The following is a 71431-nucleotide window of genomic DNA, read 5'->3' on the forward strand; positions in this document are numbered from 1 at the left end:
TTGTTTTAGTTGTGTATTAGAAGCTACAATTAAAAAATCGACATATCACATACTTTTATTATTTCTCGACTAATTTATAATAAAATACTTATCAATCAATAATCTATAATTATATATAACTGTAGATCACCATGCATTGCACGGGAGCTAACCTAGTTTTGTCATAAATTCCCAACTTAATTCCATTTTAGGAAGTATATTTAATGCTTATACATAACCCATATATCATTACAGCAACCCAAAACCCGGTACGAGTAAAATAAATTTCTCAACCCAAAGACCGGACTGATTAGTTTGGTCCGGTCCGGTCCGAACCAAATTTTGAACACCCCTAGTTGGCTGTGCAATTGATGCAAAAAGTTGCAGTATTGCGAAGCTGCCACAGAGGCTGAGGGACTCTAGACCGCACGCCTGCTCCTCCGCGCAATCGGCTTGCCGTCTTGTCTTCTTCGTCAGTAAGTCGACGTTTTTCTCTCTCCTACTTTGTTTAATCATCAAGTTTTAATTTCTCTTTGATTAATTTATACCAATTTTATCTCTGATCATCACATATTTAAATTCAATCATCTTCATAAAATTTCATTTCAATTCAATTCATTTGTCGATTTCTCCCTATCTTCATAATTATAGGGTTTTGCAATTTTGTAATTTCTGTTGAATTATCCTGTTGTAGTGTGTAATTTTAAAACTTGTTGGTTATATAATCAAAGGATTTGAATTTATGATGTTGTTATTCTGTTGAAATTGAAATCAGGTGACTGTTAACTGCAATTGGTTGTAGCAATGTCAGTGCCTAATGAAGATAGTTCATCTTCATCAAATTCTCAGGTACTTAGCCGATTTCTGTCTTATGCCGAGTTCGTTACAATTTTCTTGTGGTTTTTGGCTTTTAATTTGATTTTAGTTATAAGTTCCAATTGTGATCTGATCACCAACAAAATAGACAAATCAGTCACTTGTTTTCGAGGCTAAAACGAATTGTTGGTGGATCGGTAAATTATTGGTAATAGCCTTTGGATGGAAAGGGGAATACAAATTGATATAAAGTAAAATTGGCATGGTTTTTAATGGTTTAGGGATTACTAGAGGACTAGAATGCTGTTAATGAAAAGGAAGAGGGAGGTGTTATCGATGGATTGTAACTTTGTAAGTAAATCCGTTATTGGTTCCCAATCTATTCTCACTATTGCTCAAACACAGAAACGGGAGTTGTCTAATGTCCAACGTTGGGCCGACACTTTGCAGTTCTAAAGAGTTTATCTGATGTATCTCAACTCTGCATTTCCCTTTATTTTTACAAAGCTCAAACAAAGCACATTACTTCATATTTTGGAACTGAACCTTTTCTTAACTTTTACTACTCCGTAATAACTTAACCACTTAGATAGGTGTAATAGACTAACCTTGGGAGGGGAGGGACACTATTTGCATCGTAGTGTATTTCAGTTACGAGGCAGCTTGGGGAATAAGTTGAGGAGTTTAGACAAAGAGGGAGGAAATTAAGTAAAAACATATTTATATAGGGTAGAGATCAGTGTGAAAAATAAGCAGAATATTTTGAGTGGTTGCTTAGAATTGGGAGTGTCCAGCTGCTTGAAAAATTGGGATTGTAAACCCCGTTTGATGATTTATTTTCTATGAATTTCAGTTACTACTTCTATCAACTTTCCCTCTATTTTTCCATTCTACTATAGATTGAACAACCCCCCCCCCCCCCCCTCTCTCTCTCTCTCTCTCTCTCTCTCTTCCACCCCCCTGTCCCGTTTGTATAGATAATATTTATCCCCCTGAGCTTGATTGCTACCAGAATTCTAATCAGCCTCAAATTCCTACTTTTTAATGGATACTACTGTAAGGGAAAGCAACCTTATTCTTGATCATTGGTAAAGGTAGAGGGATAAAAAGAATAGATGTAGGTTGCTCACCTCAAATGTGTTAACAGTCTTTTTCTCTGCTAGCTTTTATTGAGATGCTGCTATCTTCTATAACATACCTTCAAGTGATATCTCACTGCACCCAAGGTAGACAATGTGTTTTGAGTGGAAGTTTCATGTCCAGCTGTAAGTAGCAAACTATTGATGAAACATCTCTGAATTCCATTCTTGTGCCAAGGGGCTAGGCCCTTGCTAGGTCTCATCCTATGCCTTATTTATTTTTCCAGGAACATTGGACAAACCACTATTTGGATTTATTATAATTCTCTAAGCTTGCTTGAGGATCAAAGCTTGATCGAAGACTCCTATCCGTTTATAACGAGTCTCTGACACAAACATTAGGGAATATTATTGCAGAAATAGGCTGATAACAATGCTATTTATGTTCACTAAGTTTCATCAGCTATCCCTGTTCCACCAACAATGCAATAAAAAATCGGTAGAACTTAGACAGAACATCGGTGAAAAACTGAAAACAGACAAAAGAACCAGAGAGATTATCTATACTTTTATAGCTGGTGAAAGGTAAGAGCACTGCAAATCTGCAATACTCTAATTTTTTTTGACCTTTTCTGCCAAATCAATGTGATTGAACCTCTTTGTTCTGTTTCCTAACGTCAAATAATGGGGCAGAGACCAAAATTCTTTGAAAGCCTCATCAACTCGTCCTAAACATAGAACTTAAAATGTTATATTTTGGGCTTACTACTTTACTAGGATCAAAGATATCCTCATATTGATCAACCCTCACAAAGCTTCACTATATGTATTGATTATATACAAAGTGACCCTTGGGCTGTTGTAGGAAATAAATTACATGAATAGTTTATCCATAAATGACTCAAGTTCTTGCACCTATCAAACATATAGTTTTTTTTTTTTGAAACATTTAGTTTATGAAGGAGGAAATATTTCTGTAGAAGCTGCACAGGTTTTATGCTGAATTCAACCTTGATGGTTAATTGCTGTTGTGTTGTTGTGAAAGAGGCACTTGATTGAGGTTAAAGGTCTTTGAATTAAAGTACTTGGATGGTATTTCCTTGCTTAAAATTGATGAGCCCATGAATTATGGACTTTGCTTTGAAATATGGATAGTGCTGAATGGTGGATTGGTGGATGATATCTGATCATCTCCATAATCAAAGTGGCGCTTATTGTATCAGGGATGATGTTGATTGATGAGAGCATATCTATCATGTTATATATATCTGTAGGTTTGTAGGAACCTGGCTAATCAAGCAAGAGATAGTGGTCTGGTTCAAGATGAAAAGTTGTTGCTGCAATTTATAGGAAAGATTGATGAGTGAATAAGATGGGGCAACAGAAAGACTTCTGCTGCTGATACTGTAAAAAAATTACTACCAAGATAATTGAGTGTTCGCTTCCTTGTTTTGGGTTGAGGGGTAGGGGTGGGGAGGGGGTTTGAGGTTTTACTGTAGCAACATTAGCAAAATGTGTTTTGACAGCTTTGGGTAGCATTGCATTTTGGGTTGATTTACATCAATTTATGAAATCAGACCCAGGAAGTGTCTAAATCTATCTAGCATTGTATTTTGAGTCGATTTGCAGCCTTCTGTGACATACCTGTCAAGGTTTTTATGTATCTGATTCTATGATCTGCGCACAGATCTGTTACACACTGCTTTTGGGTTGTTATTTTCTCTTCCAAAATTTAGTTAAAATGCAGAGGGTGTTTCTTTATACTATACACAATAAATTTTAATTTTTATTTTAATTGATGTTTGATAATATCTGACGCAAGCTAACAAACAAAGAAAGTATTCATTCACTGATGCTTCAGTGATCTAGGAATCTAGGATCTTTATTTACTTGTTCAAGGTTTCAGTGATGTCTAGAGGTCGACTTTGGAGCCAGATTTAACATGTATTGAATATGAACATACGACATTGTCTCTGCAGTGGATCAAAGATTTTGAATACGAGATGTATTTGAATATTAACTTTTTTTTAAGTTGACCAGACTCATATGCTGACCATTCATGATAGCTGAACCTGTGTTATTTATGTAAATCTTGTTTGTTACATGCATACCGTGTTTTAATTGCTGAATGTATGAGGTTTGTGCTTGCAGATTCCATCACAATTATTTGGTGACCTCTTGGATTCGATCATTGTTGATGTTGCATCAGAGTGTCACCGAATTGCAAGGCTTGGACTTGATCGGAATTTAGAAGAAGAGGAAGAAGAATTGAAGTTGTCAGTACAAGCCAGGGCAAAGGTTGCTGATTCAAGTAATAGTGGTGAAGTAAATGGAAAGCACGTAGTGGACATATTTGGACAAACTCACCCAACTGTGGCAAACGACGTATTTGATTGCATGAACTGTGGGAGATCTGTTACGGCTGGAAGATTTGCACCCCATTTGGAGAAATGCATGGGAAAGGTAATTTGAAACTATAATATATTTTGTAATTCTTAGTAAAGATGTGGAAATTTATATTGTAAGAAACAGTTTTGCTCTTCAACAATTTGTTTTCTTTTAGCTGATCATTTGTCTGAATCTATTAAACCTATCTTTGTTAATACATACAGGGTAGAAAGGCCCGTCTTAAAGTTACCAGAAGTAGTACTGCGGCACAGAATCGATACTCTCGAAGCAGCCCAGTTCCCGTGTATTCCCCTTATTCAAATTCCCCAGCCACAAATCGGTTATCAAATGGATCGCCTGGTGGTGCAGGTGACGAATTCCTCAACGGCACAGCTGAAGATCCTTGAGAACTGAATTAAAAAAACAAAATTGATGTGGCAGACCAAGACTATATATGCAAGGCTAGTATAACTACGTTGGCTGCCATAGACTGCAGCTCAGGGTATGTAGTTTACATGCAAGTAGTCGCAGGTATATTTTTTCTGTCCTGCTGCTCGAATTCTAGTACTGATGTAAATGCATGACAGCATGAGTAAACTGGACCAACTCCTTAGTTGGATGTAAGATGAACAGCTGCAGATATAACTATATAAGTTTCTTTCACATCAATGGGGTGTTATGCCATTGGACGAAATTGAGATACAAATAGGTCATATGGATTGTGTTTGGTTCGAGCTAGATTCGATTGAAAAATCGTGTAGTTTAGGTCATTTTAATCTGGATCACATAAGGTCAATGGTTTTCAATGACATAACTTCCTCATCTTATTACAGGTTATCTTCTCCTTATAATTAGTTGAAGCTTATTATTATTTTTTGATTCGTATGTTAAGGTCATTTAATTTATATGATGTTTGTTGTTGAAAATCTACTTGAAATTGCTGAAATATTGTCTTTTTTTTTGGAAAATTAACAATTTACATGCTAATCTGCCAAGGAAGTGAGTCATACTCACAAGCCGATTTAGCTAGACAATCTTGAACAACATCTGAAATTTCCAAGTTTAGTATGAATTAGTGCATCAATTTAATTTAATTCTTAGTGTATGATATTGTAGAAATCCATTTCATGAATTACAATGTGGTTTATGTATCTTATTGGCAAATATTATTAATCAATGGTTTATATGTAGACAATGCTTGCTAGAATAATCACTAATTTGGCAAGTTATAGAGATTAATTAGATAATATGCTTAGTTAACACTGATAATTGAGTTTGTTACGTTGGGAACTTGCTTACTAGTAGTATGATCTGTGCAAGTATAAATAACATTGCATACATGCAGAACTCATATACTTCAATTTTTTCCATTGAATTGCAAAAGAATTCATAAATTTTATATTTGATCTTCATTTCACAATTAAGGCAATATCTTGTTACATTAACTGCCATGAATTTAACTCAAACTTACGGGCATCAAGGCCGCTTTCTTCGACTGCTAACATTCTTGAGACTACTGATAACATGGTAAATTAAGGGCCTGTTCTCTTACGTTGAAATTCAATTCAATTCAGTTCAGCTGAGTTGAGTTCATTTCAGCTCAATTCAGTTCAGTTCAGTTCAGTTCAGTTCAGCTCCTAATTTCCTTCTCTTATAAAATATTCATTTCAGTTCAGTTTAGTTCAGTTCAGTTCAGCTGAGTTCAGTTCGGTTCAGTTCAGCTGAGTTCAGTTCAGTTCAGTTCAGTTCAGCTGAGTTCTGTCAATGAGAACATGCCCTAAGTTCTTTTAATCTTTTTTTTCTTTTTGAGAAAATATGGTAAAATAAGTTTAATGCAATGGCTTGATCCTAATATTGCTTTCACTCATATAACTCATAAATAACTAATTAAATACTCTAGGATCTTTCTTCAAAAAAAAAAAAAAAAAAAAAGCTCTATGATCATTTATTTATCTACTGCTTTTGGATTATCAATATTAATAATATACAATATTAATAAATAACTCTGTATATAGAATTGTTGTGCAGTTTATATATTTTCTAGTTAAACAATTCGGATGTTACGAAATATAAATTAAAATTGGTTTATTGAAAATTTATTAGTTCAGTTTGTAGAGGCATAATCCTTATTGGACTTATATTTATTCAGCTTAAGTTAAATTTTTTTATTTGATATAATACAGGTCATAAATTCATCATAATCATTTTATTTGACATAGTATTAGGAAAATAATGAACCATGAACCATTTTTCAAGTATACGAGATAACGAGAGGTCATAAATTCATAAGTATACATATATCTTGGGTTAGAAATATGAATAAATTATTGAGGCAAAAGACATAGCTTTTAATTTTATTTATTTATTTATTTATATATTTTTTAATGTAGCCTTTCTTGCACCACAGAGTCTTATATGTGGCTGGCCACACGGTGTGGCCAGCCACTATAGGGGGTTACTTCACTAGTGAAATGGGGGTTACTTGGTCAGTGTTAAAGGGGTTACATTATCATTATTATAGAGTTACTCGGGCAGTGTTATAGGGTTACTCGGTCAGTGTTACAGGGGTTACTTAATCAATGTTATAGGGGTTACTTTAAATGGCCACACGCTGTGGCCAGCAGCACACAAGACGTGCTGTTCTTGCACTCCCTTATCAACGGACCTAAGTTTATGACTTTATATTGAGGAAAAAATATGGCTCTTTTCTAGGAAAAAGTAATAATATAGCTTAATTATTGTTATTAAGTTGATGAAATAGAGGTTAAAAAAAAATAGAGGTTAAATTAATTTTATTTGACATACTACGTATATATCTTGACATCTTGTATTAGATACATGAATTGTACAAATTGAAGTACGTTATATGCAGTGAATTGTATTTTTTTTTATAATAAAGTTACAATAAGTTTTTATTATATCTTTCGATGAATAAATGTTTAAATCTAGTTGGCTTATAAGGGGGTGTCACACTATCTAGTAGCATTGAAATTTAATTAGTTCATCGATACTTAATTCATGTTCGTGCATAATCTAGGCACCTTGCATCCTTGCCGGTAGTCTATGGAAAATTAGAAGGCGCGAACAAGATCGTCGAGCACATGAGAAATAATGTTATAGGCATTTCTGTAGCAATTTTTATTGTTGTAATAATAGTAATAGCTTATATTTTCTGTTATTATTATTTAGCTCGACGTTATGTCCAGCGTAAATTACCTGGAAAAATATATAGAAGATTTTCATTAGACATATACTTTGTAGATAGGCAAACAGAATTTATTAACGAAGATTGTGCCATATGTATTTATCCATTTGAAGACGGAGAATTGCTTCGGATTCTTCCAACGTGCAGGCACAACTTCCACTGCCATTGCATCAACGTATGGTTTTCGAAACGTGACTGTCGATGCCCAAATTGTAAATATGATTATTCTGAGGGAAATTATTGTACATTATAGTATATTAGATTTTTTTCTTTTTGGATTATAATTCCTGTTGTACGAGTACTAGTTAAATTGTAATACATCAAGTTTGTTTGATTACATTATTGCGTCAAATATATATAATCTTATGAAAGACAGTAATTTTTTGTAAGTGATTGGGCTTTTTCATATAGTCCCCTTCAAATTTAGTGGTGGCATGTAATGTGATCATGAAAATTAATACTCGGTAGCTAAATGAGGTTGACATTGGGGAAAGTCATGCCTTGACATTTGTTTTCGAACTCTTGATTTTTCTTGATGATTCTACAACATATATAGGTACTTTTTTTTCACGAGGTAAACGAAATATATAGGTAATTTTTTTTCACGGGTAAAGGGTAAAATAAATGGGACTATATGAGGTTAATATTGGGGAAAAGGGTAAAATAAAGAAAGTCATGCCTTGACATTTCGTTTACCCCGGTAAAAATCAAGAAGCATATAGGTATACGAAATGAGGTTTCAAAAAAAAAAAAAAAGGTATACGAAATGAAATGAAAAAGGGAAAGAAAGAGAAAGGAATTAAAAGAAAAAAAAAACCCTTACATGTTAATTTAGAAAAACATAGGAAAACAAGCCCCTAGTCCCACCATCACGCCACCACACAACCTCCTATTTCCTTCACTTTTCACCTTCTCCGGCCACCACTCACCACCCCACCCCCACCACTTATCGCCCCTCGCCGAGTCACCGCACCTCCCTCACCCCTCCTCGCCACTCCCCTCCCTCCAAAAAACATCCCCCCACTCCCGGAAAAACCTAGAAGTAAATAACCCTTGGCTAGGGTTTTGAGGGGGGGTGGAGGGGCGTCCGACGATTTTATTTTGGGAGGGGGAGGGGTTTATTATTTCTAGCTTAGGGTCTTGCGGGGGATTTTTTGTGTGTGTGTGTGTGGGGGGGGGGGGTTATTTTATTATGAGGCCAGGATGGCCCATTTTATCTCGTTGATAAACATAATTCGTTTATCAAATGACAAAAATGTAAATAAATCAATAATTTTGCCTAGTCATCATGACATATTTGTAGGGTTGTCAATGGGGCGGGGCGGATGTTGGCCTTGCCATCCCTATCCCCACCTAATATTTTCATCCCCATCCCCATCCCCGCCCCATCGGGTACAACTCCAAAACCATCCCCACCCCACCCCCACACTTGGATATCCATCCCCACCTAATCCCCAATAAAGACCCGCCTAATCCCCACCCAAGATCCACCTAATCTCCGTATCTCAAATATACAATCCTACATAATTAATACGAATTATAAAATAAAACATTCTACACACATTTTTATGTTATAATATAAGTGTCGTACAAAGTATTATAATTAATATTATTGTATTTCACGTAATTATTTTATAAATAGTATTAAAGTACGTAATTTTGCTTTAAAAGATATATAGATGTGGGTATGAGGTGGGGATGGGGCGGGTACGAAGTGGGGCGGGTGGGGCGGGGTGGATACAACATAAAATCCACCCCGCCCCATCACCCGTGGCGGGTATGGTTTTTATCCCCATCTCCGCCCCACCACCCGCCTAACCGAGACCCATCCCCGCCCCACTGAGGCGGGGATGGGGCGCGTCTCCTACTTGACCCGCCCCACTAACATCCCTACATATTTGTAAATAAATCAACTATTGTGGATCCATTTTCTAGTCATCATCACATATTTATAAATAAAACCAACTATTGTGGGTCCAAAAAGTTTGTTGTTAATTTGTTTACAATTTTATCATTAAGAGATAAACTTGTATTTTCTTATTATTTTCAAGATATAAAACTAGAGAACAATAAATTATAAATTTCAAATTAAATCATTTCCTAACCGTAACATTTTGGTTTATTGTCCAGGTCCAAAATTCTTTTCAAATTAAACACCGGCCAGTAGAATTAGGAAAATTGATATGAAATTTCTTGAAAAGTTGAAGAAAAATTTATTAATGTTTATCAATAGAAGTAGTAGCACACGTTCATCATATTATATTGGAGTAGTACCACCATAGAACATTAGGCGTCCATATTTATTAGACCATCCATAATCAGTGACTTTATAATGCGGATCATCATAATACGTCTCAGTTTCTACAGGGTTATTATCTTCCTTTAAATTTTCATCCAACACTGTAATTTCAGTCACAATAGCAACATATAATAGAGTTGAGACACCTATGTAACCAGTTCCCATAGGCGGTAAAGGTTGATCGACAGGGCCATATGCTTCGCCACCAAATGAAACAAAAGTCGCTGAATTTGCCAATCCATTGAATATCTTTCCCGGCCAAAACCCTTGTATGGTGTTTTTAGACCCTACTACTAGCCACCAATTTCCATCTTTCAGATCCTATGTAATTACACATTAAACATATATACCAGCAATCACATAACTAATTTAACACAAAAAAGAATGGGGGAGCATTTATAAATCAACAACTATGAAGAAAAAAAATATATACTAAATTCTTAATACATATAACTAAAAAATTAAACTTTAGTATTTACCTTAAATATTTTGACGTCCATACCATATATTGTTCTTCCAAGTATTGACATTGGTTCAAGCACGTCGTCAACAAGTGATTCTTTATTAACATTAACAAATCCAGAACATAACATATTGAAACAATGAGATGAACCAGCCTATAAAAGTAATAATAAAATAATTAAATTATACTTCGAAATGGTATATTGGGTACAAATGTAATTTATTCAATCGTCAATGACACTTGAAGAAATTTTTTACATGCATGTTACTGAGGCATACATACTAGACACTAGCTTAATTAGTGTAAAACATGTTGCTCCATACTCCTTATTTAAGTTTATAATAAGGTTCTCTTATTGTGTACTTAATAAAAACGAACCAATCTTGAATTTTAAATTTCAACCAAAAGCTTTTGTCTTCGTTCTAACATGGTATTATGAGTGAAAATTCCAAGAAGGTTGCCGTTTTAAATCTCATCAACCTTGTTTTGAAGGGGAATATTAATTAGGAAATTTTGATTTTTACCACCTTCAAATAACGACTTTATTGAATTTATCACCTCCCAAAAAAAATATTTACTTTACCACCTCATAAAAAAATAAAACATCAGTTTTACCACCAATCACCTGCAACTAACGGATTCCGTCCATAACTCCGTTAGTGGGGCCTACCTTGCACACGCGTCGCCATATTATTGGGTAAGTTTTTAAAAAAACAAAAAAAATCAATCGGTGGTTGTTGCCACAGTCGGGACCCCCCACCGCCGGACCGGCTACGACCAGCCCCACCACCTAATTGTTAAGACCAGCCCCCACCACCTAACCGCTACCAGCCACCGTCGGGACCCACAGCCACCGCACCGATTTCGACCCCCTTTCCACCAATTTCCGACCTCAAAACCCTGGCCACCACCTAACAGCTACGACCAACCCCAACACCTAACCGCTACCACCACATCACACCGCACACCACAGCCGCACCGATTTCGACCCCCTTTCCAGCAATTTCCGACCTCAAAACCCTAGCCACCACCTAACAGCTATGACCAACCCCACCACCATCCAAACCCAGACCAGAAACCACCGCCACCCAAACGCGAAACCACCGCGACTCGAAACCACCACCACCCAGATGCAAAACCATCGCAATCCACCCCAGCCAACCTAACCCCAAAACCAACCTAACCCCAGACAAGAAATCACGTCACCCACATGCGAAACCACCGCGACCCGAAACCACCACCACCCAGACGCGAAACCCACTCGAAATTCCGACCAACCGAGGTAGTTGCTTTCGTTGTTGGTTGGTTGACATGGAAGATCGGTGAAGATAAAGAAGAACCGTAAAAAATGTGGGCCCTTCTAACGGATTCATGGACGGAATCCGTTAGTTGGTGGTAAAATCGAATTTTTGGAAATTTTGGTGGTGGTAAAGTAAATCTTTTTTTTTTTTTTGAGGTGGTAAATTCAATTAAGTGGTTATTTGAAGGTAGTAAAAGTCAAAATTTCTTATTAATTATTAAGTATTGTGTATGAGGATTTTAGTTTTCTACCATTAGTATATACTACGTATATTTTTTCACTGGAGTTGGCCTTTTAACAATAAGTAATATATTAAGTACAAATTATAAGTGGTTTCAAAAAAAAAAAAAAAAAAAAAAAAAAAAAAAAGTACAAATTATAAGTAATATTAATTAAGATAGAAAAAAACAGCTATTGTTACTTACATTGAAATACTGGAAAAATCGGGTACGATTGTCCTTGTTTACGAGTGGATTAATCTATATTCATATGGAATTAAGTATTATCAAGCTGAAGGTAACAAATTTAACACAATTATTTAGCAAACTAAAAAAAACTTGGTACAAGATAAAATACAAGTACAAAGGAATTAGCTAGCGAACTAGCGTAGTGAACAAATTTTAATTCTTTCTTTTCGCATCTAATTTTTGTTTTGCCTTATCCTCAAATCATGATTACCTACTTAATATCAATATTTGTAATTCTATTTTCGTGTAAATTAATATCATTATATGTATCAAAACCTTGTAGGGTTGGTTGGGCCGAAATAATATAAATATACTTTATGTTGTAAAATAGTGTTTGTTCATTATCATTTGCCATTTGGTACTTCATTCGATGATTAATTATAATATAGTTTTATGATATTCTACATTCTGTCGATATTCTCTCCCTTTCCTCTATTCGTTCATCCCCTCTCTGTACTTTTATAATACTTTACAAATTATATCAGGTATTTACTTACAAATTTTTAAAATTAAACCTTAAACCTTAGCTTCATTATATTAATTCAAACTTCATAAATTTTTAAATAAGACCTTCTTACCACCATAATACGACTGTTGCTAGGTGGGTTGGACCAAGTGGAGAGAGAAAATGGGATCGCTTGACATGCTTGCGGTGACTCACAAAAGTAGTAGATTTTATGATGATATATATAAGAGTTGTTGTAAGGTTTTGATGATTGTGAACAAATGATGATTATCTAACTAATTATATGTGTATTGAAATGTGCATGAACAAGTCATGAAGCATTAAGATGATTGAGTACAGGTTAGATCATTATAGAAGATGGTTCTCTACATACAATGTATGGATCGTGCTTGAGTTCCTCAGGGGAACAAAAAGAGAAGAAGTCTAAACGTACAAACGTATTGTTAGACTTTACATGCAGTTCTTAAGAAGAATGAGAAGATGTTCTTTGCAAGGAATAAGCAGCAATTCCTGAGGGGGAACAAGAAAAGAGAAGTTCCTTGACAGGAACAGAAGCATCGGAAGAAACATGAAGACAGAAAAATAGGAGTATATTTTTCTAGGAATCATGTAAGTATGTTGGACAAGATAAATTGTTTGGAACATGCCTATGGAACTAAATTGGAACTTTAATCTCGAAGGAACTGACACTCTGGAAGGAACTGGGTGTTGCTGACCAACCAGTTCCTCACGGGTTAGTCTAAAATTCGTGTATAGGAGAAACACGAGTTTGCACAGCTCTAAAAGTCAGTTTTCAACGTTAATAGTCATTGCATTATCTTTGCCTACTCTTTAGGTAGTTAGTTTTGACTAAGTATTATTTATTTTAAATAGATTTTATTTTATAAAAGATAAGTTTTTAAAATAAAATCTGATTTCCTTGTTAGTCAAAAATATATTTTATTCTCCTTATCTTCTCCTATATTTTAGGGATTTACTATAGGTTGCTTCCTATCTAATCTCTAATTGGTTTAATATTTCAAATTAAATGGGTTAGTTGTTTTAGGATAAAATAGTTTTTTATAAATTTTTAATGAATAAAATCCGAATCAGTTTTTAATTGATAAAAAACTGATTCGGTTAGGATTTAAGTGTTTTATATTTTCTATTTTTATTTATTAAGTTTTTGGAAAAATAAAAATTACTTTTCACGTTTAATTTGAAACAGCTTTTTACTGGAGAAAAATAAGGAGATCATGGAGAACATGCTTTTAACTCCAATCCATGTCTTCCATTACTTCTTATGTTCATGGAGTTAATGGAGATAATGCCTAGAATTTAGGAAGCACTACTATTATGGTTGAAGATCATGGGGTGAATGGGTTTGTCTTTGAAGCACTATAAAAAGAGAAGTTTTCATTCATTCCAAACGGTCTGACTTCGGTGAGTCATTCCAAAATAACGTATGTCTCAAGTGGAAGAGCAGCAGAAAAGAATTATATTTTCTCTCCACGTTTTTGAGTCAGTTCCTCCAGGTTCCAAGTTCCTTACACATCTCAAAGTGTCCAACATATTAGTTTTATACGTTATATCTTTTATATGTATTTGAGAGTTGTTTAAGGGTTTGAGTGAACTCTTGTAATGGGGAATTTATAAGGGTTGAGTGAACTCTTGTATTGGGGTGAGAACTTGAGTGAGTTCGTTGTATGTAGAGAAAGCTTTGAGTGAAGCTTGAGAGAAAGAGAAAGAGTAAGGCTTTGAGTGAAGTCTTGAGTGAGAAGAGAGGTCTTTGAGGGAAGATTTCGAGCAGCAACTATTAGAGGGAATAGTTGTTAGGGATATGAGTTCGTTGAGGAACTCGGTAGAGGCTCTAGTTCCTCATAGGTTGTAACAGAGTCGTTGGCCTATTTTAGTGGAATGTTTTGAGTCAAAATCCCTTGGGGTCGAGGTTTTTCACTTCCTATTTGGCCTAGGAAGTTTTCCTCGTAAAATCTCTCTTGCACTATTTCTCTATTGCGTTAAGTTTCTTTTAATTCCGCAAAAAGTGACTAGCAAGCTCCATACTACAATTCACCCCCCCTCTTGTAGTATTTCATCTAAATAACAAGAGTATAAGATGATATGCTAATGTTTCTCATTCAATTCAGTAACAGAATAATTTTGTTGCTTTTCTATCACTTAATACTGTTGTGATTAGAGCTGTTAATTCGGGTATTCAAGTCGGGTTTGGGTCGGGTCAAATTAGGTCTCGGGTTAAATTAGGATCAGGTTATGTCGAGTCAATCTAGCTTCAGATCAGGTTCAGGTTCAGGTCGAGTCAGTTTCAGTTCAAGTTATAAAGGCTCGTTCACCTTTTCGGATATAGGTCGAGTTCAATTCGAGTTAAAATCAGATTGGGTCCAATTTCAAGTTCGGGTTGTGTTGAGTCGGATTTGGACGGGATAACAAGATGGTATATTCGGGTTCGGGTTAGTGTTGAATCGGGTTCTAGTTCAAGTTCAATTCTAATAAATATCGATGTGGCCAAGTTGAACTATATAATTACGCCTTCCATAATTTGATCAAGCATCATCAAGATTTTATTAAACCTATATACGAGTAATAGAGAACAAAAGTTATATAAGCTGAAAAAAAGATTTTATTAAATCGGATTGAAAGTTTACAGAATTATACCAGTATATAAATTGAATAAAAGGTATATAAAATTTAATTAAACCTCCCATGACTCTGGTTCATGTTTTAATTGAGTCGGGTACTAGTTCAGGTTCGGGTTGGATTAAATCGGTTGACGGTTACTATCAGGTCGGGGCAGGTTCGGGTTTAAGTCATAAAGTATTGGATCAAATGGGTTTTCGGTTAAGATCAGGTTAGGTTCAACTCAGGTTACAAGTCACTAGTTTCACCCCATTATTCGAGTACAGGCTGGGTTAAGATCGTTGTCCGTTAAGGTCGGGTTCTCGGGTCGGGTAAGTTTTTGACAACAATAGCTATAATCCACACTTTTTGAGGAAATTTTGAGGTTTCGGGGCCTGGAGGCAAAAAGTGTTGAAACCCTAGGGGATTAATCTCGGGGTCATATATTGTCGTTTGAAACCACATAATATGATCATTATATGTTGTCATAAACGTCCATGGCATACTTGAGTTTACGAAATCAGTGCAAGTTGTGAACGGGTAAAATGACCGATTAAGGGCATATTGGATGGTTCCATTGACCCAATTGGACACCAAGAGGGTATTAGGAAGCATGGTAAACATCTCGCCAATTTTTATTTCCGGGTGAAAAAAGGTCAAAAATTACAAAATTGAAGGCTACAATCCAAGCTTTTTGAGGAAAATTTAGGGTTTTGGGCCCTGTAGGGGAAAGCTTTGAGACCCTAAGGGATACATCTCGGGGTCATATAATGTCGTTTGAAACCATATATGATCATTATATGCTATCATTAACGTACGTGGTAGCTAGGCTTGAATTTACAAAACCACTACAAGTTGTGAACGGGTAAAATGACCATTTCAGGACATATTGGATGGTTCCACCGACCCAATTGGACTCCCGGAGGATATTACGGACCATGGTAAACATCTCGGGAATTTTTATTTCCGGGCGAAAAAGTTCAAAAAATTACAAAATCGAAGGCTATAATCAACGCCTTTTGAGGAAATTTTGAGGTTTTGGGGCCGGTGGCGAAAAGTGTTGAGTCCCTAAGGGATATATCTCGGTGTCATATAATGTCGTTTGAAACCATATATGATCATTATATGTTGACATAAACGTCTGAGGTAGGTTTGAGTTTACGAAATCACTACAAGTTGTGAACGGGGGTAAAATGACCATTGTCCGGGTACAGGTTGGGTTCAGATTATTGCCGATTCGGTCGAGTTCTCGGGTCGGGTCAGTTTTTGACAGCTTTAGTTGTGATGTGCCAGTAAACCATGTTTTTCGACGCGATTTATTTTATCATGCTATTTGTTATTAGCTAAACAAATACAATAAAAGTTAGTGAAATAATAAGTGATGGCTTCAAATTTCAATTGATTTATGGAGAAAATTATAATTTCATAAAATTATATTTATTTAAAGGAAAATTTGACAAAAACCACCTTTTAAAACACCTTTTTTTTTGTGAAAAACCACATTTATAATTTTTTTATGGTAAGAACACACCTAAAACCACATTTTTTTTGCGAAATAACACCTTAGGCCAGTTTCAAGGTATTGACCCTGTTTTTCTGGGGTTGACCCTCACGTGAGGTCATATGCTCAACCTCTCCCTTTCTGCATGTTTTCCCCTTTTCCTCCAATAATTATTTTCTCTCTCCTCATAACCACCAAAATCGTAGCTACCTAGCTAACCCCAAGAAGTGTCTTAAAACCACCAAATAGTGTAATTGTGTACTTTTAATTTCTTTCAACAATTTTCATGGAAATCACTCTCCCTAAATATAGTTCTCGTTTGACTTTTTACGATCTTCCAGTCGTTTAAAACGTGTGTATCTCTATTTTCATACGCGTAAAAATCATAAAAACTTGATATTATATACGATGTAATGAATCCAATAAGATTCCACGTGAACATATAATCTCTAATGAATTAACAAGAGTTAATTGTCAAAGTTTTTGAAGTTTCATGACTTACCATCCATCCAGCTATGGCATCATTTCCATTCATAAGTGTCACTCCACCCAAAGTATATTGAGAATCAGTAACTTTAGGGTCATGATAACTGAATGTACCTTTCGCTCCATGATAAATCTTTGTACTTGGATTAGGAGATGTTAAAAAAAAAAGATGTATCAAGCTTGCATTCATTAAGGTCGGGAAATTATTTACACACTTGAGTTCATGATGCACCTAATTAACTCGAGGTTAATTTTTGCTTTTCATTCGATGACTAAATAAACAATAATCATCATATCCGATTAAGAAAAAGTAATATCGTACACCGAGATGTATATACACAACAATATTAATCTTTCTTAAAGCCGACATTCCGTTTGCAAAATTTAAAACTAGATTAAAAACACTTACATGATGATTTTCATCACTGTTGCTTTTGGTTCTTGAAGTATAATCTTCTGTAAACTGTTTACTCTTTTGATAGGAACTGTTCCGATTGGGCAACCTTTACCTCTTGACTTCATATTGGTGAGTATCACTCTTTCTTGGGGAATTGTTGATGACACTACTTCAAAGGCGAAACTAGATGGTTTCATCTAAATTAATGTAAACATAAATAAGACAAATGTAAGGAAATAGTACTTCGATATTTTTATTGACAACATGAATGTATTCACTTGAACCTCGGGATGGAACGTGTGGTTTGCCAATAGTGGATGATCGAAAGCAGGTTGTTTATAAAAGTCTACACAGTCATATATGTCTCCATACTCATTCTGCAAATCAAATCAAAATATTTAGTTTGTTACCTTTAACTTGAAAATTGTATATTCTTATTGCCCAAAATAATAAAATCAAATAAAGTATATTATAAAGGAAAAATAGCCCAAAATAATCCGAACATTACTCCGTCAAAAATCTCAACTTTGATTATTTCTTAATAATCCCAATTTTATACCCCATTATTTTAAAATGGTCCTTAGTGACTTGAAATCGGCTAAACATATAAATTAAAATTTGTGACTTGGGATTATTTGCTCACGTGTCACCATGTGATTGATCAAAATTAAAAAAAAAAATAAAAACAATAATTGAGAAAAAAAAAACCGCTACGACCCCCCGGCAGCTTTCAACCACCCTCCCCCCTAGCCCAGCGATCTCCACCAGCTAAGCTTTACCTCGCCGGCGCCAGCGACCCTTAACCAGCCCGGCGAACCAACCTGCCCAGTAACGACTAACCCCCAACATCGGCTAGCTCGTCTAACCCACTAGCCCCATGACTCACCTATATTTCCTTCCTTACCCACGATATGTGGCCGGATTCGATGAAGGGAAGGGAAGGGGCGGTCGGATATCAAGGAGGGAAAGGGAAGGGGTGCGTGGCCAAAATAGGGAAAAGGAAGGGATGCATGGGGTGGCTAGAACTAGGGAGGGTGGGCGTGGCAGGGGTTGCTGCTTGCCAGGCTAGGTTTAGGGTTTTTTTTTTTTTTAGGAAAGGTTTAGGTTTTTTTTAAAAAAAAATTAATAATGGTTTTTTTTTTAGAAAAAAAATTATTTAGTAAACCAATCATACACTGACATGTGTCTGGTAACTTATACTTACCAGTTGGATGACGATGACTGGTTGAGACCATTCAAAATGATCGGGACATAGTTGAGATTATTTTGGGCGATATGAGCAATATTCCTATTATAAAATAAGATTGTTTAAGAATTATATTTTATTTTATATGACTTTTCTAATAAAAAATATTATATACTTTGAAGTGTTTCTCGTATTACCTCTCTTTTTGTACGATTTTAAAACTTTATTTTTTGTTATTTCGGAAAGATAATGGTTTAAACATGCATGTAATCATAATTTTAAAAGCTTATAAATAAATTTTGGTCATTTTCTCACAAAATTATACAAATCAATAAATTTTTAAAAGCAAAAATATTACTTTCATTCGGATCTGTGTTCATTAAACGAATCTGGATTTGATCCAGATCCTACCTTTTACCAACCTGTTTGCAGTAGTGAAAACTTCAAAGATATTTGTTGAGAAAATCACCAAATAATAAATTTATGCAAGAACCAATGGTTAAGCTGATTTGTAATGAATACGGAGTATAAATTATTTTGAAAATTACCAACCTGATCGAGAAGATTTTAATACTCCCCAATACATTCTACGGAGTACAAATATAAATAGGAAAATGATATACATAGCCCTTAGGGCTACATATAAGCATTAAATTTACACTTGAAAATTGTAAAAAGTTAAGAAATCATAAAAATATAAACACAAATTATAATCAAACTTACCTTTTTTTTTTTTGAAAGGGAAATAAATATATAAATAACTTACCTTAAACGTTATAACACTTGTTTTCTGGAGGAGTTTAAATTGTTTTTCATAATCAAGCACCTTTCTAGACACACTATGACCGTTTGCTCCATAATTTAGTAGAAGTAACATCAAAGCTACCAAGTATGCTAGACATTTTACAACCATTGCTCTGCAAATTAAGTTTTCATAAAATTAATTAATCAATAAACTATAAAACCATTTAAAATTAAAGTAAAATTATTATTACTAATACAAACCTTATAATTTTCCTTTGACCAAATGCCGTTCTTAATGGTATGACATCATCATGCCCTGTCTGTCATAAAATATATACTCATAAGAAAAAATTAATTATGGAAAAGTATTTAATTTTTGTCACTTAACATTAAATACAGAAGATGTTCTATCCAAAAAAATCCTTAAAGATATGGAAAACATTTAATATTACATATACAGTATTAACTACAATTGAATGCTTATAAGAAAATTCAATTATAGGAGTATAATAAGTTATTAAATGTTTATAATAGGAATTAAATGTTTATAATAGGAAACATTGATTATTATCACTATTAAATGTTTATGAAAAACATCAATAGTTACACACTATTAAATTTTTATAAGAAAAATTAATAACTAAACACTAGCAAGGCCCTGTTCATTTCACTATCCAAAAGTAATATTTAGTAAAAATAATTTCAGTTTAATAAAAATAAGTTCAGTTCAGTAAAATTAATTTCAGTTTAGTAAAAATAAATTCATTCAATAAAAATAAATTCAGTTCTAGCAAAAATAAGGTAAAGTGAACGGGGCCTAAGTGTTTAAAAGAAAATTCAATAATCCTATAATAAAAACTATTATCCCCTCTCTTTTACTGCTTGACTTGGGCTTCTTGAGAGTAGGGAGGAAGCAAGAGTAAGGAAATCTCGAGAAAATGTCAAATGACAAAATTGTAAATAAATCAATAATTTTTTATTAAAAATGGACCCATAATAGTTAATTGATTTACAAATATGTCATGATAATTAGAAAATGGATCCTACAATAATTGATTTATTTAAAAATATGTCATGATAAGTGGGCAAATTTGTTGATTTTCTTACAACTTTGCCATTTGATAAACGAATTTTGGTTATCAAGGACATAAACTAGGGCTTCCTCTGAAATCTCTACCCTCGAAGTTGTCCCTAAATTAGAGGTGATCAATGGGCAGGCCGGGCCGGGCCAAATCAAAAAAATGCCCACTTCTCGGGTCGGGCCAAGCTTCGGGTCGAAATTTTTGTGCCCAAACCCGCCCAAAATAGTCGGGTCGTGCGGGCTTTAGGGCCAATTTCGGGCCGGGCCTAAAAATCAACTAAATATGCGTAAAAGTGTATTCCCAAACTCGCCCAAAAAAAATTCGGGTCGGAAAATTCTGCCCAAAATTGGGCCGGGCTAACCTTGATCACCTCTACCCTAAATTAATGGTGATTGATTCCACAATTCTATGATTATAAAATAGAGTATAATCCTTATTCCTAGACCTAGTACTACTTGATAAATATAACTTTAATATAATTTTATCAAATTCCGTTAGTAATATATTAAGGATAACATTCTTAGGGTCTGTTCTCATTGACTGAACTCAGCTGAACTGAACTGAACAGAAATGAAATGAATATTTTATAAGAGAAGGAAATTTGGAGCTGAACTGAATTGAACTGAACTGAACTGAACTGAACTGAATTTCAACGTATGAGAACAGTCCCTTAATGTTGTGTTAAATAGGGTCTTTCTCAAAAAAAAAATAAAAAATAAAAAATAAAAAAAAATGAAAAACTTCTACCCCTCGGTTGACCTCCCCTGACCCAGTCCCCCGACCAAAATCTATGTGATTATTTTTCACCTGTTCAAAAATGATTGTCAGAACTCAGAAGTATTTGAGTCCAAAGTCCAATTTCCTTGATACTTCCCCAAATAGTTAACACCCAACTACCCACAATCAATGCCTAGCCCACCCATTTATCTACCTCGAGCCTCTTGTAGATAATGTACAAGCTTTTTAGGAAAACCGTATAATTGGAAAGAAACTAAGAGAAACTAATGTCAACTAAATCAATTTCTTGGTTTTTTTTACACGATAAGATATGGAAAGTATTCCTCCTATCACAGGAGGGGTGAGTGAGGATCGAACCCAGGCCAATCCTAAGGCCTCCACTCCATGATCCTCATGGTCAATTTCTTGATGGGTGTATGTAAGATGACTAAACGAGACTACATAGTTAATCTACAACAATTTCTATGTAAATATGCTTAGATTGTACTGAATGAAACATTGAGTTAATGTTTTAAGTTCAACCAAACCTTTTTTTTTTTTTTTATAATATTATTATATTGCTCCCTTTATTTTTTAATAATGTCGACAAATGTTATCATGCAATATGTTGAAGGATTAGATACAAGTAAATTATCATAATATTACTCCGTAATATTTTGTAATATATTTTAATAGACTATTATAGATATACAGTAATAGTGAAAATTGTGTATTATTAAACGTGTTCAATTCGGTGAAAGTATTACATTTAATAAAACAGAGAAAATATAGCTTTCTTTTTGGTACGGAAATACCATACTGAAAGGGTATACCCTTTTCCATCCATATAAAATTACACAAGAATATTTGTAATACACATTGAGCTTACAAACAAAATTACACAAGAAAATTTAATTTCTCTGGCCTGGAGAAGCTAAATGAGGTTATTCCACCCTAAGAAGCCACACTTTTTTCAGCCTCTCATTCCGGGTTTCCTTTCTAATTTTGTAAGTCCGCCTTAAACTATACTCCGTGCTAATCTAAATTTCACTATCAACGTGACAATTATTTCTCATGTGTTTACGAGTTTTGTTGTTCTTTATCAAAAAGACAGAATATACATACGTGATATGCTAATACTTTGCTAAGTAGTATTTTTATTTTACCTTTGCATGCAGTCGATACCGAAGTCATTTTACAAATATATTGGTTTAGGAGCAGAAATTGGAGAGAAAATGGCCTTATTAAGAGACAAAAGTAAGAAAATTTGGGATGTTAAAATTGAGCTAATTAATAATAAGGTGCAATTCAAAGATGGATGGGAGAACTTTTGCAATGACCATGATTTGCAAATTGGTGATTTTTTGGTTTTTATGCATCAAGGTTACTGGGTTTTCGACGTTTTCGTCTTTGATTCTACTGCTTGTGAGCGTGAATTTGCAACAACTGATGATGAATCTTATCAATTTAACTATGTAATAGTGCAAGCTTTAAGCTCTTGTGGTGCGAGAAACATTTCTGGTGACACTCTTAATGAAGCCAAAGGTATATGTTTATGTACTTCCTCTATTATAAAAGTTCTTGGGTGTTCGGGTTTTATTGTGAAATAAATCACGGACAAAACTGGAAGAACTTTTAGAAACGAATTAATGAGTTTATATAAAAGATAATACAAAGTACAAGTAATTTATTTATTTATTTGGTTATATGTTAAGTTAAAATTATTAGCAATGTCTATGCAGATGTGCACGAAGGGTTATCAAGGGAGGAGAATAAGGACGTTTTAGAGCAAAGTTATATGGGATCTAGACCAAGTACTTTTGTTCTACAGAATTGCAGCTACGAGTCAGTTGCACTAGTAAGAAGTCTAATAACGATTAACGAATTATTACTTCATACTCCTTACTCTCTCCGTTCGTTAAAGATTATTCGATTTAATTTTAGGGTCATTTTTAAAATCTTATCTCATTTTTATTTTATCTGACATAAATGATTCTAAGTTATGTTACACTATCATCGCGACAAATATTTCATATAGGAATAAATAATTTATGATGATTCTAGGGTAGCTATAGTCATCCTCAAACGACTACCATTATACTACGAGTAATTCTTTATCGGCTAATTTGATTCATTTTTTAATGTCAAAATTATTTATATATCATCTATCTAATTTTTAAAATACATTTACGAAGTATTAATTTTGAAATAATTTTTTAATTATTTTTATAATTTTTCTTAGGGCCTGTACACTTCATTTTAATTTCTTTTCAGTTCCGTTCAGCTCCAATCAGTTTAGTTCCGTTCAACTCCTAATTTTCTTCTCTCATAAAATATTCAATTCAGCTCTATTCAATTCATTTTAATTCAAGTCGGTTCAATTTAGTTCAGCTCAGTTCAGTTCAGTAAATGTAAACTATATATAAAAATATAAAAAATAAATTTCAAAAATAAAAAAATTATTTATAATCAATTTGACATAAAAAATTTAATTTAAAATCAGCCAATAAAAAATTAGTATAATAGTAGTAGTTTTTAAAGATGACTGCCGTAGAATTTTTAAATAATTTCTATCTTTTTTTTTTTTCTTAGCAAAAGAAATAATGATGCTAAGACTTTCTGTACTGTGTAACATTTATTTTCCTTTGCATGCAGTCAATCCCGAAGCCAATAAATCTTGGTGTTGGATCAGAAATTGGAGAGGATAAGATGATCTTATTAAGAGATAAGAGCAAGAAAATTTGGGATGTGAATATCGAGTTAAGTAAAAATAAGGTTCAATTCAAAGATGGTTGGGAGAAATTTTGCAAAGACCATGATTTGCAAATTGGTGATTTCTTGGAGTTAAAATATCAAGGTTACTTGGTTTTCGACGTTTCTATTATTGTTGATCCTACTGCTCGTAAGCACGAATTTTCAACGCTTTTAACTTTTTTTGTTAGATAGTCACTATTTAAATAGAAAGAACTTTTAGAAACAAAAGGAGCATATAGCCATATAGTATGTTACGGAGTAAATATTTTGGTTATAGGTCGATTTTATTAGCAATTTGTATGCAGATGTCGATGAAGGGTTATCAAATAGAACGGAGAACAAGAAGGTTCAAGAGCAGAAAGGGAATCCTTATTGTACTTTTGTTTTGATGAATCATAGCTACAAGTCAGCTCAGCTGGTAAGTGCATGTACTTGGCCAACTTTAATTTGGTTGTATGTATATTGTATAAACACGTACGTACGTGACATGTTATTGTGTTAGGTTACCTTAGACAGGTAGTAATAACATACTTCCCCCACTCGAAGTTCTCATGTATAGTTCGGATCCAACTATACCTGAGTGACACTCTTTAGACAGAGGATGTATATTAAAGGCGAAAATTTTCTTGTATGAGTTAGTACTATTTATGAGGTACTTCATACATTTTGTGTTACCTATTATGATTTTGGTGTGATTGTGCAGTTCATTCCATTGGATTTTGCAAGAAAAAATGGGCTAGACAAGAGGCAATACGTGGGGATAATAGATGAAAAAGGACGTAAATGGGTGCTGCCTTTCGAATATAGCAAGGGAAAATATGCTTATATTGGAAAATTGCGAGGTTTATATATAGCCAATGACTTCAAAATTGGAGATTTTGTCATTCTTGAACTCATTCAATCCGGGAAAGAACCTTTCATTAAATTCCATAATCTTCTAAAGTCGTAATTAATTAAACTTTAATTTTTACCTCGTGTACATTATGTAATGTCAAATAGAGCAATTCTTATGAGGTCGATCACTTTTGTACTGGATTCTTAAATCTACCGCACGCGTTTGGTTCTTTTAGATCACTTGAGTTATCTACTTCTGATTTAGGTTAGATTTTGAATTAGGTAATAAAGTATGAGTCAGTTACTCAGTTTTGTCAAATCTAATTGCACGCACGTCATTTCATGAGGTATTAGATTACACGTATAATGTTTAATAAATGTATTATTCAATCAATCACTCTAAAATCTAATAAATCAAGCTCTTACATGAAATTCCAAAACATCAAACACAACACTCTCCTTTAAAAAAAACAACATGAACAAAACCACCCTAATTTGGCTTAAACTAATGCAGGGTAAGGCAGAGTAGCAATGTGGTTATGAGCAACAGTTCCTATCCAAAGTTTACCATTAACCTCTCTAACTTCACTCACTAATTGCATCACAACACCTTGTTTATCTTCCAACACTTCAATGATCTTCCCATCCTCATTGAAGAGCGAAATCACCGTGTACATCTTCATCCCCATTAGCCTAGCCAGGATCTTCAAGGGTAGTGGCAGCCGAAAATACATTCGCCTTAGCCACGGGTTGTTGATCAATACCTCTTGTGGTGCTGTCCTACAACAATCTATTGCTACCCAAAATTCGCCTTTTTCGTTTAGTCTTACATTGTCTGGAAATCCTGGCAAGTTTGCTACCACCTCTACTTGTCCTGTTTTTGAACCTTCAAGCCACAACTTCATAAGCCTGCGTTACATGTAACAAGTTTTTTAGCATCACCCGTCGAAAATATTGTACTAAAATACTAATCAATCATCATATGAGTTAGGATCTCAAAAATCATCTAGGCCATGTTTAGGAAAATGAGTTCAAATACAGTATAATTAAAGTGGCTGGTCCTTATTTTTGTGACGGACCAAATAGAAACATGGTTTATTATTTAGAGACTGGCGAAGTATTTCTATTACTAGTAGTAAACAAAAAAACATGTTATTAGAGTGATAGGAGAATGATTATTACCTGCAATTCGTTGTCTCAGTGAAGAGGAGAAAAGTTTGATCTTTTGATAATTGAACTCCATTAGGAAAAGCCAAGCCATCCAATACAACATGTGTTTCTTTGGTAGATGGATCATATCTTAGAAGCCTACCTGTGGCTTCTCCCTCCAATAATATCAAGAAGTGGTGCCTATAACAACCCAAAATCGTGTAAGTTATTTTGAAACAGGGAAAGTAACTTAAAATAGGTGACAGATCTTGTAATATAGATTACGAGTTACAACACATAAAAGTAGTGATAAATACATCTCCGATACATATCTAAGTGATTTTCGGCGTATTTAGGTACATTTGAATCATCGATACAAAGGAAAAAAAATGTACTTACACTCTATTGTATCTCTTGCTAGTATCAGTGAAGAAAATGGAGCCATTTTTGTGAATATCAAGATCATTTGCAAAAAGTATGGGATCTCCATCAACATGGGTTGCCAAAGGAGTAGCAAGACCACCTTCAGGCCCAACAACAAGAAGCCCATAATATGCATCAGCAATGTACAAATTTCCTGTTTCTTGATCGAACCTAAGGCCCAATGGGCGCCCACATAATTGCTCGAACTTCCATTGCTTTGCTGTTGTTGAGTCAACTCCTTTCCCACATAATTTCATTGACCTTTCAAAATTCAATAACAAAATTTAAGTAATTTCAACCATTACATTAAATGAAGTGATTTAAAATCTTTGACATTAGTTATAGTAGCATAATGTAGACCAAATAAAAGACACGCTTTTATAATTAAAGTCGTTTTCTCTCAAGACTGAGATCTAACTTATTGTAAATCGATAGTGGTTAAACCATTTCATAGTAGAAAACTAACCAGGTTGATGTCACGGTAGCAAATGTTTCCCAACCAATTTTCTCACCCATCCATCTTACAACTCGACCATCGGCCAATCCAGTATATGGGCCTTGGCCCAATGTATCAAACTCCAATGATTCTGGGCCAAAAACTTGATCAACAAACTCCAATTTACCATGTTGGCCCAATCGACTTTGGTTGTCCCTAGGCCAATTTTTCATTACTTCATTGTAAGGTGCAATTTGATTCTTAATAGGCTTGAACTCATACCCTCCCAAAGGACCCAATTCAAATGGATCCATTATAATAAACCCTAATACAACAACTAGCACAAGAAGATAAGGGTGTTGCAACAAAGCCTCATCTTTAATTGCATTTTTCTTCTCCATTTTTGTTAATCTTGACAATTATTTTGGCTTCTAGAAGAAAAATGAAGGATGAAAGAGATAGATGTTATGCAAAAAAGAAGGTGAAAAGTTCAAGCTCCTTTTGGTGGGATTTAGAAGAAGAGCATGTATTACTTGTGATAAAGTTATATAGTTGGTTTTGGTTGAGGGTAAGTTTGTTCTTTTGATCTGTTGGCCAATGACATTTGTACTGTTTATAGAAACTACATATGAAATGAAAAAGACAATATCAAAAGTTATGAAAATTGTGTGATATAACCCATGAATGATAGTTTACTTGACAAATATAAGAGCTTGTTTTAGTACCACTTATTAAAACATACATGAAAATAGAAAAAATAAAACCAAAGTTTTGTCATGAATTCAAGTCCCACTTGTATGATTGTTTGATAGACTCATATAGAAGTTTGTTTGGGCTCTTTTCCATGCTAAAAGTACATAATGCATGATAATACAATATATATATACAGTATATGAATATATCTTTCTAGCTATTTATGTTTATCTACTTTAAAAAGAAATTTGTTTTGGCTCTTCTAGATAGTAATAAGTGCATCTTATTTACTAAAAACATAAAGAAAGATGTGAAAGATTACCTCAAAACTAATTTTGAAATGTCAAGTCACCCTTTGTATGATGTCCAATTTTATTGGCAATTTATTGTGTTCATCTATTGCCGATTTATATTTAATTTGCATCCATGTACTCCTATTAATATATGTCACAAGCTTGCTGGAAATGGAATCTCGTTAAATATCATAGAAGTAATATTTCGACAATATTTATTTAATTTTATGGGAGATCTTTTTAGATACGTATGTTTTGGATTTTAGTTTCCAAATATATAATGGAGTTTTCTTTTTGGTAATGAGATATTGTTTTATTACAACACTGCATTAGTTACTCCATAGTCCATACAAACAATGCAATATTCCAAACATCATGACAAATAAAAAGAATAAAAGGGTGTATTAGGCTACTAGCTACAACTCTACAAGGATCGCATTAGCACGATGCAATATGAATTTAAGATTTTAAGGCGGTTAGGGATGGGGAAGGGAGGGAGGTCAGGGTGGCATTGGCGCCGAGGGAGGGAGGGAGGGAGGTCTGGGTGCGCCAGCGCCAGGGGAAGGGGTCTAGGTGCGCCGGTGTAACCACATAACCATTATAGCATAGCACATAGTGACATAACCATTATAGCATAGCATGCATTAAAAATGCATTGTTCGTATATACTAGTAATCTAGTATAAGATAAATTTAAAAAGGGCTATACATTTGACTCAAAGAAACTGCTTCCATAACTTATGCATGACCATGCTTCATCAAACCACCATTTCCCATGTAATCAGACCATTCGATATTGTTAATTTTTCTCAACTTTGTATTCATTGGTGTTAGCATATGGTTGATGTTATCTATCTTCGACAGCGAATACAGTGGGGTTAGGGCGTCGTCACTATGTTCCAACCTCTACCATCAATGAACCATCAACACAATGAGCCCTATGGTTGCTGGGTAAAAGTTTGGATCCACCATAGTCAATGGAACATACTACCTCCGTTAAGTTTTATTTGCAACTTTTACTATATTTGGATGCTTAGTTTTATTTGCAACTTTCCCAAATTTTTCCTTTTTTAGTAAGTTTTTTTGCTAAAAATGTCAATATTGCCCTTATTTTAAAAATTAAACATTCACTTAAATGAATAATTACATTACACTAACAACTTAATTTGGATCTAAAATTTCCCAACTTGGCTCTTTCTCTCTCCTCTCAATCACAGCCTCCATTGATTTCGACTCCGGCAAGCAATAGCAGCAACGTCGCCGTGGCTATGGTGGTTTTGCGGCAAGAAGGAAAGCAACACACATGTTGTTTTCGTGGATTAGATGATTTTCGTGGGTTTGTGGGTATTCAGGGTTTAAGGGTTTAAGTGGATTTTTGGCTGTTTTCAGTGATTTTTGGTGGGTTTGTGCCTTTGTGGATGGTTTCGATGATTTTCATTGGGTTTCTGGGTGATTTAAGTGATTTTCGTGGGTCTTGTGGGTGGTTTCAGTGAATTTCGTGGGCTTTGTGGGTGGTATCGATGGTGTCGGTGTTGGTGGGTGGTCTAGATTTAGGTGGTGTAAGGGGTTTAAGTGGGGGTTTCGCTAGTGTCGATCGGTGGTCTAGGCCAGGTTTAGGGTGTTTCGGCGATGTCGGTGGTTGTGGTGGTCCGGGTTTGGGAATTTTGGCAATGTCGGTGGTTGTGGTGGTTTGGGTTTGGAAGTTTCGTGGTGTCGGTAGTCTGGGTTTTGGGGGGTGTCGATGGTGCCGGTGGTGGTGGCTAGTTTGGTTTAGGTGGTGGTTGGTCTGGTTTAGGTGCTTTCGGTGGTGGTGGCCTGGTCACCTGTGAGTGGCTTGGGTAGTTTACTAATCATGTTTAATTTATCTCTCTCCTCTTTAATCACAAACCCTTTCATTTCATAATCACCATTATGAAATTTTGACTTGGGATCCGTGTTGCACCTCAAAGTTGCAAATAAAACTTAACGGAGGTAGTACAAAATTTTATGCATGTCCCATCGACTATGGTGGATCCAAACTTTTACCCAGCAACCATGGGGCCCATTGTGTTGATGGTTCATTGATGCTGGAGGTTGGAACGTAGTGACGACGCTCTTGCACCACCGTATTCGCCGTCGAATATAGATAACATCAACATGCTAACACCAATGAAGACAAAGTTGAGGAAATCAATAATAACAATTGGCCAAATTATATGGAAAATTGTGGTTTAGGTGAAACACAATCATGCAAAAGATATAGTAACAGTTTGTTTACGTAAAATGAATAGTCCTTTAAAGTTAATTAAAGCTTATGCATTGCACTTTTTAATGCATACTATATTTTAAGACATAGGTGGTCAATCTTATATCTACAACTAAGTGCATTAAATTTTGTATAATTTTAAAACTACATTAGATAAAAGGCCCCTTGTGGAATGTTCATTGAGTCAAAAGTGATGTAAAAGAGAATATCCACCAATGTTAAATCTAGTCTCATTCACAATGATCAAGGTTTTCCCAATTAGAAGAGTATTAATTATCCGATTTGTATTCTATTTTCTAGTTAGTTTTGATTTCTATGGTAATGTCGGATGACTTTTATAAATTAATTAATTTTAATTTATAAAAAAAAAAAAAAAAAAAAAAAAAAAAAAAAAAACTTGTTTGCAAGAAAAATGGAAACATAAAATTTTTATGGTTTAAGGCCTCTGAGTCAATATTTTAGCTATTTTAAGAATTAAGATATAGTTGGTGGGTATACAGCTTTATTAAATTAGTCATTTCAATAAAAGATATGAGTATAAATTATTGAGTATATTACTTTAATTAGCAGGTACATTATTACGTATTACATTTGTTGATTCCCAATTACCAAGTAACCAACCCTCAGTGTAAAAATCATAAAAACTTGATATTAATAAAATATACAATTTGAGAAATCCCACAAGATCTCATTCGACTATATTATCAATATATTTAAATGAGAAATTATGGATAAGGTTATTAAAAGTTGACCCAAAAATTAGCTATGGGTTAAAAAAACAGGGACAAAGGGGGTAATTAATACGATAATACCAACTGGTACATTGAAAACAACTTACTCAAAAAAGAATGAAATTGATGAGAGACTAGCAGGGAGACAACAAAATTGAGGATTTTTATCCTAATTTTAACTCCATTGTGACGTCATTTATGCCAAATTCCAATCTTTTTGTGAGCATGTTATTTTCAATTCAACCAATGATACAAGTTATTCTCAATAAATTATAATACAAATAAAAGTGCCCATGTGATTGTAAACATAAATTGAAGAATCAAGTGTTCGTAGATAAGGGTATATAGGGTATATATTTGTGGTGTAAACAAAAATACCCTATATATCCTTATCTTTAGCACTTGATTCTTAAGTTTTAGTTCACAATTACATGAGCAATTTGTGCAGGCTCTCATAAATGGTGCAATATTAAAAGAACATATGAAGTAAGAAAGAAGGTCATCAATGAATTACCTCTAAATATTTATAAGTTTTTAACAAACTTGTTGATATTGTTATTACTCCGTAATGCACAATTCTAGTAAGACATCCCTAAATAATTAAAAAAAAAAAAAATCACATTGATTTTTTCATGACATCTTAAAACTTGCAATCTTAAAAGTAAGTAACCCTAAGTGCAATTTTTTTAAAAAAAAATATATAGATCTATCATTGTAATAAAAATTTATTTCATTACCTCAGTGACATCTATCTTTTCCCAATGAAGAAGAAGCAACACCATCCATCACACTGCAATCTTTGATGGATAATCCTTCCAATTTTTATTTGCATCCGTCTAGTTTAATTGTTAAAAATAAAAATATGAATTAGAAAGCTACAAATAAATAGATGCTTAAATAGATCAATATACGATAATTTGATAATTAAACCAATCATCTATATAAATCGATAAGTTTATCATAGCATCAAACATTTATGTATAAATGATTATTGTGTATAACAAAATACAAACCGAAACATTGAAAGGTATATATAAGAATGCATACCTGATTAAAAATTGTATTTGTTCAGCAAAAAAATAAAGGGCATCTACTTCGCCAAAAGAAAGTTTTGTCGAAAGATTTCCATTAGAGTGATCCATTGTAATTTATTTAATATTTTAAAAAAGATAAGTCTTTGAAGGTATTAAAGTAAGGAGGAAGAAGAAAATGTTATGAAAAGGAGGAGGAAAGAAGAAGATGATTTGTTTTGATGCAATAGTATGGAAATTAGAAGAACTATTTATAAAGAATAACAAGATTAGGGTTTACATTTTGACAACCTAAGGTGGCTCTAGAAAGTTCTAATGGATAGGATTAGATCATCTATGTGTAAAATGAAAAAGGACAGTCCATGTCATTCTTACAGAAGAAAATTCATTTACTAATTATTAAAAATAATATCCACTCCTTCTATATTTAGTTGATTCTTTTGGATAACAAAAATAAATGTGTTTCCATTGGATAAGATATGAAATTAAACCCATAAGGTAAAAATTGATACACTAGGATGTACCAAATCTTTGAATAATGGCAATAATAATAATGCAATCAACATAGAATAATAAACATAAGTTTTATAAAATTCTTTTGATTTCTTAAAATAAAAAAAATAAAAATAAAAAATTAAAAATAAAAAAGCATTTTGATTTATCGATTTACGTATATGTATTTAAAGTTTTTGTAGAAATTTTAAGTGTATGCGATCCAGTATAATAATTCAATGTTACATAAATAATATAAACCATTACTTTTATCAAAATAATTTATACATAAATACATCGTACGTAGTCCTAGTTCATAAGTCATAACCCTACTCGATACTAGTCATACATTTACCTTTTCTAGTCACTTGAAGATACATGTCTTTAAACTATGTTCCAATATTTTCGCTGAACTGATGAAACTATTTTTGCTGAACTGAAATTAATTTTACTGAACTGAAATTAATATGAAATTATTTTTACTGAAGTGAAATTATTTTTACTGTGTATTTTTTTTGGGTGAAGTGAACAGAGATCAATGGCCTATTCACATTTGATGAACTGAACTGATCGAACTGATTGGAGCTGAACTGAACTGAACTGATTGGAGCTAAACTGAACTGAATTGAACTAAGCTGAATTGAATATTTTATGAGAGAAGGAAATTAGGAGCTGAACTGAACTGATTGGAGCTGAACTGAACTGAACTGATTGGAGCTGAACTGAATTGAACTGAACTGATTGGAGCTGAACTGAACTGAAATTAAGTAAATGTGAACAGGCCCAAAATGCAACGTAAAATTAGAGCTATTAATTTCTGACACGACACGACAAGACAACACGACTGAAACCAACACGACCGAAACCAACACGAAGTTACTGAGATAAAACACGAAGTCGACACGACATGAAATCAACCGGACACGATCCGTTTAGTTAAAGTGGTCAAATTATGCATTTATCTTACATTTTACATAGTTTTTGATAGATTTTATGAACAACACGAATTGACATGAGACTAAACACGAACATAACACGAACACGAATGCGACTTTTTGCCGGCTCATCTAAATTTGAACCGGGTCGGGCCAACGGGCCTGCGGCGGTGCACCCATCTTTGTCCCCACTTTTCTTTTCGCTAAAATCTCAGGACTCAGCAATCTGTGGGTCCCAATTACAAATTTTGCTGCTCCCAAATTAATTTTCTCTTATTAATTTCTTCAAAGATCAAATCTTTTTTATTATTTCATCCTCCATTAAAAAACGGTAAAAACCCCATTCTTTTCTTTTTCCACTAACATCTGTTTTATTTTTATTTTTTGAATTAAAGGTAAAGAAGGAGTCGGATCAATTAAGCTTTGAGGTCAGATTTTCATTCTTTATGATTGTAATTAAATTAAATTTCATATTTTTATGGTCACTTTTTTGTGTAAGAATTCTCTATTATATGATTGCTTTGTAATCTGGGTGTTGTATTTTTTTTATTTTTATTTTTTGTAATTATTCATATTATGTGGTAATTGCATCCTTAATTTGTATATGAACTAATTTTGTGTCAAATATATCTCAATTTTGACTGTGAAAAGATTGCTTTAATTTGGGTTAATTTGTTATTCTCATTAGAATGAATGATTGACTTAATTTTGAGCTCCCCTCCTTAAAACAAATAAAATAAACCTATAAAATGAAAAAGATTGTTACAATTGAGAAAGTGAGACTAACTACCCAAATTTATAGTCTAGTTTATGATGACCAGGAAAAGAAGACATGGTATTTAACTATTTAATTATTGGAAGTGTAAATGGAATAGGTGATGCTATAACTTAGTTGAAGAGTTGCTAATGTGTGAGTCATGATTTTCTTTCACGCCAATGCGAAAGAGATTAATACAGGCATTATATTGCAATTCGAATGAGACTACATGATGATATTAAGAATTCGGTTGATACCATGAGCTGAGTGACTAAAATGCAAAGATGAGGTTATATATGTGTGATCCAATTGATACTCTATTGGATAAAAGAGATGAAGATGGAGTAGAGACTGAAGAGTTATGAGAAAATGTTTGTTTGAATATTATAGTGGGGAATGAAGATAATTGAACTTTTACTAGAGTCGATATATATGAATATTTTCTCATGTCTGTGAATATGACAAAGGATATTGTGATGATTATCTATGGTTTTTTATCAATATCTTGCAAAATTGTCCATTTTGGGTTAGATTTTAATCATTGACACGAGTGAGATTCTTGCTCCGTATAACCCTCATCCTTCCCTATTTCAACCCACCTTAATAGATACTCCGTATCCAGATAATGGTTTAATATCTTTATAGGTTTATGAATTACGAGTCAAAGACATTAACTGATGTACATTAATGGTTATCTTCCACCCGTATCTAACTCTATGCTTCCCGCATCTAGCAGTGTTTGAGGTCAGTTCATTAAAAGAGACGGCTATATAACCATAATGGCCGCCCTCCTTAAAACAAATAAAATAAACTTATAAAAAGAAAAGGATTGTTACGATTGAGGAAATGAGTCTATATATACCCAAATTGTTAGTCTAGTTTATGATGACCAGGAGAAGAATACATGTTATTTATTGGAAGTGTGAATGAAATAGATGATGCTATGAGTTTCTTTCATGCCAATTTTAAAGAGATTGATATAGGAATAAATTGCAATTCGAATGAAACTACATGATGTTATTTTTTATAAGAATTTGTAGTTTCGGTTGATACCATGAGCTAAGTGACTGTTATTTATGTGTGATTAGATTGATACTTTATTGGATAAAGGAGGAGTTGGGAGAAGAGATGAAGGTGGAGTAGAAACTGGAAGAGTTATGAGAAAATGTTTACTTAAATAGTTTAAAGTATAGGGTGAAAGAAGGGATTTGAACTTTTAAGTGAGACATATGAATAGTTTCTTATGTATGTGAGTACTACCAAGGATGTTTTGATGATTGCATATAATTATTGATTAATATCTTGCTAGATTGTCCATTTCGGAAAGATTTTAATCATTGACACGGGTGAGATTCTTGCTCCGTATAACCTTCATCCTTCCCTATTTCGACCCACCTTAATAGATACTGCGTATCCAGATAAGGGTTTAATATCTTTATAGGTCTATGAGTTAAGAGTCAAAGACATTAACTGATGTGATCTCGGTAGATAATGGTTTTCTTCCTCCCGTATCTAAGATCTATGCTTCCCGCGTCTAGCAGTGTTTGAGGTCAGCTCATTAAATGAGACGGCTATATAACCACAATAGCCCCCCCCCCCAAAAAAAGCTCACTCCCTTCCCTCCCTCCTAAAGGGGAGTTTGGGCTTGGGATGATGGGATCATATGAAAAGTTGCTTCTTATTTTACCATCTTTGATATGCCACGACCCTCAAGATCAAATTTTTCTACAAGATATGTTCCAGCTGACTATAGATCGTGCTTTTTGCTCACTTTCTGAATTTGGTTGTGTTCAAATTTATTTTTTATTGATCATAAACAAAAGGCCAACCCCACTTATGGGATTAAAGCTTTGATTGATTGATTGAGAATTTGAGATTAGAAACAAAAGGGACGAACTCTAGTATGAAACCATCATTCAATTAGGACAAATCCCTCCTCTCTGATTTTCAGAGCTAGGTTACTTACCAATCCCCTCCTCCCTCCTAAAGGGGAGGTTGGACTTGGGATAATGGGATATAGAAATTAAGTTGCTTGTGCAGTGATATTTTACCATCTCTAAGATGTGGCAGCCCTTTATTTTTCTACAAGAGATGTTCTTGCTGGCTTTAGATTATTCATTTTGTTCGCGTTCTGATTTTGCTTATGTTCATATATATTTCTATGTCAATCAGAGACAAAAGTGACAAATTGTTTTGTTTTTATTTATTTTATGTAACTTTGTTTGCACTAAGAAGGAAGAAAGAAAGTCTTGAAACATTGAATGAAACTAATATCTTACTGTCTATGTATTCTCTTTACCAACACAATCTTTGTTACAGATTCTGTGGCAATTTCTAAGCATGATCATAATGATGAACCTTAATGGATAAGAAGGATACAATCAGAAGGTGTTGTTCTTTGCTCGAACCTGACAACTGTCCCAATGGTTGGGCTTCACCTTCCGGTGACATATTTAAGGTTAGGGGTCCAGAATATTACAACTCAAGTGAAAGTTCCCGTTGGGGAATACCTTTTGAAGCCTTTGGGCTTTGATTGGATTAAGAGTTCTTCAAAGATTTCTGAAGTCTTAAAAGATCCAAATAACCGCATCAGAAAAGTACTTGACAATGAATTTCCTGAGGGAAATCGACCTTTTGTTTGGGCTTTTAATCTTCAACTCCCAAGTAAAGAGAACTACAGTGCTATTGCATATTTTGTGGCTACTGAACCATGGTAGAAGGTTGTCTGATAGATCAATTCATTGAGGGGGGTGACGGACTTTGAAATTCGAGGCTTAAATTGATTGCAAATATTGTGAAAGGGCCTTGGCTTGCTAGAACAGCAGTTGGAGGACAGGCCATTTGCGTAATTAGACGAGCCCTTTCCTGCAAGTATTGTGTAGGAGAGAACTTCTTAGAAGTGGACATTAATGTTGGCTCTTCTGTAGTTGCTAATGCTATCGTTCATCTAGCCTTTGGTTATATAACATGAGTAACAGTTGATTTAGCATTTCTTATTGAGAGCCAAACTGATACAGAGCTTCCTGGAAGAATCCTAGAGCTTCCTGCGCAGTCATTTGAAGCATCATCTGTTGCGATCCCTATTACTTTATCCACACCACCTGGTATAAGTTTCTGGAAGTCGCTTGGACAAGGCTTCACCAATTCTTCATCCAGGTGCTAGTAAAGCTGGTGCAGTTGCTGACACTTCACAAGTGAATGAAACTTCATCTTGCTGATAATGTTGAAAAAAAAAAATATGTAAATACATCCTTTGCTTAGAGAATTAAGTGACTTAATAATGTGAATGCATTTTATATATTTGAATTATTTTTTTTTTTTTTTTTCGGGTAGGTGTGTGTGTGTGTGTGGTGGTGGTGGTGGTGGAGGGGCGGATTAATCTTATAAACACAGTGGTTTCTAGGGCCTAGTTGCTAAAGCTTAGTATATAGTTATTTTGTAACTCTTTATATGACTTGAGTGCATTTAACATCTTTATCCCTATACTTAGGATCAACACAGTATATTTGATGATGATGAGTTGATGACCAACTCTCCTCTTTCACAGTTTATTGTTGTTTACTGCTTATATTTGAGTTCTTAAATCTTATTGTAATGACTTTAGTCTTCCAAACCAGTTCTTAAATCTTGATTTGTACTATTTGTGCCTGTATTTGAATTCAAATTTGTTATCATGCAACCAACCTTGTCTATGGTTGTATTCTTGTATATCTTTGTGAAGAAAGAGGCAAAACATGAAACTTTGGAACTATTCAAGTTGCATACTGATGTTCTGATGTTTAAGATTGATGCAGGTCACCTAGGTTAGATTGTTGAATTTTTTTTTTTTATTTATTTTTATAAAGTTTTGCTCAATCGAATGGGTCAATGCGATTAATGAATTGGCTCGTGTTGTTGTCATTCTATCTTTGAAATGAACTCAAATTTTACACTGCACAACATAATCCACTAATTCAAATTTCAAATACATGCTTCCTCCACCAGTGTTCCAAAGATTATTTATGTGTTTTGAGGGTGTTACAACAACGGATGTATGTAATGGAACGATTTGGGAACTCACCCTCTAAGGCCCCGTTATCTTCACCCTATTTTTGCTGAACTGAAATTATTTTTACTGAAACAAAATTATATTTGTTGAACTTAAATTATTTTTACTGAACTTAAATTATTTTTACTGAGCTGAAATTATTTTTACTGATTTTCTATTATGATTCTTCTTTAAGAAAACTAAATTTTACTGAACTGAACTTATTTTTACTGAATTGAAATTAAAACTGAACTTATTTTTACTGAACTGAAATTATTTCAACTTAATATTATTTTTTAAGGTGAAGAGAACAGGGCTTAACACAAAATAAAATAAATAGCAAAATACAATAATAAAAGAGACAAAGTTTATGAGGATATCCTCCCCTCAAACAAAAATATTTTTTTTATTAAGTTCCTACAAAATAAGACATTAACCCTCTTGATAATTTTCTGCCTCAATAAACCATCACTAATCCATCATAATTTTCTATTAAGTCTAAACCCTCTTATACAGGCTAACCTAGAATCCCACATCAATTAGGATATTTTACTTGCTCCCCAAGCCTAAATAATCCTAGACTGATTTTATTCCTAAATAGGCTAACCTTTCTAGGTGGCCTGCATCTTTGTGCAGTATGTACCCTGTAGCATGGGCTATCGTAGAGGGAGAAAATATCTTAAGCTAGGAGTGGTTCTTTAAGCATGCCTAGATTTAGATGAAGGGGAAAGAGTTGCAATCAATTCTGATCAGCACCACCAAGTATGTGAAATATTTTATGTTTTAATAATTTTCTTACTTGTGTATGGTCTTGCTTTGCTTTTGGTTCAATGACTTCAATTTGATTGTTTTAAGCAATATTGAATGTTGTGTCAACTGTTTTGCCAAAAGCTAAACATAGGCACTGTGCCTAGGGCTGTTCATTGGTCTAAGACTGGACCGGACTAGACCAAAACTTTTAATTTTAAGAACTGAAGACCGAACCGATTAAGCTAGGTTCAAACCAAAAAAATTGGTCCAAAACTCGAACTGGACCGCTTTGGACCGATTTTAGAATTTTATTTAACATATGCTTAATTTTAATAATATTATGGAAAACTCGAAAAAAGTATAGGATCGGAAAAACTCTACTTTAGCATCATTTTAAATATGTTGAGTACAAAAAAGCTCATACAATTAAAGTTTTCAAAGGTTATTAAGAATATTATTAACCATCATCTAAGAATTTATGCATAAGTTTAAGGAAAAAACCGGTCCGGTCCAAGATTTTTTTTATGGGGTTTTGAACCGGACTGGACCGAAGACGGGAAAATAAAGTTTTAGACCCAAAGACCGGACCGGTTAATTCGGTGTAGTCCGAGGTCGATTCGACTCATTTTTTGGGTTTGGATCGATTTTTGAACACCCGTAACTGTGCCATACTAGCATAAGACCTATAGAGGAAAATTGCAAGAGTTAAGTGACATAAACTTGATGCGTGAGGCATTCAAGCTGTACAATCCAACCTTCAATTCTTCTGCAGACATCAATCAAAATGGATGCTATCAATAGTAATATAGCTGAAACCTTTAATGGTTATGTAATTCAAGCAAGAACCAAATAAATTTTGTACATGCTTGAGGAGTTCAGATCTAGTCTGATCAAAGGCTGGTGCAGAATTGGCAGAAAATGACTAAGTGTACATCTGCTCTTTTCCCAAGAATACAGTGCAGTCCAAGTTGAATAAGGAGAAAGATAAGTGAAGTCTTCCTTTCTATAGGGAATTTATTCAATGTGGCTTATAACCTTGATCAGCTAGTTGTTGATTTGAAGCAAGAAGTTGTACCTGCAGGAAAAAAATATAAAATATTTATCTTCAAAATCTCATAGATTATTATCTTTTACTCTACGACACTCTATATAAAGAGGGTCGTATCTAGGTTTAATTAGGCTCAGATGGAACAAGTCACAAAGACCCCATCTCCTCCCTACTACCAAACATTGTAGGTACATAGTATGGAATAAGCCGACAAGGCCCCGTACTATAAACAAATATCAAACCCTAGCCCTTTTGGAGAGAGGAATCAAGAGATCTACGAGAGTTTTTACCCACAAATTATCAATGAAATAATTGTTCCCATATATTTTTCTATCCTCTTTAATTATATATTGCAGGTTGAATTTTTATGGTTAACAAATTGGCACGCTCGGTGGGACAATTTTCGCTCTTCATCTCCGCTCTCTAAGTTTCAAAATATGTGGATCTAATGGGGGCATGCCAAATTTGCTTTCAAATTCTACAAGAAAGTTTCGAGACCAAGTTGCATCCGATGTCAAATCTCCACAATAGGTCTCGAGGGGGCATTTGTTGACACCAAAATTTTGTTAATTATTGGGTGTCAGATATATGTAAATAAGGAGATAATATAAAAAAAATAAGATATTTATCTTCAGAATTTCATAGATTATTATCTTTTACTCTACGACACTCTATATAAAGAGGGTCGTATCTAGGGTTTAATTAGGCTCAGATGAAACAAGTCACAAAGACCCCATCTCCTCCCTACTACCAAACATTGTAGGTACATAGTATGGAATAAGCCGACAAGGCCCCGTACTATAAACAAATATCAAACCCTAGCCCTTTTGGAGAGAGGAATCAAGAGATCTACGAGAGTTTTTACCCACAAATTATCAATGAAATAATTGTTCCCGTATATTATTCTATCCTCTTTAATTATATATTGCAGGTTGAATTTTTATGGTTAACAATGTCCAATTACTGTTTGCTTTTTGCTTTTACTATTTGGTGAGGAAATTACACATGTACCCCTCAACTAGTACATGAAATGACGCATATACCCGGGCCCTCCGCTGCTACTTGAAAAGACAATGAAACCTTTATCTGGGGAATTGACTGGGTATCCCTCTTATTTTATCTAATTTATATTTTATTTTCTAGCTAGTTTTAATTTCTATGGTAGATGTAGGGTGGCTTTTATTAATGAATTAATTTTAATAAAAAAAAAAGGTTTGTTTGAAAGAAAAAAGGAAAGGTATAATTTTTATGGTTCAAGGCTTCCGAGTCAATATTTTAGCTATTTTCATAATTAAAATTAAAATATAGTTGTCTAGGTAAATAGTTTTATTAAATTAGTCATTTTAATAAAATATATAAAGAATACAGTACCTTAGGAAAATTTGACAAAAATAATCTTTTACAAGCATCATTTTACGAAAATAAAATCTTTTAAAAGCTTTTTGGCAAAGAAAAAAACCTGATATTTAGCATGGCAAAAGAAAACTCGATTCTATATATGTTGCACAAGGCTTAAACAAGTACGATTAAATGATACTTAATTAAGGTTATACTATGTTTCTTGGTAATAACATAATAGTTACCTTAATGGCTTAATGACGTCCTTTCCCCCGAAGAAGAAGCAACATCATCCATGACACTGCATGCGAACTTTGATGGAAAATCCTTCTACTTTTAATTTGCATCGATCTGTCTAGTTTAATTTTGAAAAATGAATGTATGAATTAGCAAGCTACAAATAAACAGATGCTTTAATAGATCAATAACGATTGCAAATTTGCAATGTCAATAAAAAAAAATACTCTCTATGATTAATTAATGATAGAATAAATAAGGTTTTTTTTCCCTTTTTTCGTATATAGTAGAGATAGTCAAGATCTTATGGTTGTTATGACCGTTAAGTAGGTTAGTGTTGTTGCTCCGTACTAATTGTAACCTTGAATTACAAAGCAAAAAATATATATGTAAAATTTTTTTATTAACTTTTTACATGATTAATTTTACTTAATATTAATTCCTCTAGTTTGTTTTTTTTACTGCAATACAACGTTATAGTAGCCAAATACCATTATAGCATAGCATACATATAAAAAATGCATTGTTTGTATAAGATAAATTTAAAAAGGGCTATACATTTGACTCAAAAAAACTGCTTCCATAACTTATCCGTAACCATGCTTCATCAAACCACCATTTCCCATGTAATCAGACCATTCGATATTGTTAATTTTTCTCAACTTTGTCTTCATTGGTGTTAGCATGGTAGATGTTAACTATCTTTGGCAGCGAATACGGTGGTGTTAGAGCGTCGTAACTACGCTCCAATCTCTACCATCAATGAACCATCAACGTGAGCCCCAATGGTTGCAGAGTAAAAGTTTGGATCCACCATATTTATTCGATGGGATAAGCATAAAATTTTATACGTTAACTAGTGTAACAAGTCTTTGTTAAACATATTATGTATATCCTATCAAACATGGACCCAAAATTTTATGCATATCCTATCGAACATGGATCCAAAAATTTACCCTGAAGCCATAGGGCCCATTGTGTTGATGGTTCATTGATGCTGAAGGTTATTGAAACATAGATACGAAGCTCTTGCACCACCATATTCGCTCCCGCAAATAGATAACATCAACATGCTAACAACAATGAAAACAAAGTTGAGGAAATCAACAATAACAAGTGGCCAAGTTATATGCGAAACTGTGGCTTAGCTGAAACACGATCATGCAAAAGATATGGTAACAGTTTGTTTACGTAAAGTGAATAGTCCTTTAAATTTAAACTTATGCATTGCACTTCTTAATGCAAATATACTATTTTAATTTAAGACATATGTCAATCCTATATCTACAATCAAGTGCATTAAACTTTTGTACAATCTTAAAACTACATTAGATCGAAAGGCCCCTCGATTGTGGAATGTTCATTGTATCAAAAAGGATGCAAACGAGAGTATTAACCAATGTCAAATCTCATCCAACATGATCAAGGTTTTTCCCAATAAGAAGAGTATGTATTATTCAATTTATATTCTATTTTTTATTAGTTAGTTTTGATTTCTATGGTAAATGGATGACTTTTGTTAATTAATTAATTAATTTTATTTTTAAAAAACTTGTTTGCAAGAAAAGAGGAAACAGGTTCAAGGCCTCCCAAGTCAATATTTTAGCTAGTTTAAGAATTAAGATATAATTGTTTTTTTTTTTTTTTTTTTTTTTGACGGGAAGATATAATTGTTGGGTATATAGTTTTACTAAATTAGTCATTTCAATAAAAGATACGAGTATAAATTATTGAGTATAGTACTTTATTAAGCAAGTATATTATTACATTTGTTGATTCCAAATTACCAAGTAACCAAATAATACGGTACCAACTGATAAATTGAATATAACTTGCTCAAAAAAGAATGAAATTGACATAATAAAGTGTGATGAGAGACTAGCAGGGAGACTAACAAAATTGAGGATTTTTATCCTAATTTTAACTCCATTGCGACGTCATTTATGCTGAATTCCAATCTTTTAGTGAGCATGTTAATTCAATTTAACCAATGATACAAGTTATTGTCAATAAATTATAATACAAATAGTATTGCCCATGTGATTATAAACATAAATTGAAGAATCAAGTGTTCGAAGATAAGAGTATATATATAAGGTATATATATGTTGGTAAACAGAAATACCCTATATATTCTTATCTTTTTGCACTTGATTCTTTATTTTATGTTCACAATTACATGGGCAATTTGTGCTCAACTTTTATAAATGGTGCAATATTAAAAGAATAGAAAAAGTAAGAAAAAATGTCATCAATGAATTAACTTTGAATATTTATAAGTTTTTAACAAACTTGTTGATATTGTTATTAATGCACAATTCTAGTAAGGCATCACTAAATAATTATAAAAAAAAAAATAGATCACATTGATTTTTTCATGACATCTTACAACTTGCAATCTTAAAACTAAGTAACCTTAAGTACAATTTTTTTTAAAAATATATAGATCTGTATCAAACAATAGATATATATTAAAAATGTTGCACAAGGCTTAAACAAGTCACAATTAAACGATAATTAATTGAGGATGTATTATGTTTCATTGTAATAAAATTATATTTCATTACCTTAGTGACATCTTTTCCCAATGAAGAAGAAGCAGCACCATTCATCACACTGTGATCTTTGATGGATAATCCTTCCATTTTAATTTGCATCTGTCTAGTTTAATTGTGAAAAATGAAAGTATGAATTAGAAAGCTACAAATAAAATAGATACTTAAATAGATCAATAACGATTGCAATGTCATCAAAAATACTTTCTATGATCTCCGAATTTAATCATTAATGTTAATAATATCCTTGGTTAATTAATGATAGAAAAAATAAGGTTTTTTTTTTAAAAAAAAATCGTATATAGTAGAGATAGTCAGGATTTTACGGTTGTTATGACCGTTAAGTAGGTAATGTTGTTGCTCCATACTAATTGTAACCTTGGTTTACAAGAAAGAAATATTTTTTTTTTTTATCAATATCAGTATACCCTAAAATTTTTTGGCATTTACTCATTTCATGAGCACATTCTAGATTAACCTTGTAAAACTAAATAAATTAGAAAATCAGATGTAGAAAAATGGAATAATTGATTCATTATACTAAAGACTAATCGAAAGTTACATAATTAATTTAACTTGAGGAGGGAAAAAGAATAATATAGAAGAAAAATAATACGAACATATACACAAAGTACAAGAGTAATTTGATTTTTAAATCAAACATTTATATAAATCCATCGATAAGTTTATCGCATCAAACATTTATGTATAAATTATAATTGTACATAACAAAATACAAACTAAAACATTGAAAGGTATATATAAGAATGCATACCTGATTAAAAAAAGTATTTATCCAGCGAGAAAATTAAGGGCTTCTAATTCGCCAAAATAAAGTTTTATCCAAGGATTTCCATAGAGTGATTTATTATAAAAAGATAATATTTTATTTTTTTAAAAAAAGGTAAATCCTTTTTTTTTTTTTTTTGTAGGGAAAAGAAAAAGGTAAATCTTTGAAGGTATTAAAGTTAGGAGGAAGAAGAAAAGTGAGGAGTAGAGAAGAAGATGATTTGTTTTGATGCAATAGTATGGCAATTAGAAGGACTATTTATAATGAATAACTAAAATTAGGGTTTACTTATTGACAACCTAAGGTGGCTTAGTGAGTTCTAATGGATAGGATTAGACCATCTATGTGTAAAATGAAAAATGACATTCCACGTCCACCTTACATAGTTTTATTAAGCAAAAGAAAACTCTATAAGAAAATTTATTTATTAATTATTAAAAATAATATTCCTTCCTTCTATATTTGGTTGATTTTTTGGGATAAGAAAAATAAATGTGTTCCCACTAGATAAGATATGAAATCAAATCCATAAGGTAAAAAATGATACACTAGGATGTACCAAATCTTTAAATAACGACAATAATAATAATGCAATCAACATAGAATAATAAACATATACTCCCTTTGTTTTATAAAATTTTATTGATTTCTTCCAAAAACAAAAATATTTTGGTTTATTGATTTACGTAAATACTTTTTTTTTTAGAAATTTTAAATGTATGCGTTTCAGTATGATACTTCAATGTTACATAAATAATTTAAATCGTTAGTTTAATGCATAATTTAAACATAAATACATCAGACGTAGTTCATAAGTCATAACCTTACTCGATAACAGTCATACATTTACCTTTTCTGATCATTTGAGGATACATGTCTTTAAACTATGTTTCAATAAGTTCCTGATCACTTCACCTTATTTTTACTGAATTGAAATTATTTTTTCTGAACTGAAATTAATTTTACTGGACTAAAATTATTTTTGCTAAACTGAAATTATTTTTATTGATTTTCTGCTATATTTTCTTCTAAAAGGTACTGATTTTTTATGAACTGAAATTATCTATTAACTATTACTAAAACAGAGAATGATGACTTCACTACTGGCCACATGTCGCTTTCTTTAAAAAAAAAATTCCCGCCTAAATGCAATGATGATGTCATTTTTTTTTTGTAGAGCAATGATATTTAACATTTTGAAATTTAAATGTTAGAAAATTCTACATTACAAATTAAATAAAACCCATCAATTTATGCATCTAAAAAAAAAAAAACTATCAAGTTATTGTAGGAAATTGAAACAATTTTAAGGCCCCGTTCTTTAGAGCTGCTTTGCTCTGCTGAAATCTGCTCTGCTCTGCCCTGCTTAAAATTAATACTTAATATTGAATTATTATAATAATAATGTATATTTAATAATAATAATAATAAATAATTAATACTTAATGATAATAATAATTAATATTTAATAATAATAATAAATAAATAATATTTAATAATAATAATTAATATTTAATAATGATAATAATATATAATTAATATTTAATAATAATAATATATAATTAATATTTAATGATAATAATATATAATTAATATTTAATAATAATAATATATAATTAATATTTAATAATAATAATAATTAATATTTAATAATAATAATAATTAATATTTAATAATAATAATAATTAATATTTAATAATAATAATATTAATAATAATATAATTAATATTTAATAATATTAATATTATTAATAATAATTAATATTTTATAATAAAATTTAATGATTATAATAGTAGTAGTAGTAGTAGTAGTAGTAGTAGTAGTAGTAGTAGTAGTGGAGTAGTAGTAGTAGTAATAATAATAATAATAATAATAATAATAATATTTAATAACAATAATAAATCATTACTATTATTATTATAGTATTAGGGCCTGTTCATATTTACCGAACTGAGCTGAACTGAACTGAACTGAACTGATTGGAGCTGAACTGAACTGAACTGAACTGATTGGAACTGAACTGAACTGAACTGAACTGAATTAAGCTGAAATTAATATTTTATGTGAGAGGGAAATCAAGAGCTGAACTGAACTGAACTGAACTGACCTGATTGGAACTGAACTGAACTGAACTGAACTGATTGGAGCTGAGCTGAACTGAACTGAACTGAAATTAAGTAAATATGAACAGGCCCTTAGTAGTAGCAGCAGCAGCAGTAGTAGTAGTAGTAATAGTAATAATAATAATAATAATAATAGTAATAATAATAATAGTAATAATAATAATATTAGTAATAATAATAATAATAATAATAATAATAATTATAATAATAATAATGAAATCTGATCTGCTCTGCTTTGCTGAATTCTGCTCTGCTCTGCCCAGAAGCTCAAAAGAACAGGGCCTAAATAGCACACTAATAAATGACCTTCTACATTGAACTATGAATTAGACGACTTTGAATAGATACTATATTGTAATTTTGATGAAAATAAAAAATTTAAAATTACAACATGTAAGTAATTCTTATTTATATTCATGTATAACAGTGATTTATTTTTTAAAAATAGGTTTTATATAAACGTGCATTGCATGGGATCTAACCTAGTTTTTACAAAATTGAAATTATTTTTACTAAATATTTTTTTTAAAGGTGAAGTAAATAAGACCTAAATGTTACGGAAAAAAGCCCATTTAAATTTGAGTCAGGTCGGGCCAACGGGCCGTGCGGCGGTGCACCCATCTTTGTCACCACTTTTCTTTTCGCTAAAATCTCAGGACTCAGCAATCTGTGGGTCCCAAACTCCCAATTACAAATTTTGCTTCTCCCAAATTAATTTTCTCTTAATTTCTTCAAAGGTCAAATCTTTTCTATTAATTTATCCTCCATTAAAAAACCCCATTCTTTTCTTTTTCCACTAACATCTGTTTTATTTTTATTTTTTGAATTAAAGGTGAAGAAGGAGTCGGATCAATTAAGCTTTGAGGTCAGATTTTCATTCTTTATGATTGTAATTAAATTAAATTTCATATTTATTTTGGTCACTTTTTTGTATAAGAATTCTCTATCATATGATTGCTTTGTAATCTGGGTTTTGTATTTTTTGTTGAAATTATTCATATTATGTGGTAAATGGTAATTGCATCCTTAATTTGTATATGAACTAATTTTGTGTCAAATATATCTGAATTTTTGACTGTGATAAGATTGCTTTTATTTTGGTTAATGTGTTATTCTCATTAGAATGAATGACTTAATTTTGAGCTCCCCTCCTTTAAACAAATAAAATAAACTTATAAAAAGAGAAAGATTGTTATAATTGAGGAAGTGAGTCTATATACCCAAATTGTTGGTCTAGTTTATGGTGACCAGGAAAAGAATACATGGTATTTAACTATTTATTGGAAGTGTAAATGGAATAGGTGATGCTATAACTTAGTTGAAGAGTTGCTAATATGTGAGCCATGATTTTCTTTCGCGCCAATGCGAAAGAGATTTATACAGGCATTATATTGCAATTCGAATGAGACTACATGATGATATTAAGAATTCGGTTGATACCATGAGCTGAGTGACTAAAATGCAAAGATGAGGTTATATATGTGTGATCCAATTGATACTCTATTGAATAAAAGAGATGAAGATGGAGTAGAGACCGGAAGAGTTATGAGAAAATGTTTGTTTGAATACTATAGTGGGGAATGAAGAGAATGGAACTTTTGCTAGAGTCGATATATAGGAATATTTTCTCATGTCTGTGAATATGACAAAAGATATTGTGATGATTATCTATGGGTTTTTTTTTTTTTTTTTATTACTGTAATGTCTTGCTAAATTGTCCAATTTGGGTTAGATTTTAATCATTGACACGAGTGATTTTAATCATTGACACGAGTGAGATTCTTGCTCCACAAAACCCTCATCCTTCCCTATTTCAACCCTTATAGGTCTATGAATTACGAATCCCAGATAAGGATTTAATATCTTTATAGGTCTATGAATTACGAATCAAAGACGTTAACTGATGTGATCTTTGTAGATACATTAATGGTTTTCTTCCTCCCGTATCTAACTCTATTCTTCCCGCCTTTAGCAGTGTTTGAGGTCAGATCATTAAATGAGATGGTTATGTAACCATAATTGCCCCCACGCCCTCCTTCTCCCCCTTCCTCCCTCATAAAGGGAAGTTGTGCTTGGGATGATGGGATCATATGAAAAATTGCTTCTTATGCAGTGACATTTTGCCATCTTTGATATGCCATGGCCCTATAGATCAAATTTTTCTACAAGAGATGTTCTAGCTGACTATAGATAATTCTTTTTGCTCACTTTCTGAATTTGGTTATGTTCAAATTTATTTCTTGATTGATTATTGACAAAAGGCCGACCTTACTTATGGGACTAAAGCTTTTGATTGATTGATTGAGATCATAAACAAAAGGGACGAACTCTAGTATGGAACCATCATTCAATTAAGACAAGTCCCTCCTCTCTGATTTTAGAGCTAGGTTGCTTACTAATCCCCTCCTCCCTCCTAAAGGGGAGGTTGGGCTTGGGATAATGGGATATAGAAACTAAGTTGCTTGTTCAGTGATATTTTACTATCTCTAAGATGCCACAGCCCTTTATTTTTCTACAAGAGTTGTTCTTGCTGGCTTTAGATTATTCAATTTGTTCGCTTTCTGATTTTGCTTATGTTAATAATTTAATATATATTTCTATACCGATCATAGACAAAAGTGACAAATTCTTTTGCTTTTATTTATTGTATGTAACTTTGTTTGCATTGAGAAGGAAGAAAGAAAGACTTGAACATTGAATGGAACTAATATCTTACTGTCTATGTATTATCTTTACCAACACAATCTTTGTTACAGATAGCCTTCTGTTGTAATGGCTAAGCATGATGATAATGATGAACCTGAATGGATAAGAAGGATACAATCAGAAGGTGCTGTTCCTTTGCTCGAACCTGACAACTGTCCCAATGGTTGGGCTTCACCTTCCGGTGACATATTTAAGGTTAGGGGTCCGGAATACTTTACGACTAAAGTGAAAGTTCCTGCTGGGGATTACCTTTTGAAGCCTTTGGGCTTTGATTGGATAAAAAGTTCTTCAAAGATTTCTGAAGTCTTAAAAGATCCAAATAACCGCATCAGAAAAGTACTTGACAACGAATTTCCAGAGGGAAACCGACCTTTTGTTTGGGCTTTTAATCTTCAACTCCCAAGTAAAGAGAACTACAGTGCTATTGCATATTTTGTTTCAACTGAACCATTCCTAGAAGGTTCTCTGATAGATCAATTCATTAAGGGGGGTGATGTACTTCGAAATTCGAGGCTTAAATTGATTGCAAATATTGTGAAAGGGCCTTGGCTTGTTAGGACAGCAGTTGGAGAACAGGCCATTTGCGTGATTGGACGAGCCCTTTCCTGCAAGTATTGTGTAGGAGAAAACTTCTTAGAAGTCGACATTGATGTTGGCTCTTCAGTGGTTGCTAATGCTATCGTTCATCTAGCCTTTGGTTATATAACATCACTGACAGTTGATTTAGCATTTCTTATTGAAAGCCAAACTGATACAGAGCTTCCTGAGAGAATCCTAGGGGCGTTTAGATTCTCTGAACTTAACCCTGATTCAGCCCAGTCATTTGAAGCATCGTCTGTTGCAATCCCTATTACTTCATCCACAAGTTTCTGGAAGTCACTTGGTCAAGGCTTCACCAATCTTCTTCATCCAGGTGCTAGTGAAGCTGGTGCAGTTACTGACACTACACAAGTGAATGGAACTTCAGATCATGCTGATAATGTTGAAAACACAAAAACTACGTAAATACATCAATTGCTTAGAGATATAAGTGACTTGGTAATGTGAACACCTTGTATTTCGAAGTAAATTGATGAGTCGGGGGGGGGGGGGGGGGGGGGGTGGGGGTGTGGTGTGGGGGGAGGGGCAGAATTTTTTCTTATTTAATTAGCGGTTGTCCAGAATACTTGTGTCATAGGATCAATATGATGACTGACTCTTTTACATATCACGAAAATTTCAAGTTTTTTTCTCTTCATTTTCCAGATTTTCGCGTTGCTTGTTTCTGTATAAATTGTTGATTAAGATCTCGTTTATTCTTAACAGAGAATCAGGACTTTCTGATACTAATTACAGCTGGCGTAGATATTCCTTTTAAATGTTCACATTCTTCTTCTCACCAAAAGTACGTGTGAGAATTAATGTGATGATAGTTTAAGTATATATTAAGATGTTCAGTGGGTGAATTTGTTGTAAAAAGTCTTCTCTAGAATAGAGTTCTGAATCTTCTGATATTTAACTGGAATTGATCAATATACTACGCTATAATCTTAGTAGCACAGATATGAAGAGGGATACACTTGGTACTAACTTGAACACATCTTAGAGTTATGTAGATCATTTTGTACTTTGTTATGTTCTTAAACTTATATCTAGAACATAGTTTCTATATGCTCGTTAGGAGAGGAAATAGGGTACCATCAAACTGACATCTAAGGCTTGAACCTTGTGTTTATTATTATTTCTAGAATGCTATATTTTTGTTTCTATTGATCATTGTTTTGTGCTAATTGACTATAATTCTGATTTTTTGCTTCTCAATTGCATATAGAGGCAATATAATGTTGTACCATCTTGTTGAGACGCTTACATCTAAATTGTTGGTTGCAGATGAACCAGGTATCTTTGGGGACTTCAAGCACATTATAATGCTCAGAACAGTAGTGAACGATTTGCATGATTGCAATAAGGATTCTGTATTCTCGTTGTCATTGTTTGTTCTTCATGGTGATTCTTTTTCATAATTCTGTCACAACCTCCATGTCAGAATTCAGATTTCTTTCATTCATTTAGCCTGTCTAGGATACAACTATAGCTACAAATCTTTTATTGTTGATTGTTTATGTACAGTTTTAAACTCTAAACATGTATCTCAGTTTAAGTGTATGTCTCTTATATTACCTGGTTTCTTTTTAGATTGAATTCTCGCTTGTTTTACACAGTTTACTGAATGGACTGAAGGTTATTTAGGAGTTTCAATTTTTCAACTGGCAGTTGGTTGTGATTTTCTTCTGACTGGTTATCGGCTTACAGTTCTTGCATGGGAGCGGACCGGGCCGTAAATTCTAACTCCCCACTTGATACAAAGAGTGTCGAGTTGTCGAGTGGGAATTGTAATAAGATGATGCTTTTCCAAAGTTGGAAAACATTACATACTGAGAAATTTGTTTAGCCAAAATTTTGTTTCCTAATAAAATGAACTTATTTTTCGTAATCTCAGTGTTAAGATGAAATATGTACCAATTTGAAACTGATTAAAACAGATGAATAACCAAATTACTTGCATGCTAATGATGCATTAATCTGCATATCTCATGATAGAATCATATAATATGGTACGAGTATTTAACAAAAACTTTTGCAGGCCCCCGGTTTACAATAATTTTATTGTACATCGAACATTTTTGCGAAAAGTGACCATTTTTCTTTACAAAAGTAACCCTTTTTATTACAAAAGTGACCCATATTGAAAGATTATGATCGTTGCCTTTGTATTCATTAAACTTGAGTATAAATACACATGTACAATAGTTATCTACGGAAACTATCTAGCTACAAATAAGGCTAGGATAAATACAATACCAAAACAGTTATATACAAAGTCAACCGAATATATTTACATATATTCTAACACTCCCCCGCAGTCGTAGCGGGAGCATCACGGACGCTAAGACTGGCACGAAAGTCATCAAATTAAACACGTGGAAGGCCCTTCGTAAAAATATCTGCAATCTGATAACGAGAAGGAACATGTAAAACTCGTACTTCGCCTTTAGCGACTTTTTCGCGAACAAAATGAATGTCCATCTCAATGTGTTTTGTGCGTTGATGTTGCACCGGATTGCCAGAGAGGTAGATGGCACTCACATTATCACAATAAACAATAGTTGCTTTTCGAATAGGAAAATAAAGCTCAAGCAACAAATTTCTGATCCAACAAGAATCAGATACCACATTAGCAACCCCACGATATTCGGCCTCTGCACTAGACTTGGATAATGTAGGCTGCCGTTTAGAAGACCAGGAAATCAAATTATCCCCTAAAAATACACAATAACCCGAAGTGGATCGCCTGGTGTCGGGGCATCCCCCCCAATCAGCATCAGTATAAGAAACAAGACCATCAATAGAAGACTTATACAGATGCAAGCCAAAAGTCAATGTACCCTGTAAGTAGCGCAGAATACGCTTCAAGGCACCCATATGCGCATTGCGCGGATCATGCATGTGAAGACAAACCTGTTGAACAGCATAAGAAATATCGGGTCGAGTAAAAGTCAGATACTGAAGAGCACCTGCAAGACTCCTGTACTGAGTGGGATCCTCATAAGGATCGTCATGAGAGGCACTAAGTTTTGACTTCGTGTCAACAGGTGTAGGACAAGGACTACAGTTAGACATGCCGGCCCTTTCAATGATAGAGGAAGCATACTGTGTCTGAGACAAAAACATACCATTATCATCACGAGTTACAGCAATGCCCAAAAAGAAACTCAAAGGACCTAAATCCTTCATTGCAAATTCAGAACTCAAACGATCCATAATACTGGTCCGGAGACGGTCAGAAGATGCTGTAAGAATGATATCATCAACATATAACAGAATATAAGCAATATCAGATCCCTGCTTATAAATAAACAGAGAAGTATCAGATTTACTGTTAATAAATCCAATTGAGGTGACAAAATCTGCAAACCGCTGATACCAAGCCCGTGGAGCCTGTTTCAAACCATAGAGAGAACCTCGTAAAAGACAAACATGATCAGGGTGATTTTTGTCACGAAAACCCATAGGCTGATGCATATAAACTGTTTCATTAAGATAACCATGCAGAAAAGCATTCTTGACATCCAACTGATGGATCGGCCAAGAGTGTGAAATAGCAATGCTAAGAACAGTACGAATAGTGGCCGGTTTGACAACTGGGCTAAAGGTCTCATCACAATCAATACCCTGCTGCTGAGTCTTACCATCAGCTACAAGACGAGCCTTATACCTCTCAAAAGAACCATCAGAATTTCGTTTATGACGAAATATCCACATAGACCGAATAACATTCACATTAGGAGGCCGAGGAACCAAATCCCATGTATGATTATCAATAAGAGCATTATATTCGTCTAACATTGCATTTTTCCAATTTGGGTCACGAATAGCACTAACCGGGTCCTTTGGGATAGGAGAAATAGTGGTTGTGGTCATCGTGTTTAAATTGGAAAAGTACTTGGGGTTAGGCTTGGTAATGCCGGCTTTGCCTCGGGTGGTCATGTGGTGCGGGGCCTGCTGGTCTATGTGGTGATGCTGTAGGTGAGGTGTTGGGCTGATTGGAGAGGTGGGTGGACTGTCGTGGGCTGTTGGGGTGGGCTGACCAGCACTTCGTGAGGAAGTGGCTGGTGGGCTGGTAGATGTTAGGGGCCCAAGGGAAGATGGAGCACGCTGTGAGGGGGGCTGCTGTTGGGCCTTGACAGTACCGAGAGAGGGAGAGATTGGAGAGTGAGCTGGGTCAGGCCTAGTTAGAGGAAGAGTTGGGCCAGGCTGCGTTGGAGACACGGGCTGGACAGGGGGTGGTGTTTGACGCAAATGGGGAATGTGATGTATTGGATTTTCATCCAAAAAATCATAATCATTGTAAGCAGGCTTGTGAAGTTTAGAAAACGGGAATTCGGTTTCAATGAATTTCACATGACGACAAATAATGATTTTTCCAGTTGAAATGTCATAACACTTAGAACCTCTATGACTAGGTGCAGGACCAAGATAGACACAAGGGGTGGATCGTTCTTGCAATTTGTGAATAGAATTGGCAGGAATGAGGGGAAAACATAAGCAACCAAAGACACGTAATTCCGAGTATATTGGATCACGTTGATATAGAACTTGAGTTGGAGACCTATAGCCTAAAACTTTGGTTGGAAGAATGTTTAATAGATAGGTGGCCATTTCTAAAGCATGATGCCAAAAAGAAAGAGGCAAAGAAGCATGTGCAAGAAGAGTCCGGATGATGTTATTAATGGTTTTTATGTGGCGTTCGGCTTTTCCGTTTTGAGGAGAGGTGTGAGGACAGGAGAGTCGATAAAGCATGCCATGGTTGTTAAAAAAATCTTTAAGTGTGCCATTAACATACTCAGTGCCATTATCACATTGAAAGGTCTTAATATTACGCTCAAATTGTGTTTGGACTATCTTATGAAAGGATTGGAATAAGTGTTTCACTTGGGATTTCTTAGCAATTGGATAAGTCCATAAAAATTTACTGTAATCATCAAGGAACAAAAGATAATAGCAATGACCAGAGGAACTAAGAACGGGGGAAGTCCATAGATCACTATGAATAATATCAAACGGAAAAGTAGTATGCGACATAGAATCATTAAAGGGAAATTTGGATAATTTTCCAAGAGGACAAGAAGAACAAAAAGAACTACAAGCTTTATTACAATCAATTAAATTTTGAATACTTAAAGATCTAAGAATAGCATCGCCGGGATGTCCTAACCGCCTATGCCAAAGATCAGAGGAGATAGCAGTGAAATTTGATTGATTGACTGAAGAGGTGGCTTGATTTGGAAAGAGAGGATATAGGTCACCGGTACTGTCACATCTCATTAGTTTGGCTCCCGTCTGTAAATCATGCACAGAAAAGCCATAAGGATCAAAGGAAATGGAAACCATGTTATCAGTGGTAAATTTACGAACTGATATTAGGTTTTTAATTAATTTAGGAGCATGTAAAACATTGTTTAAGGTAAAAGGTGGGTATGGAGAGGGTAAGTTAGTACTACCATGACCAATAATTGGAATTAAATCACCACTACCAACAACAATATGACGATTTTTAATGCTCGAATTAATATATGAAGAAAGAATACCTTGATTCGCTGTCATGTGAGCCGTTGCACCAGTGTCCATGTAATAGTTGTTATCCGGTCTACCCATATTTGCAAACATTTGCATGGCTGCCTCAATGTCAGTAGGAGCTTGCGGCATAGCATTGTAGGCTTGAGGATGCTGGCCCAAGATCCCCGGCCCACCTGGCCGAGTATGGGCTGGAGAGGAGGCAGCAGGTCTGGCCCATGAAGAGTTGGGGTATGGGTAAGGAGGGCTGGGCCAAGGAGCCATCCATGGGTTCCACGCGGCCCATGGTGAAGGATAGGCCTGTGGTGACTGCTGGGCTGGGCCTGCTGAATTGCGGGTCTGCTTCCCAGAATTCTTGGAATTCTGTTTCTTAGAATTCTTGGAATTCTTCGAGTTGGACTTGGAGGCAGAACCACTGGAGTCCGAGAACTGCTGGTTGCCGGTGGTGGTGACAAGGGCCGCCGGTGTTCTGGTGGAGCCACCCTCCTTTGCCAATCGGTTTTTAATGGTCCTTTCGGCTAGCTTCAAACGAGAACGACAACTCTCAAAAGACGGTAATGGCTCCTGATTTTGAATAAAATCCACCGTTCCGGCATAAGCTTCGGGAAGGCCTGCTGTCATTTTTAGGATAAGACGGGTATCGGGAATTGGAGCATCAACATCCGCAAGACGATCGGCGAGGGATTTGATGTGGTTGCAATATCCGTCAATAGAAGTGAAATTCTCGAAATCAAGGTCGGCAAGTTCTTGTTCGAGATGGGAGGCCCGAGATGCCTTGTTGTCTTGAAACATGGACTCGAGACGAGACCAGGCACCTTGAGCAGTGTCATCTTTGAGAAGGATGGCTGTGAGAAGAGCTGGAGAGATGGAGTTGTATATCCAATTGAGGACCGCAGCGTCCAAGCGCTTCCAGAACGCAAGGTCAGCAGTTTTGGAGGCTTCATATGCGGCTCGCTCTTTCTACTCCGTAGGAGGAATTATGTGGTTGTACAGGTCATGAACCCTAACAAGCACTTTAAAAAGTGCTGCCCAAGAATAATACATCCCATGGTCGGCATCAAGAGTGATGGGAATGAGAGATTTGACGTTGGTGACGTTCAAAGCAGGGTGATATTTTGATTCAGCCATGAGAAATTTGCAGCGGAAGTGAAAACAGAGAGGAAGAAGGAAGACAGGAAGGTCTGGGCGAATTGCTAGGGGGAAGGAGGAAGGATCGTAACCCTAACGGATACCATGAAAGATTATGATCGTTGCCTTTGTATTCATTAAACTTGAGTATAAATACACATGTACAATAGTTATCTACGGAAACTATCTAGCTACAAATAAGGCTAGGATAAATACAATACCAAAACGGTTATATACAAAGTCAACCGAATATATTTACATATATTCTAACACATATTTTCACAAAAGTGACCCTTTTTTTTTTATAAAAGTGGCCCTTTTTTCATTTGAGTGACCTTTTTATTCACAAAAGTGACCCTTTTTATTTTGACAAAACAAAACAGAGAAGTAACATAGGAATTTTCATCAATAACCACTATCATTCGCTTTAAATCCGAGAAGCAAAAAATCCCAGATTCACCTGAACAAAGATCGTAAATGTTTGTGGGAAACACCATAATGAAGACTAACACCATAGCGAAAAGAAACGAAAATTAAATTGCCATACCAAATAGCCATTTTTGTGCCGCTTTGATAATGATTTGAGATGAAGCCAATCATCTATTTTTGTGTGTGGAGGTTCATAAATGTTGATAGAAACAATCGATTGAATTTCAATTATATAAATCAAAAACTCAATTTAAACAAAATTTTGAGAAAAAATCGTCATTTGAGAAATTAGTTTCACGGTCAAAATTTTTTGATCAATATAATAAAGGATTAATTGTAGGTTGAAAATTTCGGAATAGAGGAAGTGATTTCTTAGGCATGGAAGATGAAGAGAAAATGAAAGAGTAAAGAAGGAGAGAGAGGAAAGTAAGAGTACGTAGAGAGAGAAACTGAAAGAAGAAAGAAAGATCCAGAAAATGATAAATAAGGAAGAAGGTGCAAACAAACAGATGATAACTTACTTCATTTGAGCTGATTTACAATAATGCTATTGTACACCGGGTGTTTTATAATATTTGTGAGTATTTAATTGGTCAACATATGGATATTGGAACAAAAGAGAAATTCTTTATCTAAATCTTTCCAAATCTTAGCAACATTCTCTGAATTGTAACACGAGAAATACAAAGTAAATGCTAATGAGAATGTATAATTGTTCATCTGAGATTCTAAAAATAATTACAAAAATAAGCACAGCTTCAGCTTCGCCTGAGATACTTCATGCTGCCGAGCAATAGCAACTTCTGAATCTCATTATGTGCAGGGAAATGGTTATGTATAACTGAAAAATGAACAAGAGATTTTTTGAACCCTACGCTCCACGATTCATTTCAATCCGTTCCAAAACAATGTGCTACTTAAGTTCGCAAAGAAAGAATACATTAGTAGAATTCCTTCAGAATGACCCCAAACAAAATGTCAAGTATGAAAAAACCAGTTCCTTAAAGGTCGAAATTCCAGCAGGAGCCTGAAACGGCTGAAAAGCAGATATGGTCTACATAAACATACACATATAACTGGAAAGCAGAAGGGACAAAAATACTCAATTTGGTCCAGGTAGATTCAAGAACAATCGACATTGTCTTGTCCATGACCAGCATTCACACATGACTACTCAAGAGCAGAATCGATCACATATTCAAGTGTGATCACCTGGATGGCTGGATACTTGAGCGGACACAGCAGTCAAAACTATACAGAAAATGAACGAAGTTCCAACACACCAAAAATGAATATAGTAAGAACTAACAAGTAATGCCATTCAGATTTTACATTCACCTGCAAGCCCAAATGCCCAACAGAGCAATCTGAAGGTTGGTTCAACATAGTGATACAGATAGATATAAGAAACGAGGGTGATGAAGACAAACAACTCACAATCCAATAAACAACAAAGGATCCCCATAAAACTAGGCAACGGCTAAACAATAAACATCACCATTAAAACCTAAAGACACTTCATCAGACCAGATCATTCCATAATGGTCCACCAGAGTTAAGATTTTAACCAAGAAATACCATTAAATTAGAAAGGTTATGCAGATTAATACCGAACATGGTCACAAACATTAATGACACTAGCTTGTCCTTAGGAGATATAGAAATCTGAACATCCGATTCATTAAACTCAAAATGCAGTGAACTTTAAGGAGTATTGTTAAATTGGATTCTAACCACAACTCAACTCAACTCAACAATCAGCCATGACACATATTCGTCTAACCTGATAATTTCAAAGCCCATACAAGAATGAATAACTTTTAGAGAAAATCTTTCTCGTTATATATGATTGACATAAAATAAGGCATAAGCCACATGAGGACAAAACTGGCATAAAGGAAGGGGGATTGTTCTGCAAATTACTAAATTTAAATATCAACAAATGATCAAGAATAAATGATCAAGAACAGGAAAATTAAATATCAGCAAACTACTTACAGCAGAATGTATCTTTCAAGGATTCGAAGATAGCTTGTTCAATGTGGAAATAATTTCTATTATTGCATCACCTTAGTATGCCAGCATTTCAAGCTGAACAAATGTTCTCCGGGATGGATTTGGAGAGATCAAGACAAGAATGAGCTCTTTTTTTTTTGTTATTTTTTTTTTTTTTTTGGTTTTTGTAATGTAAGGTTTTATAGATTTCACTGTCAGTATGTGTAATCCTCATGAGACTACCAAGAAATACCAACAATAGCATAAACTAAAATGTGATATTTAAAGCTGAACAACATACTAACATAGCATTTGAAAACAAACCAGGTTTAGACATGTCTATGAATCTAAGGCTGGATACAAAACAACTTTCATCCTACATTAATTTTCATAGGGAACCTACATACATGCCAAAAATAAGTTCACATACAGCAGAAACAAGAGACTGTGCTTCCTCATCTAGATCAAAAGTGACTACAAAAGTACAAAGCAAGTCTTATAAGTAGTTAAGTAAGCCAAAATAACAATATTGACAGTTGTAGGATGGTAATGATTTCAAGAATGCTTAATTATGTCCAGTCATGTCTCATGTACAAAATGGAACAATATGATAAGAATAAGATTTTCTGATTTTCTCCCTCTATTTCCCAGCTGAAAGATAAGATGCAAACACAATCATCTGAGTTAATCCCCCCCACCCCCCAAAATACAAACTCTCAATTGCGCTACCATACAATATACAAAGATATTAGAATTTAAAGCCGACCTTTAATGAGCCAACAGAACAGGTAAATATCCTGCACCATCAATTTGTCAAAAACTTCTTAATCCAGGATGGTTGAACAAGAGCAAAAGGAGTTGTACATTCCTAAAGAGGTCAGCAAATGCAGAACAAGCTGTGGCTTTCAGAAAGTCTTAGGATTGCAATAAGAAACCACCTCATGTTCAGAAAGTCAGCCAAGCATGCTATATATCTAGTATTTTTGCTCCAATCATATACATTGTGAGGCCATTAAAGTTTAAACCAATTCAACGCCTCCTGCTGGCACTGAACTCATCTGCAGTGTTCTACCATTACCAGGTGCAAGAAACCGAACTGTGGGCAGCGAAGTTTCAGAAACAGATTCAATCTCAAGGAAATCAAAATCATAGGCACCTGAACGCTTCAAACTCCCAACAAAAACAAGAGCAATCCATCCTAACAATGTCAAAGCCCAGTAATTGTTCATCCCATGAATCAAACCCCATCCAATAGCATACCCAACAATAATTCCTGACAAATGCCCAAGAAAACTTGCTTGAGGAACAATAATGGATGTGAAGATAAGCGATTCAAATGGTGCAAAACTAATAGGAAGAGAAAGAAGCCCAAACAAATTCAATTTAGAAGACGGTTGCTTCACAGACAAAATCGTCATCCACCCAAAAACAACACAGGAGTACCCAACAGCCGTTACTCGTCGAAAATGCTCTAACTTTAGCTTATTAATCAGAATATGATAAGCCCACAACACCAAAACACCAGATAATACAATCAACACAAGAGTGTAATGAAGATAAAACTGAAACCCAAGACCAATATCCCCTAATTGCTCCACAACACCAAGACTCCAAAGAGCACTCATATTAAACACAAGATGAATTACACTAATATGCGCGAAAGCCGATGTAATTAACCTCCAATGATGCCCTTCAAGAGCAGTTTCATAGCTCAATCCCACCTGTGAATACCCAATATTCTTCTTTTGGATATAATACCAAATTGCACTGCAAATTGCTATAATACAACTAGTTGCTGGTTTTTCCAATATCTCATATATCAATGGCTTCCCCATTCTAATAAAAATAATAAACCCTAGTTTTTCAACAAGATTAGGGGTAATCCCAGGTCATAAATTGCAATTAAACCCACTAAATTAAGCTCACGAATCACACAATCAAGGGTTTTACGCAAATTTTATGAAAAATTAAATCCAAGAATCAATCAAGAGATCAAATTGTTAAGTAAAAATGGGTAAAGATTACAAATTTGTGAAAAGGGTACCAAGAAATGTACCTCAATTGACGAATTCCAATGAAAATTTCAACTCCTACGAACAGATTAAATGCAATCCGCAAAATTAATTGGGGTAATTTGCGTAATGAAAATTAAGCAAGGGTTTTAAGTTTAAATAGTTGCAACAAAGAATTGAATCACTCGAAACAAGAGAGAAAAAGAAGAAGAGAAAATAGGGGCACCGACGAAATTGTGGAAGTTATTTTTGATTGTGGCGTAAGCAATAAGCAGTTGGTTCGAGAGTCTTCCGTACCTAACGATTGAAGGAAGTGTGGTATGTGCACCTCCCTACCTAGCCATGGCTAGGTTGATCGAGCCACGCCTATTTGGGCACATAGCCGGTATCGGACTATTGGTGTGAATATTGTGACGAACATAATTAGATTTGGGTCGTGTTTTATTAGTCTTACTTATGTTAAATAATTACTTATTAAGATAGTTTGATTGATGTACTACTTCCGTTACAGGTTATGTGCAACGATTAGACATTTTCCCTCTCTGCTTTATGTCAAATCGTTGTACATAACCTGTAACGGAGGTAGTATGAGCAAAAGGTTTAACTAATGAAAACATTATAGCTCTATTAAATACCCGGTAATTAAATTCAACTAACAATACAAAGATGCGGTGAAAGAAATGTTTTGAGTAAATATATAACATAATAATATATTAGGGTCTGTTCTCATTGATTGAACTTAGTTGAACTGAACTGAACTGAAATGAGCTGAACTGAACTGAAATGAATATTTTATAAGAGAAGGAAATTAGGAGCTAAACTAAACTGAATTGAACTGAACTAAAAATAAACGTATGAGAACAGGCCCTTAATACGTACACTCGGGGGTTGCAGTATTTGAGACTCCTTATTTTTACAATTGAATTCTAAGAATTATCACAATATAGTGTATAAAATCATGGCACATAAAGCATTCCTAAATGGTTGACACATTTGACTTTTTTTTTTTTTACTATTCATATACTTACTAAGCATTTCATCAAAAAAATATATATACATATTGAACATCGTTTTTTAAAAATGTATATATAAAAAATAAATAAAAAAAAACAAATTTATCATTAAATATATTGTGAAATAGGAATTAATAATAAAGTTTCATAATATCAACTTTTTTATGTATTTTTATATTTAATTGTATATATGTAAGGTCAAATTAGTGCATTGGCATAATGGCATGTGTCAAATTTGATTGAAACATGTCAAATTTGATTGAAACAAATATTTAGAAACTAATTTAGTAAAAAAGTGTATAAATACCTTGCATATAAGGGTGTGTTCTAGTTACCTGATTTACACATTTGAACTTGGGTAGCCCTTATCGTCAGAAGAAGGAACTTAGGTAGCCCATATCATTAGAACTTATATTTGTGAAACTAAATTTATTTGAATTTAACTAAACTTATTTAACTTATTTAATTTTCTCAAAAAAAAAAAAAAAAACTAAACTTATTTAATTAGTTTTTAAGATCATGATTTCACCCCTTAATCAATATGGGAGGGAGTATGATATAATAGCAATTAATTATTAATCAAATTATTTCAATTCCGCAAATAAAATACCTCAATAGTCTATAGTCCGTTTATATGCTACGTTACCCTTGTATATTAATTTGTAAAATTGTAAGTATTTTGACTCAATGTAATCACGCTCTTAGTTGACATTCTCTAGTTTAATCTTAACTACTATAGGTCGATTTTTTTTTTTTTTTTTTTTTTTTTTTGACTCAATCTTATCATGCTCTTATTACACATTCTCTAGTATAATCTTAACTATACGTCGAGTTTGATTGAATAACGATATAAATACTTAGAGAATGGAAGTTATTGTTGATCATATTGGACGGATAAAAGGGAAAACCAAGATTAATACTAAAAACTAAGTATAAAATTCCATAAAAACACAGCCAATAAATTGTTCTTAAATCTCCATAATATAAATGAAATAAAATTCTAAAAAACAATATCTAAAGCAAATAATACCCTATTGTGCGAAAAATCGCTTATTCTAAAACATTATTACTCTTAGTAAAATTATTCCCAAGTAATAGTTCATCTTCTTAATTTGGAGGAGGGAAGAAGATCTCATCGGAAGTCCTCTTTGATCGAAACTGCTGCTCGATTTCGGTAGGCACCTTAAAGGCTGCTTCTAGCACTTGTGGTGACAATGCCTTCCACACCGAAGTTTTCCCGGCCAAGTGTGTAAAAACAGGACTGCAAGTACCACAAAAAAAAGTTAAGGTGCGTATTAGAATATCATGTTACATTTAAGGTAAGAAAAATAAACATTAGGAAGTCCAATGTAGCGTAATCAAAATATACTAAGGTAAAGAAGATACTTACTTTGGGGTACTAATGATAGAAAACCACTCTAAACCTTCATCATCAGCAATCTTTGAAACCACAAAGAACCTTGGAACAATGAACAAATTTCCGGCCTTGACCGTTGTTTCCAACACCCTCTTACCATCAACTCCAACGACTTGAACTCGGCCACTCCCTCTAACAATGTAGGTCACTTGAAGGGCAGAGTCACAAGAGAACCCGGGCGAGCACATAGCCTTCCCATTGAGCCTAACAAGGTCAGCCCCTAGACCAACCTCACCCACCAAAGGCAAATTCTTAGTGTTCAACACTACAACTCTTCCTCCACCCTTGATGTCAACATCCAAGGGTGCTTCCTCGCAGTTCAACACCATTCCATCGCGGTGTTCCTTCTTGGGTTCGGGCATATTATGGGACTCATCAAGCTTGACTATGCCATTAGTTGGTTGGTTATTGACTAGGGTCTTGACTACATCTTCGAGTAAGTCCCATGCCCTACCTACAAACTCGGGTGTGAATCCGGTGAAGATTCCATTGGCTCCGGTGAGGTGAAAATCAGTGAACTCGCCACGTTTGTGAGCCTTGGAGGTTTCACCTAAGAACAGGACAGTTAGTTCAGTGTCCTGTTTGTTGTACCACCATGTGACAACCCCGAAAGGCAGAGCAATTGCATCTCCCTTCTTGATTGCAATCACCTTCTCTTCTTTCTCAGGGAGTACAATTCCAGCTACTCCTTCACCTAATAATGTAACAATAAATCATATGTTAAATCAGTTTATGTTACATTAATCATACTAGTGAAGAATTATGTATAAAAATAGTAACAAAAGGCGGTGTTAGAACGCTATAATTGACAGCCTCTTAAATCAGAAAGTTCGACTTTGAAACCAAAATAAGATCATCTCATATAAATTCCACAAGAAGGTCTCATTATTATTAATAATCAAACGATCAGGTCAACTTAAGCAATTAACAACGAGTGTAAAATTGACTTTGCTTGACCATGTAACACAAACAATTAACATCATCTAAATTACAAACTCTAAAATACTTATGTGTTTACATATAATTTAATGCTGCATAATTTATGTGTTACAGTAGTACTAATGTATGTAATTGGTCGAAAAATAGTGATACAATAAACCTCTACTTACGGTTTATAGAGAATACTGTGTTATACTCGATCATTTATTCATATGCAATATAATCCTAATAATACTTGTAAAGAAGCAATGGTTCGTATACAAATCTAACAGAAATTCAATGTCAAAAAAAAAAAAAAAAAAAAAAAAAAAAAAAACCCTTCAAGTTCACTTAATCAACAATTTAACATAAACATGTATACAAATATACAATTATTCAATAACTAATAAATTTTTATAAGAAACTTAAACAACTTAATCAATATGAAATTTCTAATAAGTCAAATTTTGTAAACATCAATAATCCTAGAAAAAAAGTCAAAAATATTGAGGGTATTTCAAGAAAAGATTAATATTATACCTTGAAGAACATAAGCAACCTTAGAGGAATCGGAGTAACGAGGAAGCGCGAAACCATGTTTGTTAAGAGAAAGCTTAGCGGCACCAATGTCACCTTCCTTAAGCATGGGAAGTTCAGAGGGATTCCATGAATGGTAAGAACCGCCTTCACCTCCATAGATCTTCTTTGACAACTTAGGGGACAAATCAAGCTCCATTGTTTTTGGGTTAACAAGAGAAAATAGAAAGAAAGTTTAAGGGTTTGATTTCTTAGAGAACAATTAAGTCAATGAATAGGTACGTAAGAAAAGAGAAGAATTAAGGGGGTATTTATAGGTTTAAATGGGCTAACAATTACATTATGATAAGGATTATGATAATTAACTTGGATAAGAATATACAAATTTATTTATGTAAAGTAATTTTAGATCATATTTCAATAATGATTTATTTTTGGGAGGATTCTACATTAAATAGGATTGTAAAAGTTTATTCTATATTGGCTTTGGGGTAACGTTTTTAGCAAATCCGGATAATCTTGGATTAAAGTTGGATAAGCTCTTAATATTGAATATGTTCTTAGACAAAATTGAAATTTAATTAAGGTAATTAAGGTATTTTAGATAAATACATCCGTCTAATTTGCATGATATCTAAACTTAATTAAGGTAGTTTTGGATGAATATATTATTCACCTAATTTGCATATAACTAAACTCATTAATTGAAATCATCTAAATTTTGATTAAGGCAGTTTTGGATAATTATTTATTCACCTAATTTGCATATATCCAACCTTAATTGAAATTATCTTATTTTATTAAAAATATCCTTATGCTTGTTAACCTAAATTTGTTTGGACCTTTATCTTATGTAATGTAATGCATCCAAATTCCAAACATGTTGTGAAACTTGTAACGCTATGTAATCTAATCTTGTCTAATTTACCAAAATATACACGGTGCTCACAAAAATATAGATTTGATGTTAAAGGAAACATCTTAAGATTAGGGCAATAACTCATACAAATTGATTGCTAGTATTAAGCTAGGTAGGTGAATTGCATATCCCTTTTGACAAATTATAGTTGTAATAAGATACAACCCTTGGTTAAAATAAAATACTGCCTCCATTTCATAAAATCTACAACAAAATTGATTGCACGTTCCCCAACACAAAATTTCTTAAGCAAAGATTAGTAAAAAAAAGGCAATGTGATTAATTAAAAGAGAGAGAAAGTAAACACCGCCAGCACCCACCTTGTAACCCACCCTCTCACCACCACTAAGGGCTTGTTCACATTTGTTGAACTGAACTGAGCTGAACTGAACTAAACTGATTGGAGCTGAGCCGAAGTGAACTGATTGGAGCTGAACTGAGCTGAGCTGAAATGAATATTTTATGAGAGAAGGAAATTAGGAGCTGAGCTGAACTGAACAGAACAGAGCCGAGCTGAACTGAACTGATTGGAGCTGAACTAAATTGAACTGAAATTAAGTAAATGTGAATAGACCATAAGATCTGAAACCTCACCACCACCACCCAAAACCCACTTAACCAGCTCGCACCTACCACCAATCAGCTCACACCTACCACCACCCAGAAGCCAAAACCCACCCAACCAACTCGCACCACCACCAAAAACCCACCCAACCAACCCAACCAACTCGAACAACCACCAATCATTTACCAGGATAATGTTATAAAATTACTATTCTGAAACACGAAGTACGATTATAAATTGACATCAATAATATATACTCGTACTTTTGTTTCTTAGCAAAATCCAACATGATTATATTTTTTTTTATACAAAGTATATCACAATGAGTACTCTATTGATTGGTTATGTTAGGTAAGTAATTTTTATTTGAAGGAAATAATCAATCAATGTTTTTTATTGAAACAAAATTAATCACCTTTAAATATAAGTTAATTAAATAAGCTAAAGTTTACAAATAATTGATTAATGAGACACCAACCAGTATCCAAACATTTAATAGTAGTTTAGATAAGAAACTATGAACACGGTTCAAAAGGATGAACAACAAACACTATACAAATCAACCAATATCATCTGGAAAATTGAGCAAATTTTCATATGCATTGCCCTGATGCAAGAATAAGAAATATTTTAGAGATGCATTATTAATTTACATATTATTTGTGATAATTTGGACATAATAGGGGACATTGGTATTATCTCCTGACTGATACTGAAACTTTTTGAATTATAACATGCAATTAGACAATTTTATCCGATCTAACCTATGAGATTAGACAATTGTTACTTTTATGGCTTCATGTGTAGGTATAGCATCAAAAATCAAGCATTGATTCAGCTAATTATGAATAATATGAAACATACAAACAAACAAAGGAAACAGCCCGACGTCATATAAAACTAATAATATGCAGAAACTAATCAGATATTACTGATTCTGTTACAAAAGCTGAATCACACATTCCTAGAGTAACAAAAATGGAGTAGTATTGAAAATGGTTTACGATTCAATTAGCAAGCCACCTAAAGTAATCACATAACATTTGCCAGTGGTGTCAACAAAAGTGTTCTTCAGCTCCAGCTGCAAATGTCCCAGAAAAAAGATGGAACGACTATTAGTATAAACGTTAGAGAATAAAGCATATGACAGATTGAACTGCCAAATATATACTCCAGAAGAATTATTGTGATTTGAGGATTGGGACTAAGCAAAAACGGTTAGTTGTGTTCCAGTTATAAAACCAAAGCAGATTATGGAATCTAAATTTCTGAACAAACAATCTAGCGAACACACATTTTCAACTTTATCAATGTTCACCAGCAACCTTTCTGGTTTCGACTTCCTTAATTCCTCCCCAATTTCATAATTTACATCTTATGTCACAATTGTCACATTTTCCTCTGCCAAATGAATTTTTTTCAGGAAAATACCCTTATTTGCTGTCACTGCAAATTACTCTTAAAGCACTGTCAATCTGTAATAGCTGCCCCCACACATTTTCTTCTCAAAACTACCAATCTCTATTGTCTTGCTAATTTGGACATTAACACCTAAAGTAAAAACAAAGTCACATGCCACATACTTCCGACCATGACAATTAAGATAGCATATCCACTTGTTTTTCAAATCTTTTGAAAGTATTTTAACATCACTGCAATATGCCCATCAGCCCATCTACTAGTACATGATGCAAAGCTGAGGACTAATAATTAAATGATATTAGGTAAAGACAATGAAATTCAAAGCTTGCCAACATTATTTAAATAGAGATGCAGAGGACTGTAGGAGCAGGTAGTTCAAAGCTACAAACCACATATTAGCAAACTAGAAATTTTGATGATCATAATGTTATGGTGTCTTATCTTCCATATTTTAACAATTTAGTCCAGTCTCACATTAAGGGGGCGCTTGGATTGAGAGTATTAAATTAAGGGGGAATAAAAGTCAACCTAAGCAAAATTAAAGTAAACATGGGAGAGGGAGAGCTAGTGATGATGTGATTGTATGAAGATTTATATAGTGATGGAGAGCTATTACCCTTATTGTGGGGGTAATAGGTTACTCTAGGGGGAAGGGTGGGTAACCTATTACCCTCATTTGGAGAGTAATGATTCCTCCACCCCTCTCTTTTCCTTATGTCACTACAACCTTAATTCATTCATAAACACCTTTTCCCTACACTAATACCTCTAATCAACTATTATATATCTAGTTTGATTTTTATTACCCCCTTAATTTATTACCCCCATTCCAAGCACCCCCTAAAAAAATAAAGAGCAAACTGAAATATGCTGCAGCCCTGCTAGCTTGGGTGATGCAATTTGTCTAAAAACTATGTTTGGCTTAAACATTAACATTGACAAAAAGGCATTTTGTCTACAAATTATGTTTAGCTTAAACATCAAAAAGAGCTGAAGTACCTTTAGGCTTTAGCTGGTGTGGTTGTAGGTTCATCCTGAGGCTTCATAGCAGGGAAGAGCAAGACTTCCTGTACAAGCAACACAAGAAGTCAGGCCTCAAAGAGGCAACCATGAAATTTAGGACTACAAAATTAATTAGTTAGCAAGCTTAGCATGCAACAACATTCACATGCAGACCAAGGGGTGCGCACAAAGAAGGAACAAGAATTTAACCTTTATATTTTGAGAATCTGTCAGCATCATTGTAAGTCGATCAATACCCATTCCCCATCCGCCTGTAGGGGGAAGCCCATACTCAAGAGCTGTGCAAAATGTCTCATCCAAAGCCATTGCTTCATCATCACCAGATTGTCGATCCTGAAAAATAGACATGAATTTTAAAACAAGATTGGATACTGATATGACCAACATTTCAGTGATTAAGAAGAAGCTTTCAGCACCTTTAGTTGTTCAGCAAATCGCTGGCGTTGTACAATAGGATCATTTAGTTCAGTGTACGCGTTGCAAAGCTGAGAAATGAAAAAAAAAATATATTAAATTAAGCTAAATTGGAAGAACGCCATTGCAATGAAAAGGACAAAGGTCAGCCACATACCTCATGCTTGTTCACAAACAATTCAAAACGCTCAGTCAACCCAGGCTTTGACCTGTGCCATTTAGCTAAGGGACTCATTATCTCTGGATGATTTATGATAAAAGCTGGATTTACGCAAGTTTCCTCCAAAAAGTGTCCCACCAACTGCAAATAAGATTAAAGCATAGTAAGTTTCAGAGAAGTGGGGATAGGGTGGGAACAAAGCAGGCACAGAACCGGGGGGATGCAAACAGCTGAAATAACTGATGAAGTGATGAGGCAAAACTGTACTTATTTATAATGGAATACTATAACCCAAAACAATCTTTTCGTTTTTTCAAAAAGGCTAACAGGCCTGACACTATGTTTGGATAGCAATTTTGAAGGGAAAGGGAGTGGAGTGGAAGTAAAAGCAGTGGAGGGAGAAAGTACGCTTCTATTTTCTTTCTAAACATTTCCAATGTTGAAAGGATTTAATTTATTAAAGTTAAAGGAAAATGGATCCTTACAATTCCTCCCCTTTCCTCTTTTCATATGCTATCCAAATAAGGGATGAAAATTCCCTCTCTTTCTCTTCTCTTTCGTTCATTTCTCTCAATCTTAACATGGTGTAAAGATCAAAAATATACTCCCTCAGTCCCTCCATCCCCAAATAGAAGTAGTCTCATTTCCCCAAAAAAAACCATTGTCCTTGAACAAAAGTCCCTTCAGCTTTATAAATTTATTCCTTTTAATTTAATTAACCAAACCCCACTTTTTTGTTCTTTTTTAATCAACTAAAGTCCACTAATTTTTCTTTAATCACCCAAAACCCCACTATTCTTTGTATGACAAGTTTTAAAGTGCTCCTTAATTTGGAGAACAAATCCTAAATCAATTAGTCACAGCCTAAACATCGCTTTTGTCATAAGAAATAAGTCTCTTAGACACACGCATACACATGGGCCTGTAAAGAAAACTGCCCCCAGAACTTCCCTTGCGCTTCACCAAAAGCAGACAGCTGTTACCAACAAGTATGCAACACAGATGGTTTCAAACAGCTATTATCAAATACAAATATTGGATTTCAGGTTAAGCAACCACAAACATTAAAAAACATGCCAAACAAACGCACATGCTATAAGATTTGCATCAACCATCTCAAATACAAGGGAACTTTGATGTTGAGGCAATGTAGATGTCGAAAATATTTCCACATCCATATCATCATAGAGAAAAATAGAAACTCACTTTATCCAATAAACGAGTAGTTGTTTGTGGAGGTGGGCATTTCACATCATACTTTGCACATGCATCGATCAAATACTGAGTAGTCTCTTCACTAGCTAAATCCTTGGGTATGGACAGATTTGCCATTTTCTCTAATTCCTCTATCATGTCAATTCTCCTGCAATTTATTCAAAGGGTATTTTAACATATGCAATATTTATGACCTATTATTAAAACACTCCAAGTAAAAATAATCAAGATGGTATTAACAAGACACATAACCTGTAAGGTGGAGTGAAATCAATCTCAATAGGCTCCTTATCTAGCCCATTTGCATGAAACTTAATGACATACCCACCAGTCAATTCCTTCACCATCCCTGTTGGAACACAAATGGTTAAGAACTTAAGACCATGCAGGGGAAAATAAAGTTCACCAAGATTATCTATCTCATAGGTGCTTACCACTCAACAACTTTTCAGTCATCTCCATCAGATCATTATAATCTGCAAATGCCATGTAAAACTCGCATGAGGTGAACTCAGGGTTATGTGTCAGGTCAATACCCTCATTTCTAAACAGCTTCCCAATTTCATAGACACGGTCTAATCCACCAACAACTAGCTCCTTAAGATACAGTTCGGGT

General features: G+C 33.9%; 8 protein-coding genes and 1 pseudogene across 10 annotated transcripts in view; 4 read left to right on the forward strand and 5 right to left on the reverse strand.

Moving 5' to 3' along the window:
* Positions 1-352: 352 nt before the first annotated feature.
* On the forward strand, positions 353-4959 carry LOC145609027 (SAGA-associated factor 11-like). Its single transcript, XM_081664600.1, has 4 exons — positions 353-455; positions 755-828; positions 4026-4337; positions 4487-4959. The coding sequence occupies exons 2-4, from the start codon at positions 784-786 to the stop codon at positions 4667-4669; spliced, it is 540 nt and encodes a 179-aa protein (XP_081520726.1). The 5' UTR covers positions 353-455; positions 755-783; the 3' UTR covers positions 4670-4959.
* Positions 4960-9724: 4765 nt separating this feature from the next.
* On the reverse strand, positions 9725-19558 carry LOC145607361 (protein neprosin-like). The gene is made up of 6 exons (XM_081663036.1): positions 19412-19558; positions 17738-17836; positions 17472-17656; positions 17079-17202; positions 10246-10383; positions 9725-10087 (listed from the first exon to the last, which is right to left on the reverse strand). Exons 1-6 carry the CDS (start codon positions 19556-19558, stop codon positions 9725-9727), a joined length of 1056 nt encoding a protein of 351 aa, XP_081519162.1.
* Positions 19559-21519: 1961 nt separating this feature from the next.
* On the forward strand, positions 21520-24891 carry LOC145607363 (B3 domain-containing protein REM7-like). The gene is made up of 6 exons (XM_081663037.1): positions 21520-21549; positions 22367-22733; positions 22931-23046; positions 23844-24090; positions 24248-24360; positions 24646-24891. The coding sequence occupies exons 1-6, from the start codon at positions 21520-21522 to the stop codon at positions 24889-24891; spliced, it is 1119 nt and encodes a 372-aa protein (XP_081519163.1).
* Positions 24892-25203: 312 nt separating this feature from the next.
* LOC145609339 (protein STRICTOSIDINE SYNTHASE-LIKE 13-like) lies at positions 25204-27462 on the reverse strand. The gene is made up of 4 exons (XM_081664843.1): positions 26815-27462; positions 26325-26609; positions 25959-26126; positions 25204-25685 (listed from the first exon to the last, which is right to left on the reverse strand). The coding sequence occupies exons 1-4, from the start codon at positions 27183-27185 to the stop codon at positions 25277-25279; spliced, it is 1233 nt and encodes a 410-aa protein (XP_081520969.1). The 5' UTR covers positions 27186-27462; the 3' UTR covers positions 25204-25276.
* Positions 27463-36329: 8867 nt separating this feature from the next.
* On the forward strand, positions 36330-37294 carry LOC145609316 (protein ENHANCED DISEASE RESISTANCE 2-like; annotated as a pseudogene).
* Positions 37295-47565: 10271 nt separating this feature from the next.
* On the forward strand, positions 47566-51693 carry LOC145608563 (protein ENHANCED DISEASE RESISTANCE 2-like). Of its 3 annotated transcripts, XR_014105838.1 has the most exons (4): positions 47566-47693; positions 49585-50572; positions 50840-50918; positions 51404-51693. XR_014105838.1 is itself a non-coding variant. In XM_081664180.1 (3 exons), the coding sequence occupies exon 2, from the start codon at positions 49601-49603 to the stop codon at positions 50537-50539; it is 939 nt and encodes a 312-aa protein (XP_081520306.1). In that variant the 5' UTR covers positions 47566-47693; positions 49585-49600; the 3' UTR covers positions 50540-50572; positions 51404-51693. The 3 variants fall into 3 exon arrangements, 2 of the variants coding, with proteins under 2 accessions (XP_081520306.1, XP_081520305.1); XM_081664180.1 differs by lacking the exon at positions 50840-50918; XM_081664179.1 differs by lacking the exon at positions 50840-50918 and having other exon boundaries at positions 49585-50535.
* Positions 51694-59752: 8059 nt separating this feature from the next.
* Positions 59753-61528, reverse strand: LOC145608753 (RHOMBOID-like protein 13). Its single transcript, XM_081664356.1, has one exon. The coding sequence runs from the start codon at positions 61033-61035 to the stop codon at positions 60220-60222; it is 816 nt and encodes a 271-aa protein (XP_081520482.1). The 5' UTR covers positions 61036-61528; the 3' UTR covers positions 59753-60219.
* Positions 61529-63332: 1804 nt separating this feature from the next.
* LOC145609386 (11S globulin seed storage protein Ana o 2.0101-like) lies at positions 63333-65296 on the reverse strand. Its single transcript, XM_081664879.1, has 3 exons — positions 65101-65296; positions 63616-64336; positions 63333-63486 (listed from the first exon to the last, which is right to left on the reverse strand). Exons 1-3 carry the CDS (start codon positions 65294-65296, stop codon positions 63333-63335), a joined length of 1071 nt encoding a protein of 356 aa, XP_081521005.1.
* A 2154-nt stretch (positions 65297-67450) lies between these two features.
* Positions 67451-71431, reverse strand: part of LOC145607775 (lysine--tRNA ligase, cytoplasmic-like) — a 9524-nt gene continuing 5543 nt past the window's right edge. The window contains exons 10-17 of the mRNA XM_081663365.1: positions 71250-71431; positions 71068-71164; positions 70807-70963; positions 69598-69741; positions 69443-69511; positions 69216-69359; positions 69003-69070; positions 67451-67662 (exon numbers count right to left, since the gene is read on the reverse strand). The exon at positions 71250-71431 is cut by the window's right edge and continues 101 nt beyond it. Of these exons, the coding sequence (XP_081519491.1) occupies positions 69005-69070; positions 69216-69359; positions 69443-69511; positions 69598-69741; positions 70807-70963; positions 71068-71164; positions 71250-71431 (859 nt within the window). The 3' untranslated portion in view covers positions 67451-67662; positions 69003-69004. The remainder of the gene's footprint in view (positions 67663-69002; positions 69071-69215; positions 69360-69442; positions 69512-69597; positions 69742-70806; positions 70964-71067; positions 71165-71249) is intronic.

This window comes from Chenopodium album, chromosome 23 (genome assembly GCF_948465745.1).
Source record: "Chenopodium album chromosome 23, dcCheAlbu1.1, whole genome shotgun sequence".
Classification (NCBI taxonomy): Eukaryota; Viridiplantae; Streptophyta; class Magnoliopsida; order Caryophyllales; family Amaranthaceae; genus Chenopodium; species Chenopodium album.

Excerpts from the sequence above, each read along its gene's own strand:
- LOC145609027 (XM_081664600.1), top strand. The coding sequence starts at position 784 with ATGTCAGTGCCTAATGAAGATAGTTCATCTTCATCAAATTCTCAG. Across the intron at positions 829-4,025 it reads CATCTTCATCAAATTCTCAG|ATTCCATCACAATTATTTGG; the intron begins GTACTTAGCCGA and ends TTGTGCTTGCAG. Across the intron at positions 4,338-4,486 it reads TGGAGAAATGCATGGGAAAG|GGTAGAAAGGCCCGTCTTAA; the intron begins GTAATTTGAAAC and ends TAATACATACAG.
- LOC145607361 (XM_081663036.1), bottom strand. The coding sequence starts at position 19,558 with ATGGTTGTAAAATGTCTAGCATACTTGGTAGCTTTGATGTTACTTCTA. Across the intron at positions 17,837-19,411 it reads CAAGTGTTATAACGTTTAAG|AATGAGTATGGAGACATATA; the intron begins GTAAGTTATTTA and ends TTTGATTTGCAG. Across the intron at positions 10,088-10,245 it reads TGGACGTCAAAATATTTAAG|GATCTGAAAGATGGAAATTG; the intron begins GTAAATACTAAA and ends GTAATTACATAG.
- LOC145607363 (XM_081663037.1), top strand. The coding sequence starts at position 21,520 with ATGGAAAGTATTCCTCCTATCACAGGAGGG. Across the intron at positions 24,091-24,247 it reads TATTGTTGATCCTACTGCTC|ATGTCGATGAAGGGTTATCA; the intron begins GTAAGCACGAAT and ends ATTTGTATGCAG. Across the intron at positions 24,361-24,645 it reads GCTACAAGTCAGCTCAGCTG|TTCATTCCATTGGATTTTGC; the intron begins GTAAGTGCATGT and ends GTGATTGTGCAG.
- LOC145609339 (XM_081664843.1), bottom strand. The coding sequence starts at position 27,185 with ATGGAGAAGAAAAATGCAATTAAAGATGAGGCTTTGTTGCAACACCCT. Across the intron at positions 26,610-26,814 it reads GCTACCGTGACATCAACCTG|GTCAATGAAATTATGTGGGA; the intron begins GTTAGTTTTCTA and ends GAATTTTGAAAG. Across the intron at positions 26,127-26,324 it reads AGCAAGAGATACAATAGAGT|GCACCACTTCTTGATATTAT; the intron begins GTAAGTACATTT and ends GGGTTGTTATAG.
- LOC145608563 (XM_081664180.1), top strand. The coding sequence starts at position 49,601 with ATGGCTAAGCATGATGATAATGATGAACCTGAATGGATAAGAAGGATA.
- LOC145608753 (XM_081664356.1), bottom strand. The coding sequence starts at position 61,035 with ATGGGGAAGCCATTGATATATGAGATATTGGAAAAACCAGCAACTAGT.
- LOC145609386 (XM_081664879.1), bottom strand. The coding sequence starts at position 65,296 with ATGGAGCTTGATTTGTCCCCTAAGTTGTCAAAGAAGATCTATGGAGGT. Across the intron at positions 64,337-65,100 it reads GGTTGCTTATGTTCTTCAAG|GTGAAGGAGTAGCTGGAATT; the intron begins GTATAATATTAA and ends TTACATTATTAG. Across the intron at positions 63,487-63,615 it reads TCTATCATTAGTACCCCAAA|TCCTGTTTTTACACACTTGG; the intron begins GTAAGTATCTTC and ends TGGTACTTGCAG.